Source organism: Lygodium microphyllum, chromosome 11 (genome assembly GCF_053477565.2).
Source record: "Lygodium microphyllum isolate KBCC chromosome 11, Lygodium_microphyllum_v1.1.10, whole genome shotgun sequence".
In the NCBI taxonomy this organism is placed as follows: Eukaryota; Viridiplantae; Streptophyta; class Polypodiopsida; order Schizaeales; family Lygodiaceae; genus Lygodium; species Lygodium microphyllum.
This window is the reverse complement of record NC_141145.1, coordinates 141,635,991-141,708,079: the sequence shown is the minus strand read 5'-3', so window position 1 is coordinate 141,708,079 and position 72,089 is coordinate 141,635,991. Positions and strand designations below refer to the sequence as shown.

Genomic DNA, 72,089 nt, shown 5'->3' with positions numbered 1-72,089 from the left:
AAGTATTTTCCAAGAATGTAACTTACACCATCACTCCCTCTCATCACCCTTGGGTAAGTTACTCATGAATATATGTGTGCATCACGTGGGTTCAAAATAAGGTATTTTTAAAATATCATTTTTATACATTTTTTACATACAGAAGGATGTAATATAAAGGGGTTATTTACAAATTGAATAGAAAAGGGTTATGTTTTATTCATGAAAAATTCACAAAATAAGGATATTTATAAATAGGCATTGAACGCACATGATGTAGAGGATATAGATATATAGTAACTTCCCCGAGTCATCATCGGTTCTACTACACCACCTTATTGTCCTTTCCCTACTTCCCAACCACCACCATTATCTCTACCATCCTGACCTCCTCACTACTATCCTTCCTATTATACTATCACCTGCATTGCACTCTCCCTTCCACAATCCCCATATTCCCCTTTTGTCATGCCCTCCCCCCATCAATCACTTCTCACTCTCTTAGTCACCCTTGTATAACCATTGGTTTCTCGCTTTTCTTATCTCTCCCTCATTGTTCCCAACCACCCATCCAATGTCACCATTGCCACCATCAATAAGAGAAGAATTATCAATAACAAGGAGAAGGAAAAATGAGAGTAGCAACCATCCGAAGAGGAGGTGGATGAGCAATCATCCCAACATAACAATCGACAATCACATCATGCTTCAATATCACAAGGTAGGAAAATTGAATTTTAGGCAAAGTTTTTACAATCATTGAGAGGGGAATTATGTTTTAAAGAAAGAGCTTTCTAGCTCTAACTCCTCTCATTCCCATCATGTATGCTATTGAGGGAAGGACGGGGAGTTAATGAGGGGAAGGTTATCCATGAATACATCTAGTTGTTTGACATATTAATTGCATGGAATACTTGTTGAATTAAATAGCATCATTAATTCACACCATGTACTATTCACCATCAATAATTGACCATTGTGCACTATGCATTCATCTCACACCATATGCACTCGCCCTCACGGGGGATTCACTAGTAGTAATAAGTAGATGTCACATGCGTGCAAGAAATATATGAAAATATCCCTTATCTACCCCCTATTTATGGGACCCTACCTTATAAATTGTACATTCCTTCCCTTAAATAACCCCCCTCCCTTACACTCATGTGTTACCATAGGTGAACCCTAGTGGACCCCCCGGGCTCACCCTACACCCAATGCACTTGCACTTTTAAATCGCCATTGCACCCCTTAGTGCAGTCAAACAATGCACATCCTTGTGGACTAATTCCTACCCTAGCATAATGTGCACTGAACCTAGTGCACAAATACCTATCTTCAATGCACATCATTGTGTTTTGGCCTCACTTTAAGCCACACACTTTGCATTCTACTTGCATCTAACTCAGCACACAAAAACATCTCATCCACCATTGGGCACTACACCACAATATTCATCACTATGCATTGATGTACTACCACTAGTGTGTGCACCACCTTTGCACGCGCGCGCGCACACACACACACACACACACACACGCACACCATGGAATCTTAGTGCACACACACCAATATACCCCTATGTGCGCTATTGTACATTCACGCATAGCCTTGTATACATATCCTTCTTCCTAGCTACACATTTCCCTCACTTTAAGTTTAGGCTCACCTACTGCACAACATCTAGTCTAGTGCATGTGTCCATTAGTGCACTCATTGTGTATCGCGCTTAGTGCATGCCTCAGTTACTGTAATATTTCCATGCAATAAAAGTTAGTTAGTTAGTTCGAAAGTTAGTTAGTCAATTAATAAGTTAGTAAAATTACTAACTAAAGACTAACAAAGGTAAAAATTGACTAACGTTAATAGCTAATGATTTTTATTTAATGAAAAATATATTTTTTTAAAAATCAAGAGTTATAAATTTGATATTTTTCTCAGATTGACAAGGACCATAGCCACCCTTCACGGAAGTTACAACGTGAATGAGAGTTATGAGCCATATTAATCATTAATATTAATATGTATAAAATGGATGGTCCAAAGATATTAGATTTTTGGGCAAAAAACTAGTATATATTTTAGATATTATCCTAAAAAGGTAGAACTAGATGTCATTTAAAAGAAAAGTTGATGCTTTAGTTAGTTTTGGAGATTTTATAAAAAGAAAAAAAGATAAAGAGAGTGATTGGCGAAATTCGTGTGCGCCACAATCGCAGTCTATAGACAGCACTTCAAACAGGGAGAGAAAGAAGGAGTGATCTGAAAGCTTTCCAATGAAGTGTCTTGAGGTTTTAACCACCCCCTTTTGGAGCCAATGGAACCATCAGATTTGTGAGTTAAGCATCAGATCACAGAGTTTTCCAAGAGTTCCTCCACCAAGAACTCTTGTTCTCAGCCTTATACCCTCTTCTCTAATTCATTATAAATATGAGGCATGGGGAGGCACAAGGGAGCATAAGGAGACATTGAGAGGCTGCGAGAGAGAGGTAAAGAGAAGGATACCCCTCCAAGAGAGAGAGAGAGAGAGAGAGAGAGAGAGAGAGAGAGAGAGAGAGAGAGAGAGAGAGAGAGAGAGAGAGAGAGAGAGAGAGAGAGAGAATAGCTATCCCAAGAGGGTGCAAGGGAGAGAGTTAGTTCAATTTCCTCTATCTCGATCCTCGACTTAGTCATCTTCTCCTACACTCTCCCATCTCGAATCTATTCCACCTTCTTAATCTCTCGAGTCTACTTGCGGACGATGGCCTCCAAGTGAAGAATGTCGTGTGCGGATGGCAATCCTATAACTAGCAACAAAGCTCCGGGCGAAGGCATCAATGTCAATCAAATTGTGATACCGGTCGTAAGTAATGTATTTCCAAATTGATAGATACTTGTTTTGATTCTCACATGAGATACATTAGGCTTCATACTATGATGGACGAGAATAGGTCATGAAAAGGGATAGGCCTCTTCTCACATATTTAAAAGATAGAGTTTGCAAAGTGCATGTATAAAGGGAAGTTAATTTGCACTTAGTTGCATATGGTTTATTTGTTGATAGAGAAATCGATCAAGGGTTATGAATAGCATAATCGTAGAAAGAATAACATTAGGAATTGTGCATACAAGTATTAAGTAAATTTTGCATTAAATCTCTCTTTGATCCCAAGGGGGAGAGCGAATATGCGATGGAATTATTATCACATCTATTCTTATAATCAAAGGCTTGTGTTGATGGCAAATGTATGGCAAGGGTCTCTAATGACAATTTGCCATGGGAATGAGAGACGTTGAGCAGTGCGTCCCTCTGGTTTTCCATTCTCTTTGAACCAAGTGCGGCATGGGTTTGCTTCGAATTGGGTATCTTTGCGTAAAGTGGGATGTCTAAAACCTGACGCCAAAATGCTGTTAGGAGACTTTGGCCCTAGGAACCCAGATTTCAGGTCGATCCTAGTGGGTTTGGCCGTGAACGTTCTATTGCAAGGCGGACTGGGGAAACCCTAGGCAACAAATTCTAGAACATCCCTTGGGAGTGCCAAGTGGCGATGCTTAGATTTATTTCTCAATGGACTACTAAAATGTGCTTGGACAGCCGATAGGCGGGCACGTTACATTTGGTACCAGAGCAAAACTTCATGATGATGCGTGATTGATTAATATTTGGTTCATAGACTATCCTAAATAGAAATAAACTGAGTAGTATGGCTTGATTGTCAAGCACCCTCTGCACCCACGAATGCTGACATGCAAGATGAGAAATTCCTTCTGAAGTAAATTAAAGCACCTGAGTTTGATGGAGAAGGGTTAGACATTGTAGCAAAGGCAGAGACATGGATTGAGTCGATGGATGACTATTTCTCTGTGTCAGGAACTGCCTCCATGAATCAAGCAATGATAGACAAACTTAAGCTAGTTGGCCAAGCTTGGTTATGGTGGAAGAAATGGTGCAAAGATCAAGGTATGTCTAAAGCCGCTGTCACTTGGGCTCAACTGAAAGATGCTATATGTGGACGATATCTTTCGCCAACCTAGCAGACTTTAAAGATGAATGAATTCTTTAAGTCAAGCAGCTGGAATTAACCCTGGAAGCTTACTACTCAAAAATTGTAACCCTACTCAAATATGCGCCACCTATGGATATTGCACAGCAAGTATCCAAGTTTTGCCATGGCCTAAATACTCCTTTGAACCACTGTCTTGAAGCAATGCGTCCAATGGACTTGCAAGATGCATTACTCCAAGCGAATCCAATCATCCAAGAACTTAAATTAGGAAATTGTAGCAAAGATGACTCCCAAGATTAGGGTAAGAGATGCCATACATGCGGAAAGATAGGGCACATTCGTAGAAGATGTCCCTACTGTCAATGCTTCCATTGCAATGAGCTAGGACACATCCAAGTAGATTTCCCTGACCTAAGTCCAAAATACATTGAGCCTCCAAGAAAACAAAGCTACATAGGTGCAGTCTATGGATATATAGAGGAATCAGATGAAGACAAAGACCTAGAACCTACAATACCTCTTCAGGATGATTAGAAATCCTAGAAATTTTGTTGACATAAAATATAACTTGTATTGGAATAAACATTACTCTTGTAACTATAGTTAACCTGAGTAACATGGGTTGCATCTATTTTGAGCCTAGAACTTGTAAATGATTAGAGATACTATGGCAAGAAATGACAGCTATAACTTGCAATGAATTATTCTTAAGTCATTCCTTCTCAACTAATATAGATTGGGTCTTACCATAATGTCGAAGCTTGGAATTATTCTATCTAGGAACATAGTTTCCAAGATAAAGGACCACTTCAATCTGCTAAAAGGATCCTATGACAATTTGGTCTAAAAAAGAGACTCCTTCCAAGGATAACCAAGAACCTTGTGACCGCAAGTGATGAGCTCCGCGTTGTTTCTATTACAGGGAGTTAGGTCATTTCAAAAGGCAATGTCCAAAGCACCCTAAACATCGATGCTTCGAGTGCCACAATGTTGGACATAACTACGTCAATTGTCCCAACAGAACTCAAAGAGAACTTAAGCTTACAAGAAATGAAGTTGTACAAGCTCTAGTGATCCAGAATATACCATGTGCTTAGAAAAAACCTAGAAGATATCCATGAGATGTAACTACAATAAATTTTCTCTTGTAATCAAGACTCTGATATATCAAATACAATATGTTGTTTCAAAAGACCGCATGCTTGTGAGTGATCAGAGTAGCACAGCGAAAGCATGGTGGGCCCATAACCCACATGTTCCAAAATGATACCCCTGGTTTTGCTTGAGATAAGGACATCTCGATTTCTCTAAGGGGAGGAGGATGTAATATTTCCACGTAATAAAAGTTATTTGGTTAGTTCGAAAGTTAGTTAGTCAGTTAAAAAGTTAGTAAGATTACTAACTAAAGACTAACTAAGGTAAAAACTAACTAACGTTAATAGCTAATGATTTTTATTTAATAAATAATATATTTAAAAAATTGAGGGTTGTAAATTTGATATTTTTCTCAGATTGACAAGGACCATAGCCACCCTTCACGGAAGTTACAATGTGAATGAGAGTTATGAGCCATATTAACCATTAATATTAATGTGTATAAAATAGATGGTCCAAAGATATTAGATTTTTGGGCAAAAAACTAGTATATATTTTAGATATTATCCTAAAAAGATAGAACTAGATGTCATTTAAAAGAAAAGTTGATGTTTTAGTTAGTTTTGGAGATTTTATAAAAAGAAAAAAAGATAAAGAGAGTGATTGGCGAAATTGTGCGTGCACGATTGCAGTCTGTAGGCAATAGACAACACTTCGAACAAGAAGAGAAAGAAGGAGTGATCTGAAAGCTTTCCAATGAAGTGTCTTGAGGTTTTACCCCCCTTTGGGAGCCAACGGAACCATCAGATTTATGAGTTAAGCATCAGATCACATAGTTTTCCAAGAGTCCCTCCACCAAGAACTCTTGTTCTCAGCCTTATCCCCTCTTTTCTAATTCATTATAAATATGAGGCATGGGGAGGCACAAGGGACATCAAGAGGCTGCGAGAGAGAGGTAGGGAGAAGGATATCCCTAAGAGAGAGAGAGAGAGAGAGAGGGAATAGCTACCCCAAGAGGGTGCAAGGGAGAGAGTTAGCTCAATTCCCTCTATCTTGATCCTCGACTTAGCCATATTCTCCTACACTCTCCCATCTCAAATCTATTTTGCCTTCTTAATCTCTTGAGTCTACTTGTGGACGATGGCCTCCAAGCAAAGAATGTCATGTGTGGATGGCAATCCTACAACCAACAACGAAGCTCCGGGTGAAGGCATCACTGTCAATCAAATTGCAATATTGATACTAAGTAATGTATTTCCAAATTAATAGATGCTTGTTTTGATTCTCGCATGAGATACATTAGGCTTCATACTATGATGGATGAGAATAGGTCATGGGAAGGGATAGGCCTCTTTTCATATATTTGAAAGATGGAGTTTGCAAAGTGCATGTATCAAGGGAAGCTAATTTGCACTTAGTTGCGTATGGTTTATTCGTTGATAAAGCAATCGGTCAGGGGTTATGAATAGCATAATCGTAAAAAGAATAACCTTAGGAATTGTGCATACAAGTATTAAGTAAATTTTGCATAGAATCTCTCTTTGATCCCAAGGGGGAGAGCGAATATGTGATGGAATTATTATTGCGTCTATTCTTGTATTGTTTGGGAAAAATACAATGAGTTTTGCTAGTTGATTGAAGAACACCCTAAATGTTTTTCTTTCAATCAACTGATTGTTGCATTGTAATTTGGATAAATATTCCAAGACTTGTGTTGATGGCAAATGCATGGCAAGGGTCTGTAATGACAAGTTGCCATGGGAATAAAGGAAAGTTTTTCTAGAAGCTGATATTAGGGCTGATTGCATTGATTATACTTGATTCTTAATTGGATTAATCAAGGAAGGATATTTTGCACGGGTGGGTCATCTCCAAGATCGCACCGTAGATTACCCCGAGAGGTCACTGCTCAATTCACGGGCCGAAGGTTGAGTGGTGAAAAGGCCAACCACGGAAGTTGTGTCTCACTCCTAGGTCGCTTCTTGGGGTCAGTGGAGCTCTAAACACCCCTTGCTTAGACTGGAATGGAATTCTAGATTGCTATAAGCCCAACGTTTGGAGGTGTTGGAAGATCCTATTCTAGATAAAGGATGGAAATTTTTGGTGCCATGTGATTTGGACCAGGTACTTCTGTTGGACAGAAAGGATACATAATTTTCATGTATGGGCATGAGACAAAGGTTAACTTGAAGATAAGTTAAGGAACGTGTTTGTCAAAAGGACTGCTTGTTTTGTTTTCGTGTCTATGTTATAAATTATGCGAATAAACCTTGTTCCCTAAAAGGCTTAATTAATGAAGCTAATTTTAAATGTCGCAGATAAATGTGGTAGAAACTAATTAGAAAACTAAAGCTATCAAAGGAAGCAGGTGGACAGAATCCGCAACGGGTCCATCCTATGATAGGATGGTCCCAGAGAATTGGGAGGCTTCTCACAATGACTTATCACTATTCAACTTTAAGTATTGTTAATTTAGAACTGATTCATGATGTTTTAGGGGACCGAAATGGGACTTTGCCCTACGGGCAGAGAGGTTGAGTGGCGCATCCCTCTCATTTCACATTCTCTTTGAACCAAGTGTGGCATGGGCCTGCTTTGGATTGGGTATCTCTGCGTAAAGTAGGATGTCCAAAACCCAACGCTAGAATGTTGTTAGGAGACCTTGGCCCTAGGAACCCAGATTTCAGGTTGATCCTAGGGGTTCGATTGTGAACATTCCATTGCGAGGCGGACTCGGGAAACCCTAGGCGACAAACCCTGGAACATTCCTTGGGAGTGCTGGGCGGTGACACTTAGATTCGTTTCTCGATGGACCGCTAAAACGTGCTTGGATAATCGATAGGTGGGTATGCTACATACACACTCATTTGCATACACACCATGTATACATACATGAGTACATCTACATGACTGGACCTAGACCATATGCAACCTTGTCCACATAAGCTTTTGCACAACACCTTGCATACCATATTTATGCATCATTTCACCTATACATTGGTATCCTTAGCCACTTATGCACAAGAAACCCTACATCCCATCTCACATAGTTGCTAACACTTAGACCTTCATGCACATACCCTTGTTAGAGAGTTTTACATGGTGATATTGACATGAATGTGCCTTATACACAAGGGAAGATATATCTCAGTACTGCATTCTCATAATAAAATATCAAGATTCCATGAGGTACACCTCACCTAATGCATACATGCACACATGTATCCTAGTGCACATATATACTAAAATGACCTCCACCCCATCTCCATTCATGTAGCTCACAGTCTAGCATGCACAAGCCTTACACATTATTGTGCACACTTGATACTAGTGTACCTCTGTTGTCGTAGTGTTACATGTCCACACATGGAAAAACTATAGAATCTCTATAGGATTTACAGGAAGCAGAATTAGTTTACTAGAATAGTTTGAAATATCTAGTATCATGTTTAGATGACTTAATTCCCACTTTAGATGGATTCAAATATATACTGCGACTTATTTTGAAGGAGGGAATAAATCATTCAAGACAAAAGATTGAGAAAAATAGTGTGATTTATGAATATCGATATTTTTGTCTATTTTTTATGGATTTTTGCAATTCTGCCCACGTTGGCTTATCAATCAAATGTGTTCCAATCGTTTTGACCATCTGGATATCTATATTCGGAGTTCATATGATGAAGTTATCATCCAAACAAGTTGCAGACAAACACAAAGCAAAAAAAAAACAAAAATAGAGAAAAGCAATTTTTAAAAAACATAAGCTTTAAAGCTAAGTGCCTTAAGCTTTTATGAGTGAAAGGGAATGGAGAAAAACTATAAAAGGGAGGACAAGGAGAGAAGGAGGGCCATCATCAAATCAAGAGAGAGAGGCTAGATGTTAAGCTTGAATCCCTCGCCTTCTTCGAGGACTGTCATCGAATTTCAGAGAGAAAGCTTGAGGTCAAGCTTGAGCCCCTTGCCTACATCAAAGTTTCCATCATCGTGAGTTGTTATGAAGCTTGGTGCTCCTTGTCTACATCAAAGTTTCCATCATCACGAGTTGTTATGAAGCTTGGTGCTCCTTGCCTTCCTTGATTCCTTGAGGTTAAGCTTGAGCCCCTTGCCTACATCAAAGTTTCCATCATCGCGAGTTGTTATGAAGCTTGGTGCTCCTTGTCTTCCTTGATTCCACATTATTCTCTTCTTTCTCAAATTGATTTTGATCGTATCCGAAAAGTCTTTTGAATATGTTTCTTACCTATATCTTAATTCAAGAATTTGTTTTCCTCATTCGACTTTTGGATTATAGGTTTTGGATGAGCTCTTTTATGAAGATGTTTTGGGTTGTAGGTAGTTAGAGCTAAGGCTTTAATCTCTTGAGTAGAAGAAGTGGAAAGAGTATCCCTTGTAGCTTGTTCTTGCTTGATTCTATTGATGAGAGGCTCAAGCTTCAGTTTATTAGTGGAGGTTTGAGTAGTGATAAAGGATCTCTAGGATAGAGGCAAAGAGGAGAGAACAAATAGAGCTTGTAGTTCTTCAGAGATGACCAATCCAGATATTATGGTTTCGTCTAGCAAGGACTGCCACTGCTTTAAAAACTTAGTGGTAGATTGATCTTCATGCATAGTGGTAGTGGTTAACTTTCTCAACATTGTCATTTGATATACAATATTTGTGTGTTCATAGGTATTGTTGAAGAAATCCCAAATACCTTTTGCAGTAGGCATTGTTCTTATTAGTTACACATGTTGGTCTCCATAATGGATAAGAACCACCGTCCTTGCCAATAAATCTCTTTGCATCCAATCTTCCTTGTCTTCTCCTTCTTGCTCAAGGCATTCTTCCTTGCCATTGATGATGTTCTAGAGGTTAGCTTGGGGATAGGTATAGTTCCATCCTTAGCTTCCAAACTTGATAGTTCCTGCCATTCAATTTGTCGATATTGATGTGGGGTTGTAAGAGGTAATGGTATTGACAAGAGTTATTAGAGTAATGAGAGTAAAAGGAGATAAGTAATTTGTGATTTTGGAGATAGCATAAGCTAGAGAACTAGAACCTAGGGCTTTGATACCATGTGGTGAAAAGCATAGGTTAGAGAATAAGTAGATTAGAACACACTATGTACAATGTATGAGAGAGAGAGAGAGATATATATATATATATATATATATATATAGAAAGTATGGAAAGTAGAGTGAACTGTAGTAATTGATTTCATTGCTTGCAATTGTATATACACGTCATATATTAAATGACGTAGGTGAGCTCCTATTCTAAATATTTGGGATATTTACAATGAGGATCACTATTATAGGATCCTTTTGTCCATATGTTGCATATCCCTATTTCTAAATATCTAATTTAGAATTTATTCTAATAATGAGAGTTGAAAATAGTCATACATCCATAATTTTATTAAAATGTATTGTGAAAAAATGAGATAGAATAAAAAATGGCTTACTTTTAATGGTATGGAATCAATAGAAGCTCCATAGTTTCAAAATCAATTGGATTGAGTCAATGCCCAAGTCCACCTACATTAAGCTCATTTTTCCTTATGGCATGGGCAATTGAGGGATTAAACACTTTAATTTTTGTTGTATCTATGAAGAAAACTTATGTATAATGTACCTAAAAAAGAAATAAAATAGTGAGTATATAAATAAAAAATCAATATCCTAAAAATTAGATTATTAAGGAAAAAAGTTTGACTATGTTATAGCTTCACCCAGTAAGAAGAATAGAATCATTTATTTCTCTAATTCTTTTATCCTTAAGGATTTGAACATACTTTGAGTAAATAACAACAATATCCTTTCTATTATTTATATCACTAGGTAGAAAGTAATGCACATGGAGGTTATGTGGATTAACACTTCAAAGTAGGTCAAGGAGCTTAGTTTCTAATGACCCAAACTACTTTTCTTCTTCTTCTTTTTCTTTCTTTTCATTGTGCTCCCTCCAGTTCTTTGCTTGTTCTTTTGTTGCCTTTACCTCATTTTAAAAATGTTTAGTATCTTTTTCATGTATGATTTCTTCAATTGTAGAGCCTTCCTTTGCCTTTTTCTTCCTATATGGTGGCACATTCAAATATTATATGTTTTTTCGTCTGTAAGAGGGAATGGCTCAAGAACCTTTGAAAATCTATATCCTAGCCTTTTGAGGAAGATCGTATCTTGTCCACAAGAGTCAATCTAAGTAGCATAAATGGAAGCATCTTGACAAAACAAATCAATCAAAAAGTTAATTATAGCTCCTTGGATGCACTCAATAATGTTTTTCTCTTTAAAACACCTCTCTTTGAAAATTGATCATTATTTAGTGATAAGGTTTTCAACTTGAGAGGTACGTCATCACATGTTGCTATATACTTTTATATGGATTTCTATGGATATCCATAGTTTTTCTCCACAAACATAGCCTTTTTAGGTGATCAAAACTTAATTTTTATGCCAAACTTTCAATAGTAGGCAATCATTATGAATTTTGGGGCTAAAAAATGATTCTACTTTTTGCCTCATTTGTTTGGGGATCCATATTTTTAGCTTGAAAAGTAAATACTACCTAAAAGAAAGTCACTAAAGTCAAGTGTTATTCTTCTCCATCCAAAACTATTGAGATAATGCTTGTCACATATCTCCTTACAAAGTATCTAAAAGAAGAGATTTGGAATTGTATTGCTACGGGCCTTCATTACCTTTCAAATCTCTCTTGAGCATCTCACACCTTGTGGAAATTTTATCTTTCTTTTACTTTGCTTAATATTTTTAACTTGTTTTATAACATACTTAATGTTTTGAGGCAATTATCTAGGGTTGAACTTATGTTTCATTAGAGTTTCCTTTGTCCTTGCCATGCTAATGGTAATATTCAACTCTACAATCATTAAATTTTTCATTTATAAATCTCAACCAAGGGGGAAAAAAACCCTCCAAAGCAACTACAATTAATAATCTTAAGTTTTCTTCGTGTTGTCTTATGAAACATGAAAACATGAAATTAGGATACACATAAAAAGAAAATATTACATTTCGTAAGATAATAAAGAGATTAAATATTCAAATGTAAAAACCAATTCAATAATTTGATGCAATCATATGAATACGACATGTGCAGGAAGGAATGTTGACAATAAGCTACTCTCGCATTTCATAAGATAAATGACTTTGAGGAAGACAATTCACATAGTAAGACAGTTAGAAACACAAGTCAAGCACCCATGCGATTATTCTTCTTATGAAACATAAGTTATATAGCTTGAAATGTTGATAGAAGGATAAATTCACATTTCATAAGGTAGAGAGTTTTCCTAGGAGAAAATGCTCATGATCAAACATTAAGAGGACATGGAACTTTGTAGAACTGCTTAGAGTTTGAAAAGTATGACAAATAAATAATCCTTGGTAGAAAATATGTCATTTAGCAAATTTTGAGGATGGGGCTTAGCAATATACCTTTCTTTTATTGATAGCTAAGTTATTGGATGCATCCATGTTCTTGCATTCTTTCATTTTCTACACAGGGTGACACATCACTATTAATATCGTGTAAAAATAAAAATGTTTTAAATCTCTCACATCATTTGATCATGACATGTGAAATTCATGAGAATCATTTCTTTACCTCTTCGCGTACAAGCCATGTTTACTATCAATCACTGTAGATCCAAGACCTTTATTTCTTTCACCCTCTAGCTTACTGCAAAACATTCTTCTTGTTACTACAGTGATGAACAAGGTTTACATGCTTTCACATAATGAGTTTTCTGCATAAGCAAGCATACCATCTCGGTGCTCTCTAATACACATGTTAATTGGATGCGATGCCTTGTCCTTGGTTATTCCCTCACCACTTTCCATCGTCACTATTACATGTCTCTCTATAGTGGTGTGTAAGGTAAGCCTCTTGAACGCAAGATTAGGAAGAACTTGCTCTATCCTTCTATCCATACCAACAACATGGACCTCCTTCATGGTGCCTTCCACTACAAATCAAGTCCAGTGGAAACATGTCTAGGGATGGAACAATACAGATCCTTTAGAATAATATAGATGAATATGTAATAAATGGTAAACTTGCAACTTCTAGTTGTCTTACCTATGTTAGTGGTTATGATTCATGTTCAGATAAATATTTTCACTACATGAATACAAGAGATGTCTAGGCTATAGTATTTTAAAACATCAAATCTTTCAGGTGTGGAGAAACCAAGTTAATTGGTGATGAGGACTAATCTCCACTTGTCCTTTCTTCGATGATACTAAGTGTGCACTTGCTCTTCTATTTTCTTTTTTCAACAACCACACTACTAGTATCAGTTTCCTATAAACTGATCATAGTCTCTTTATTAGGAGACATCAAAGTGCAATATACTCCTAAGAATGTAACTCATTTTACTTACATGGCTCCTTTAGAACATTGTGTCTCTTGCGTTTATTTTTTCCTTGAGTATTTTTGGTATAGGAGTATTTACCTTCTGGGTAGTTGAGGAAGATAGGGCATCTCTGATATACATCCTTATCCCACTCTTGCTCTTTCTAGTAGTCCTCATACATGCACTAATCATCTTGTAGGTCTACCCAGTCCTTGCATTCACCCAATTGATAGAGTTTGTATAGCCCCTCTCTCCATCTGCATGTACATGAACATGACAAGCAAAGTCACCATTACATTTTTGGAATGGATTGGAAAGATAGTATCTCAAACATGCTATAAGAGAAGGATATTGTGAACTACCTATACAAAAGCCTCCATCTACCAAGTTTGATGACTTATGTGACTCTATATCTTCATTTGGCTTGAAATCATGGAAGATGGTGCGAAACATTTTCACTCTATGTTTTATCTTTATCTCTCACATGTATTGGAAGAATAAATCATGTTCCACTTGAATGTTGTAACAGTCCTCCCAAATCAAGATTAGTCTCCTTCTCCCATATTGCAACATGATCCAAAAGGTCTCTTGTCTCACCCAGCTTTGAAAAAATGCATTTCCATCTGCTCAAAGAAAAGTTAAATCATTGAATACTAGTTTGTTAGACTTATGATGTAGATAATATAGATGAATGAGAATAGCTTACATTTAGGCATGCCCATCAATATTCAAATTTTTCTGTCAAAAATCTCCATGGCCTTCGATATCCTTACACAATCTGCCTCATTTAGCTTTGAGGATACCAATGTGTATACTCTCTCATTGCTCGACACACCTTGGGTCTTAAAGCCCCACTCCAAGCATGAGACAGTTCTGCATTGACAAAAACATTGTTACTTTGGACCAATGTAGTTTGAGTACATATCAATGACAAGTGCAAAGTGGTAGCAACTTATTGATACCACTTCTCTCCAAGGCCAAGGTCTGCAACTCTTAGCAAATGTCAAGTTTTCTTGATGAGCTTTTGATTAACACTATAGTATGCCTCGCCCCACTTGGTTATAAACTCATAGTCTGAGAGTTGTGTCTATTTCTATTCAATTGGTCACACTGCCATGCCATACTTATCATGTACTTGGTAATTAAGGACAACATTAATGTATTGAGAAAAAATGCATCAAGGTGAAATGAATAGTTAAATTAGCTTGAAGAACTACCTACTTTCCACATGACATGGGCATGTTAAATCAATGGTGCCTTGTACCATGCGGGAATGGGTACTTGCTTTCTATGTGCTTGCACCCATGCCTTTGCATCGTCAATTAACTTGTCAAAAATAATGGTGTGGTCAGCCCACCTTAGCATCCTTGCTTTGCAAACAAGGTCTAGATACAAGATATGAACCCCCTTTTGTGCCATTTTGTATACCTTCTGCATTGTGGTCTCATGTGTATTTATTCATCCACATGACATTTAGTGCACAAAGGCATTCCAAGCATATGAGAAAATGGTCCACTACATACTTGTTTATACAAGATATAACTAATTAAATCTCCCTCTCTACCAGGCTTGTCACTTTCACAAGGTGACAATCGACACACACATGTTGCCTCACATTATCTAGAAAGATTATTCAAAACAATCAAATATGTTAACAATGATGTAGGCAACAAACACATTGGAAAATATTAAGGTCCTAAGGTTTAATGCCACTCACATGTGTGTATCTTATTCATCTATGCCGTGAGCCAATGGTTAGCATCCCAAACATCAAACATGCAGTTTGACAAAAAGGCCCAATTAATGTCACTGCTTTTTGCCTCTCAAACTCCTTGTGTTTCTTTAGCCAAATGGAGTCACACTCATTTCTAATTGTATCATTAGCCTCCTTGCACTAGTGCCTTGGAGTCTCCAATGATACTATGAATATACTCATCCCTCTAAGGTACTTGTTGTTAAAAAAGGTCTCTCAAAGTTGCTTGTACCTTGATGTAACTTGTATTATCGTAGGCATGGAAACCAAATGACACAATGGGATGGGTGGCAAATGGGTGGATGTCTGCATATGTATGAAATGATGAAGTAATATCCACATCAATGTAAATAAATAAAAACCATAATCAATATTATGTCACCATCTCTTATAAGGACTCACTGCCAATGTTTCTAACTAGTCTTTGATACAAGCTTGTACAATACATTTATCTCAAGTAACTTTGAAAGAAGTCTTGCTAGTCATATCCGCAATGCTTATCATGCACACCTTTTTTGTTCTTTGTATTCGTTTTTTTTTTTTTTTTTTGTGCATCCATGCCCTTGTTATGCACTAAAGGACTCGATAATTTTATGATTGTCACTCTCCTCATCCATGTCACTCTTTGATACTACAAGCTTTCTCATGACCTTCCTTGTTTGCATCGTCGAAGCATGTCCACATTCTTTTGGCGTCACTCGTTCTCCACGTGCAACTATAATGGTTGCTTGCAACATGTCAATGATCGTATTTGTGTTACTCTCCCTCTCACTCTTGGAGGGAAACTCTCCCCTCGCGATTGCATGTTGCTGGTGACAACAACCTATCCCACTCTAGCTCAGGGAGGCAAGTCAAAGTCCTCAAGAGACTCATTCGATCATCACTCTCTTTTTTGCAAACACAGATCCAAAATAAGGGGGAGATAAAGCAACCATAACAATAATCAAGAGGGGGGCTACTTACCATCAATTCTGTTGGCCATTGCACAATTGTCTTTTTCTCAAAGTCAATCTTAGTATTACATATGCCATGGGCCTTCACACTACAATAAATGACAGTGACAAGAACTTCCACTCATCTAGAGAGAAAGCTTGTGGTGGCAAGGGGCAGATTAAACATTTTCCTATGCTTTTATTACCCTCGAAAAGGTTGATGTGATCTTTGAAATCTGATTTGCCTATGATGGAGGGTTTTATATTTACCTCTTGCAAATATATTACTTCCTTGATTTCCTACCATCAAATATCAACTGTGATATATGTAAACATAGTAGATGAGTAGGAACAAATCCAAGGGGAAAGCCTAGGATAGAGAGAGAGAGAGAGAGAGAGAGAGAGAGAGAGAGAGAGAGAGAGAGAGAGAGAGAGAGAGAGAGAGAGAGAATCATACAAAGGGTCGGGGATGGAAATCACAAACTTGAATTGTAAGAGGGGCTTCTTTTATAGACAAAGGAGAGAGAAAAGGGAGAGAGTGAGGAAGAAATAGAGAGAGAGCCACAAATCGAGAGTCCTAGAAACGATTTGCAATGTGGATAGGGGGATGGATTTTTTTTGTAGGCAAAGGAGAGAGAAAATGAGGGGGAGAGAGAGAAAGAGTGATGAGAGAGATGGGGAAAATAGAGAGAGTGAACATGCGATATGTGCAATTTTTCCTCACCAAGAAGGGGTCATCGAGGGAGAAAATTAAAGTCACAAGTCCCAAGTCTAATAAGGGGCTCTTCGCGACCCATTCTTAGCAAGAGTAAATTGCATATATTGCATGCTCTCTCTCTCTCTCTCTCTCTCTCTCTCTCATCATTGACAGTGACCCCTTCTTGGAGAGAAAGAGAGATAGAGAGAGCATGTGATATATGTACTATTTTTTATCAACAAGAAGGGGTCATCGGAACCCCTTTATAGGTGAAAAATAAAGCCACTTGTGGCAATATTTTTATCCTAAGAAGAGTCTCCGGCAGTCCTTTCTCGGGCAGAGAAAAAAGTCACAAGTCCAATTGTGGCTTTATTTTTCGTTTGAAAAGGGTCATCGACAACCCTGTTTGGGCTAATAATAAAACCACAAGTCCAAGAATAGAGAAAATGGGAGGGAGAGAAAGTAAAAGAGTGATGAGAGAGAGAGAACATGCAATATAATCCATTTTTTCTCACCAAGAAGGGGTCATTGCGGATAGCCCCTTCTCGAGTAGAAAATAAAGCCACAAGTTCACTTTTATTTTTTGCCCAAGAAGTCAACTCCTTCTCGGATGGAAAAAAAAATCATAAGTGGACTTGTAGCTTTATTTTTTGCCTAAGAAGGGGCTACCGATGGCCCCTTCTCAATGGGAAAAAAATCCACCAAGCTATTCCTTCATCTCTTAGAGGAGAAAGAGGTAGAAAGTGAAACCTAGGCAGGGGTTACCATCAACCCCCTTTTGAGCAAAGAGAAATTCCACAAGTCTCATGCTTCTACTCTCAAAAAAACCGTTGAATTTTTTTCTATTGAGAAGGGGCTATTGGTAGCTCCATGTTCGGTGAAAAATAATTCTATGTAACCTCCTTTGTCTAGGAGAGGGGACTTGTGGAATCATTCTTTGTTGAAAAAGGGGCTGCAGAAAGGACAATCCCTTCTTGGCAAGAAAAAATACACATATCTCTTTCTCTCTATGCCTCTCTCTACCTTTCTCTCTCTCTCTCTCCCTCTCCCACTATATAGATATATATATGTTATTAATTAGTTAGTTAATATATACACAATAGTATATTTATTAGTATTGATTATTGGTATTCATTAGTATTAATTAATTAAATTAGTAAGTTAGTCACAATTATATTTAAAATTAATTATTATTAATATAAATAAAAATATTAGAATTAATAAATTATTTAATATTATTTATAGGTATTAATTAATAAAATTAGTTAATTAATCTTAATTATAATAATATTAACTAGATTATTATATTATATTATATTTATTTATTAGTAAATAATATTTCTAATTAGATATAATTGTTTACATTTATATTGATTATATCACATTAGTATTATTTATTAGTATTAATTATAAGTAATTTTTATTATAAATTAATTATTTATTTTTAATCATTAATATTATTTATTTTATTATTATTACTTGTTGATAATTATTATTTAATTTTAATTTTAAATAATTATTAATTCATTATATTATTAATTATTAATACTATTTAATTACTAATTAATTAATAATTACTAATCTAATTATTAACCAACTAATTGTTAGTAATTGTAAATTATCAGTTATTAGGGGGAATTTCAAACTATTTTTCCCCCAAAAGGGGCGTTGACGTTCTCTTATGGAGGAAAAATGTTTTGATTCTTCCACACACACACACACACACACACACACACACCTTCTCTCTCTCTCTCTCTCTCTCTCTCTCTCTCTCTCTCTCCATTTTCATAGAATGTTTGCTTTCTGCTTTTTAGTTAATTAATTAATTAGTAATTAGTTAATCAAATAATAAGTTAAGCCTTTAATTATATCAATTAGTATTTAAATTATTTTTTGAGCATCGCTTACTTTATATTAACTAGTATAAATTATCAAGGATATTAGAAATCATTAATAATAATTAGTATATACTAATACTAGTATGAATTAATTCATAATTATTTAATTAAAATTAATTATTTTATCTATTTGATCATATCAGTTAGATTATTATTATTTAGTTAGTTTATATTAACTAGCTTGATCATTACTTAATGCATATCAACTAGTTAATTAATTAATTAATTAATTAATTAATATATATCAATATTAATAGTTTATGAATATCAATTAGTATATTTGATTAACTAATCTATTTATACCACTTACTTAATATTGATAATATTTCTTTAGTTAAATAATTAATTATATTAATTAGTATTTCAATTAGTGTACTAATAGTGCTTATTTTATAGTAATTATTATTAATTATTGAGAATATTCTTAATAATTAATATACATTAATAATAGTATAAAATAATTAATATTAATCATTTATTTAATGAATCTAATATTATCTATCAATATGAATAGTTCATGAATATCAATTAGTTTATTATAATTAATTAGTTTTTAATATCACTTATTTATATTAATTAATTTTAATTAATATATTTATAGTCATAATCAGTATATATTAATATATTAATGAATTAGTATATTAATGAACATGTTAGTATAATAATTAATATGATAGTATATTAACATGTTAGTTATATGAGATTTTTTTTAGAGGAGATAAAGAGAGAGTGTGAGTGTGTATGAGTTAGATCTTTTTGCTACCCGTGAGCGATAAAGGGGTTGCCATTGCCCTCATTTATGCTAGTTATTTCGGCTTAGGGTCTAGGGAACGTGAAAGAGTGCGTGTGGCCAAGGATGGTTCAAGAGAGAGAGTGCATGCGGTTTGGGATCATTCTCTCGTTGCCAATGCCCCTATATTTGGTGAAACAATATATATCAAACATCCCTCCCCCCTCACGGCTCTCTCTTCATATGGCACATGTCTCTCAATCTCCCTTTCTCCATATATATATATATATATATATATATGACATGCACTTAATGCTCCACTATCTCAAAGTGGTTATACAATGTCACTCACCCCCTATGACATAGCGCTTCCCTCCCCAAGTTGTGGAATATTTACTTAATTCCACAAATATGTACACCTTTTTCCCTTTCTCGCTCTCTCTTGGCCTCTCTCTCTCTCTCTCTCTCTCTCTCTCTCTCATATTTGGCACCCACATCCAATCACATACATACACACACACACACACTCTCTATCTCCCTCTTTTGTTCTCTCCCTTCCACACAAATCTATATATATTATCTCTCTCTCTCTCTCTCTCTCTCTCTCTCTCACACACACACACACACACACACACACACACACACACACACACACACACACACACATATATGACATACACCCCCACATTAAGTCTTGCAATGTCACCCATATTTGGCATGCATATCCATACATGTATAGATAGCTTTGGAAGTAGACCCATCATCAAGCGCTATGCCAAATACCGAGGTCCACATTTATGTATCCTCCCTCTTTGTCAAACCTATTATGCACTCCACAAGCAATCGATTCTTGATGTTGAAGAAGAAAGACATTTGCAGTGGCAATGGCTACCATGTTCTTGCTACCATCCATGTGAATGGCCGAATACAAAGCACATCAATCCATTACAACAATGACCATGAGGGTAGCCATGTATATGTTCTAGACACCTTGGTCTCACAATACTATCTTAAATAAGGAAATGGGCCTACATTGTAGCCTTCCCCCACTGTAGACCTCACCCAAAGCCCTTGCAGCATTGAGAAAACAATAATCATGATGGAAGCTCACCACCCCATTGGACATTGCAAAAAACAAAACCATCCCAATCATGCTTGATGTGGAAGAAGAGGGGATATGACCATCCTCTTATGTTGCAAGTGTGGTTGAGTACATAATGTATTCGGGGAGTTTTATGATGGCAATGTGGCATACGAGCTTCCATTGATAGGCAAACAATATACATCCAATGGAGGGTATGGAGCAAAAGTACAATGGTCAATGCTAGACAATGCCCATGTCAACATCGATGACATTTCCTCGTACTATTCACAGAAGGAAATATGTTAGAGAACTAGTGTATCCAAATACAAATTGTGCTAGCCAATCAATTTCTAGCTCACCAAACCAGGTAGCAGGGACAACTATAAGACTCTTCATTTGCAAAGTTATTAAAATAATTGCAGGATAGCATGACTTGGTTCTAGTACCCTATTATGAGTAAATCATACTAATTAAGTCCCATTACATCCCATGTAGGAAAACTTAATACCAACATACTGGCTATCGGAATGGCAGCAGAAGCTGATGGTCTCAGAAGACTTGGATACTTCTATTGTAAGCATCCCCCCATCCTCCTCTCCAAGCGCAAGTATGAAGTATATTATGTGATATCAACAACAAGCACAATGTCAAGACTATTCATCCATTAAGGCACACATAACCATGAGGTGAAAAGAGGCATGTGTAGAGCTAATGTCAAAGAGATGCAAAAGACCGTAGAGAAAATGGTAAGAGAATTTAGTGCAGCTAGACCTCAACACTTGCAAATGATTGTGGCTAGAAGACTAGTGTGACGAGTACCCCATAATTTGCAAGGAGACTATATAGGATAATTGTCAAAGCAAATGGTCTGTGAAATTGGGCTCAATGCTTGAGCAAGGTGTTCCCATGTCTAACACTGAACTCACAACAATGCTCGAGAAACTCCAACCACTCATTCAAAGAAATAGGTAACATATTATTCCATTCACTGATACAATGCACCCAAAAAATATCATAAAAAAGCCATGCATATAGAGTTCAATATTCAATGTATGTAGGTTCAAACACATGGTCAGTGTAGGATGCACTAGAGCGATCAAGGGATATAATATCATCTTCTAAAGTTAAAGAATTATTTTGCATACAGATTTTTCCATGATAGCCTATTTCCTAGGCAAGCCATCAACAATGATAGTAGGTGCTTCATATTCAAAATATCAACTATTGGGCCAACCTCAAGGGTTGAATTAGTGAATTATATGTGAAGGAATGACACTAGGGGCCTCCGCAATAGTTGGATATGCTTCGACCATGTGCATCGCATTAATGATTGGACCACCATGGCCACACATGTCTATGACCCAAGATAGTTTCTCTTATACGATTCTACCATCACAATACTTAACAAGCATGGTTCTCCTTAAACTCAATTCCTGTCGTGTTTTTGTAGTGTACAAGAGTTGATGACTCTGGCAATATGTGAGATGAAGGAAGAGGATACGGATGCATAGGTACTTTTTTGGATAAAGATGAATGAAGTGATGGAGAAGTGTAGCCACCCAAGTATTGATTTTTGGGAATTCATGGCAAGTGAGACAGCCCCCACCTAGGCGGCCATCTGCACAATGTTCAATGGTGGTTTGGACAACATAATGCAAGGAAGGGAGAGATCTTGCTTATGTCATTGGGAAAAAATTCTCCAAATACACAAATCACAATATATACACAGAGTTTCCAAGACAAGCATAAGCATTTGTGTTGCATGTGGAGGTGTTCAATCATGGAAAATGATGCAATAGAAGATGATGCAATAGTGCAATACCGATTCATTCGAGTTTGGTGGGCCTCATGGAAAGTCACTACAAGGATTTGAGCTAGTAGCGATGCCGATTAGCGATGGCGGGTAGTGGCGTCGCTATTTGTGTCACGATTTGCGTCCCAATAGCGACGCTCCACAGGGAAAAAAAGCGGGCCGAAACCGAGCGCGGTTTCATTTTGCGTTTGCACATTGTGTGTTTTGAGAGTGAGAGCGAGGGAGAGGGTGACCGTCGTGAGAGAAGGAGAGGAAGAAGACTTGCCGCCACCACCGCCACCGCCGTTGTTCGCGAAGGAGAGGAGGAGCCTTCATCACAAAGAGGAGCCGCCCCACACTCGCCATATCTCATCGGTGAGTCTCCCTCTCTCTTTCTTTTGCTTGTTTAAGGTTTAAATCACTTTCTCTTTTGCTTGTTTAGGAGAGGAAATGAGAGAGAAAGAAAGGGAGAAGGAGAGAGAGGGAGAGAAAGAGAAAGAGAGGGAGAGGGAGGGAGAGTGCATTCTCTCTCTCCCTCTCCCTTTTGCTTGTTTAAGGTTTAAATCACTTTCTTTTTTGCTTGTTTAGAAGAGGAAATGTGAGAGAAAGAGAGGGAGAGGGAGAGGGAGGGGGAGAAAATGAGAGAGAGAGAGAAAGAGAAAGAGAGGGAGAGGGAGAGGGAGAGGGAGAGGGAGAGGGAGAGGGAGGGAGAGTGCATTCTCTCTCTCCCTCTCCCTTTTGCTTATTAATGGTTTAAATCACTTTCTTTTTTGCTTTTTTAGGAGAGGAAATGAGAGAGAATGAGAGAAAGAGAGGGTGAGGGAGAGAGAGAGAGAGGGAGAGAGAGAGAAAGAGAGGGAGAGGGAGAGGGAGAGAAAGAGAAAGAGGGGGAGAGGAAGAGGGAGAGGGAGGGAGAGTGCATTCTCTCTCTCCCTCTCTCTTTTTCTTTTGGAGAGTGTTAAGATATATTGTGAGAGGGAGAGGAAATGCGAGAGAAAGAGAAAGAGAGGGAGGGAGAGGGAGAGAGAGGGAGAGAAAGAGAAAGATAACATATATTGGAATGATAGCATATCCATGATTATGGTAATGGTATCCACTTTGCTTTTTTTATGGGTGCCATTATATCGACTCCTTAAGAGGGCTAAAAATTAGTCATACACTTTATAAAGTCTAATTAGGAGATTTAAGATGCACGATAATAGACTTATCAATAATGGTATGCAATATGCTTTGCCATGGACCACGTACATTGGTGACTCTTTAAGATGGCTTAAAATTGGTCATGTCCTTCATAATGTCCAAGTAGGGGATCTAATTGTGATATGCATAATTCATTGTTTTTGTATTAACTTTATAGGCATAACAAATTAGAAATCATGCTAACTAGTCAACGGAAGGACTAAAAGAAAATCATACCCTAGCTAATGGTCATTACGGTACTTTATCAAAATGAACCCAAAAGTATTGTTATAGAAGAAGAATCCCTTAAATTGAGCATAGGATATTTTCTCTCAGGTCCTATGACTATGAGTAGAATTGATTGAAACAAATTTTATTACTATAGTTGATAAATTTCATAGATGGCATTAATTTTAATACTCGATCCTAGAACAAAAAAACCACATTTCTAAGATGCTTTTTGTTGAGACTGATTTATTATTAGACTAAGAGATCCTCAATTATGCTCATAAATGGATTACTTATACTCAAAGCCCTCTAGTGCAGTTGTATAAGTAATCCTAGTAGAGCCCCTCTAAGATACTCAAAGTACATAACCTAGAGACCGTAGCTACGTATATAAGGTATAATGGTTGTACAAGAAGACACCTCAATAATTGACTTATTACCATTAAATCCCAAAGAAGAATCGTGTTCCATCCCTTTCAACTCTATATTCACCTTGTGAAGAACTTCATTAATCATAGCATCCTTGTCACCAATCTTTTTGTTGCAATTATGAAGTAACATATTCATCACTTTTCCTTTTAGCATCTAAGCCATTATCCAATCTTTTAGTCAAGTCCAAACATTTAGTCTTCGACTCATGAACCTTACGAACCAATGCTTTTTTTTTTCAATAATGAATAATTATCTACAAACAAATCCTTGAGCATGATATAGGGCCGAGATATAACATCAATAAATCTCTCAACTACTATGTACAATGCAAGAGCTTATGGTCAACTTGCAACTTGACATACATCTCCATAAAGCTATCCATTTGAGCCTCGTTTGCTGTAATGTAGATAAGATGGAAAACAAAGAAGGTCTTATTGTTCAAGATTGCGAGACGTATCTTAATCAGCGTGTCCCATGTCCTTGCTCTCAATGCAAGTTGGCAATTAGACGAAAACGTCGATTGTCTATAGAACACGTACGACGATTTGGCGAGTTTCAATCTGAGATCATTGATCAAGTGATTGTGGATTTTCAACAAATGGTAATTTGAAGTTAATATTAATCATGCATTGTACTCGCAAGCTAATTGAAAACCATACATAATAAGATTGGGTCTTATTGGCAAATTTTCTATCCAGGGGGGTGATGTCTCGACCCAAGGGGGAGTGCACCCTTTGTGGCCAATTAGAAGAGTTCGTGGACGTGCGATGGATGGATTGCACGAGCCAATCCACCACTCGCAAGGCCCATCTATACCGTCAATGCCAGACGAGACAGACAACCTTCCCGACCCACCTACAATCTTGGAGCCTAAGATGGAGGCAATGATCGATGCATTGATTCCCATGGATGTCGAGACATCTGATCCGCTTAGAGAGGAAGCATCCATACCATTATATGATGGGTGCCGAGTATCTCGATTGAAGACATTACTTGCACTCTTAAGTGTGCAAGCAAAATACGTGTGGAGTGATACGAGTATGACCGAGTTATTCATGTACCTTGCACATAGGCTTCATTGATTTTTTTTTTGACACTATTATTACAAACATTTGTGCTTTTTCAAGGTGTTTTATGATTTTTTTCAGGTTATTGAAATATCATATATTACCACCTATAAATACCATGCCTGAGTCTCGTGATGATTCACAACATGTTTTACGAAAGCTTGGCATAGACTACAATAACATCCATGCATGTATCAACGACTGCATACTGTTTCGAGATGAATACGAGACTATGGAGACATGTCCAAAGTGTGGTGCTCACAGGTATCAACAGGACTTGCAAGGGCAAACCATCCCTCAAAAAGTTCTCAGACACTTTTCACTCATCCCCCGCATAAACCACATGTTTCGCACGTCCGACATGGCAAGCTTGACAACGTGGCATGTGCAGAATAGGTCCACGGATGGAGTTCAATCAATATCAGCGGATTCGCGCACATGGAGCCACATTGACTCTACCTTCCCAGGCTTTGCGCGAGAGCCAAGGAATCTTCGGCTCGGTCTCGCAATGGATGGTGTGAACCCATTCGGTCTACGCTCAACTTCTTACAGTGTGTGGCCTATAGTGCTTGTCAACTACAACATCCCTCCATGGGTTTCTACGAAGAAAGGACATCTCATCCTTAGCTTGCTTATCCCAGGCCGCTACAAAGTAAAAAATATGGACATGTATCTTCGTCCATTAGTCGATGAGCTTAAGATTTTGTGGGAGGAGGGGGTCAATGTGCAAGATATGAGCAGGTGTGATGGTCGGCGGTCAGCCAACATTCGAGCCATTCTCATGTGGACGATGCATGACTTTCCGGGATTGGGAGAGTGCTTAGGTGAGCAGACCTCCGTTCTCGCTGGTAATATCAATATTTTATCTCATTCAATCAAGTATTCACTAGGTCGTGGCTCACCTTATAGGTCTGGTTACCTCAAGTTATCATGCATGTCCATTGTGTGGGCCATAGTTAGACTCCCGAAGGTCACGAACCATGAAGAAGATGGTATATCAAGGACATGTCGCTTTCTTGCCAGAGGATCATGAACTCAGGGAAGGTTTCCTTAGACGACCTCCAACACGTATGAATGCCGCAAGCTGGTACGAGCTGAAAATGGTAAACCCGAAATCACATCCAAATGGAATGCGACGGTTCTCAGTTTTCTACGAGTTGCCATATTGGACCCACTTACAGGTCAACCACTTGTTGGATCCCATGCATATTTTCAAGAATGTGGGCAACTTGCTATGGGACCACATCACAGGAAAGAGAGACACTATAGGGGCACGAATGGATTTGAAGGAGGTAGGTAAGATGGAGGCACTTTGACCGCAGTTGAGTATTGATGGTGGAGTGCAGCTTCCGTGCGCTCTTAGGTTTTGTCCACTAAAGAAGAGCGCATTGTGAAGCAAGTAATCAAGTCTATCCGCACTCTGACGGGTATGATGCGTTCTCTCAGGTCCGCATTTTCTAAAGATGACCAATTGTCGGGGCTAAAATCCCATGATTGGCATAAGATATGACAGGTTTGTGAACAGAATGGATTGTAATTAGCGTGGGCATTTTGCAATTTGAAAAGTTGCCATTATTCATAATGCTTTTTCATTTGTGGCAGTTTGTCCTACCGATCACGATCGCAGGATGCCTTACTCCAGAAATTCGCGGGGCCATTTACAAGTTGTCGACTTTGGTGCAATGGATCTCACAGAAAGAGATTAAGACGTCCTCTATTGAATCCGCGAGATGGGGAGCAGTGGAGACGGTCTGTCTCTTTGAGAAATACCTGCCCACTAGCATACTCACGATACAAGTCCACCTTCTTGTGCATCTTGTGGACGAAGTGGGGATTGCTGGACATGTCCATACGTGATGGATGTTCTTCCTAGAGCACTTCATGAAAACCCTGAAAAGCTTTGTGCGACAACGAGCTCGGCCAGAAGGTAGCATGGCCGAAGGTTGGTTGGTGTCAAAGGCATTAGTGCATATCTCACAATGGCTACCAACAGTGGAACCAGACAATGAAATGCTATGGACGCTGAAGGATGATGATAGACTGACTGGAGATGTGGTGGTTGGAAATGGGGTAGAAAAAAGAATGGATGACTCAATGGAAGAGAAGGTGAATCGCTTTTGTATGTTGCACCATGCCTCCATGGAGACGTGGCTCGCCAAGTACCAGATTGCAAGGCAAGATCGAGAGGAATCGCGAGCTGAATTCTGACGTAGTATGCGTCATTGACCGATTTGATATCCCGAAGGCATGGAGGAGATGCCGCGGTTTATGTCAACACGATGGTTGCATGGAGCCTTGACCGTAGCATCCAACGAAGGGACAAAGGTCTCAATGGAGGAGTGGGAATTCTCGAGGGGATGTAGTCCAAAGGTGATGAGGGGTTTAGAATATGTCGTATCTAAATTTTATATGCGACATCTAATTTGAGTGTTTCAATGTACATTACAAATTATATAGTGCAGCGTGGTCGCACGGACGGCATTTTCGCTTGGAGCGTATTGACAAAATGCGCTCCACAATGGACTGTGGTGTCATGGCAAGGTTTGAGCAAGAGAGTCGGTGACAAGCAATGGATCCGAACACGGTTGTGGATGAGATGGAGTATTTTGGGAACTTGCAAAGTATTATTACGGTGGATTACCATAGCTTCTCCATGATACTATTCGATGTGCAGTGGTTCAAAGTGGTACTTGGAGGAGCTGGAGCAACAATTCGACGAGGTCCATCTGGATTTCTTGAAATATATTGCGAAAAAAAATGGACGGATTTGTGCGACACCTTTGTGTTGCCGGCCCATTGTGAACAGGTGCATAGAGTCATTTGCTTGGTAATTGTAATACGACATGGTTTATGTCACAATGGTTTGAACTCGCTTTGTACGTGTTTATGAACAGGTAATCTTCTATCCAAACCCCCGACAACCTCGATGGTGGTATGTTATACCTTCAACTCCCCGAAGTGTGAGAGTATATGATCAAAGTGATGTTTCGAGTATAGATGAAGATAATATGCAAATAGAGGGGTCGATATTACAAGGGGTGGAGGCCGCCGCAAGCTTGGAGCCCGCATTGGCTAACAATGATGGAAATACAGGAGTCCAAGAATTTTTTGAGAACGAGGCAGACTCATTCTTTTGTGGTGACATGTCTATCGACCTTCCATTGTATGCAGAGTTGTGTCAGGAGATTAATATGGGACCATAGGATACTTTAAACTTGGAGCACCCACATACCCAATTCGTTGTTTAGATCTCTTATAAAGGTACATAAGATATGCATTTTAAGAGGGATTTTTTAAAAATGATTTATATTACTGTGTTTTGTATAATTTAAATTGATTATTCTAACACCATTTTTTATTTATGCAGGTGACATTTTCAGGATGAGTCGAGGGATGAGCGATGAGGAGTTTCAAGACATCTTCGCACGCATGTCTCCAGACCAGCTCGCGAGATTCAGAGAGATGGAAGACTAGGAGCTATCTCGTTCTTTGTCAGGGCGCTCTGCTACATTTGCTTCAGTGCGATCAGATGCTTCAGCTTCGAGCAGACGATCTCGACGCTTATGACTTGGGCCAGAGGGTGGGACTGCATCGGGATCAGGGGGATGCTGCTATGGAGACACAGATGTGGTGTCTCCGTCTTGTCGTTCAGCTGGAGCTGCGTCATCTCCAGGATTTGTCACACCTGTGGCGACGTCTACTCCAGTTACTCCGGCTTTTGCGTAGCCGTCAACAGGCACTCCTTTTGGTGGCACTCCGAGAGAGGTTACCCCCGTCGGTACACCGGATGTAGAGGGGTCTCCTGGATATGCCTAGGAGCGTGGACGGAGATGGGAGAGGATTCATCTTAGGCAAACTCCTAGGGGTTATGGATATCTAGTTTATAGTAGGTCAGGAGCCATCATCATGAATGATGAGGGGATGAAGGTGATGGCTCGCATGAGAGAGTTATGCCAACAAGTTTTTCGGCACAACGTCCTAGATCATTGGAAGAACATACCGAAGGGGAGCAAGGACTACATAGTAGCATCCTTGCACGAGGAGTTTCCGGTGCCAGTCGTAGTAGATAGATTCTCTACGGGCTGGATGATGGATTGCACGCATGCATATATGTCACATAGACGAGGATCCAACGCACGCAAGGCAATCAAGAGTGGGGCTACAAAGCCCGAGTAGTTAGATACAAACGACTGGTGCCGATTGAGGGAGAAGGCTACACATTCGCCATGACATTTGAGTCAGTAGCGTGAGGCGGCGAGGGCACGACTCGAGGCCGGAGTGGTCCATCATCTTGGAAGTGGCGGCCACAGAACATATTTGGAGGACTTTGTAAGTTTCTCTTTTGTTTTACTTGTTTGTTTTTTTGAAATATTCTTTGTACTGGCAATCATGTTTTTAACAGTTAGCATTTTGTTTTCTTTGCAGCACTCCATTACAAATCGTGATCCGCAAGGCCTTGAGACTCGATATGCAGAGAGGCACAGTCTTAATGCATTGATCGATCGATTGTATAGATGTGGCGGCCCTGTAAGTCACTCATCTTTCTTGTCCGTAGTTACCATGAGATATTTGAATGCATTATTGTATGGTGGATTGATGTGTTGTTTCTTTTTCTGCAGAATCCATTCGATGCTCCTTTGTGGTGGGACGAGCTTTCGGGGGACGAGGATTTGTAGCTCGCCCTTGGATCCTTGGAGCTCACACACCTTTATTTTTTAGTCGCCTGATCTATGTAGACATTTTCTATGTATTAGTGATATCCTGTCATGATTGTACCAATCGCTTTTTATGCAATCATGTATTTATTTCATGTATCAATTTTATGATTTCAGTATACATTCTTTTTGTTTGCAAGCGCTTTGTATACAGTAGTGCAGAAACTATTTTGTATGGCTCTCATATAGCACACATTGCTATATGTGGCAGGGCTGCCCTGCCACAAAAAAAAAATCCCTGTTACCGTCGCTATTTGCGTCGCAAATTTACTGCTCGTGTCAATATTGGCGTCGCTATGTGCATCGCAAATTTACTGGTTGCGTCGCTATTGGCGTCGCTATATGCGTTAGCGTTAGCAACGCATATAGCGACGCCAATAGTGATGAGCGACGCATATAGCAACGCCAATAGCGATGCCAATAGCGACGCCAATAGCGACATTTCTATGGCCTCATCAATAATGACGCTTTTTGCGACGATGGGGGCAAATTTTGTTGTTTGTATTTTCGTCGCTTTAAACGTCGATATAAGGTTTATATCTTGTAGTGAGTTATAGATTGCAATATTACAATAATGGATTGTTGGCTTACTTGGTGAAATATCAGATATCCACATTGGAGACAACACTTTGTTGGGGTAAGACTAATCCATAATAGTAGGATGTAATATGTGGTGTAATTACTTTCTCACACTCCATATCCTCTTGTGTTGGTATTTTTCTAGATGGTGGAGAACATTGCTTATATGCCAACCAAATGCGATGCATATAGCAATGCCAATAGCGATGCCAATAGCGACGCCAATAGCGACATTTCTATGGCGTCGTCAATAACGACACTTTTTGCGATGACGTGGGAAAATTTTATTGTTTGTATTTTCGTCGCTTTAAACGTCGGTATAAGGTCTATATCTTGTAGTGAGTTACAAATTGCAATATTACAATAATGGATTGTTGGCTTACTTAGTGAAATATTAGATATCCACATTGGAGGCAACACTTTGTTGGGGTAAGACTAATCCATAATAGTAGGATGTAATATGTGGTGTAATTACTTTCTCACACTCCATATCCTCTTGTGTTAGTATTTTTCTAGATGGTGGAGAACATTGCTTATATGCCAACCACGAACCTAGCAAAGCCAATGTATGCAAGTTGGTTGGCAAGGGAGGGATTTAAAGGAACTATCATCATGCATGTGCCAATGATTTGATCAATGCTCTACTATAGAGCATAAAATGGCATGCATTCATTGGTAGAAATTTCTATAGTATAGGACCTAGCGCAAAGAAGCTTTTGAGTCGACTACAATAAGGAATTAGCGCCACACCTTTAGCAGTAGGCAAGGATGGTTAAGGAGGTGGCAATAAGTTCTGAATTGCATTAACATCCTGATTTTTTAGGGGACAATGTGACTATAGTAAGGAATTAGTCCCACACCTTTAGCAGTAGGCAAGGATGGTTAAGGAGGTGGCAAGAAGTTTTGAATTGCATCAACATCCTAATTTTTTAAGGGACAATGTGACTGTAGTAAGGAAATATAAGGTTGATGGAAATGTGGGGTCAGAGGAAGCAAGCATCTCTCACAGGCGTGAGTATGTGGCTGAAAACATTCTTAGAAGAAAGGACACAAGAAAACTAAACTTTGAGGACCCTTTGCCTTTCAACCAATTAACGGAAGTGTTACCAAATTATTCAGAGGAAATGGTGGTGGAGATAGTCCTTCTCAATATTGTTTGGGCTCTAAGAAGAATTCTAGCTCATAAACATGTGCAACGTCAAGGATGGTTGGGAGCTAGATATTGAAAATGCAAAAACCAAAAAAAACATAACGCATGGGATGCCTACACCTTCATTTTGGGGCATCATGAAGTGGTTCAACTCAAGAGGGCAAACTAGTAATCAACATGGAATGCGGTGCCAGTTCATGACACGGTTGTGTGCACCATAGATGAACATTTGTTCTTCCATTCATCATGCACTGTCCAAAGTTTCATAATTATGGCCAATGGCACGAGGTACAAATTTGACATCAAAAGAAATCCACGTATTGGAGTGTGGGTTTTTTTTTTACAAAAGGTAGCACAAGAAGTGGATGCTAACGAGGGCTCATGTAGATATCGAAGAGGTGTTTCATAGGCTATAGGGAAAAGGATAGACTTGGAATGTGGCTCTAGATGCAACTGTGAAGGGCCACACAATGGTGAAGCCCTTGAAGCATGAGCTTTTCAAACTATAGACATCTAACTCAAGTGTCTTGTAGGAGTGTTATGATGTGCACATTGCAAAGAACCTAACTTGTAATTGCAAGGATTTCATAGAACGTGTCACAGTAGGAAAAGCATATTTGGCATGCAAGTACCTGTACTTCGTATACCTCTGAGTGTTTGAAATGGATGCAAATGTAAACATGTTTATACACCAACCAATATTTACACTGAAGAAAACTTGCACCTTGTATCTCGAAGCAAAATAATTTTTCTAGAACTACCTATATTGTGACCAACAATGCCATACCAACACTACCTCTCTTAGCACAATTGCATTTTATTTTGTCGAGAAAATATTGTCATACAATTCACTTCGTTAGCTTACGTAAAAATTTTGACAAGCTTTTGGTAACCTTCTCTCTCTTAGTTTGTCAAGCAATAGCACTAGTGCCAGAAGTTAACACAATATAAATGCACATTTGGATTGCTTGTATGAATTGCATTATATCAAATTCATTGGGGGAGGGGGGAGGGAAAGGGAGGGAGCTATCAATCCATTGCAATTAAATTTTTAATAATACAGAGTGGCCACACAAGCGTTCACATTGTGTGTGTGTGTGTGTGTGTGTGTGTGTGTGTGTGTGTGTGTGTGTGTGTGTGTGTGTGTGTGTGTGTGCGTGCGTGCATACGTGCATGTGTGCGTGTGCGTGTGCATGTGCGTGTGTGCGTGCACGTGCGTGTGCATGTGCATGTGCATGTGCGCGCGCGCGCGTGTGTGTGAATCCAAGATGGAGAGGGAGACATATTTATGATTTAAGAGAAGTATTTGTTACAACACATATCGTAATTTGTTGTGAGGCATTATAATAGAATGTGGACTGATCGTATGCATGAGAGAGAGAGAGAGAGAGAGAGAGAGAGAGAGAGAGAGAGAGAGAGAGAGAGAGAGAGAGAGAGAGAGAATGAGACAAATATAGAGAGTGAATGAGTGATGTATGTATGTATGTATGTATGTATATATAGGTGTTTTACACAACACAAAGAGAGAGAATGTAGAGAGAGAGGGAGAAATTGCATGTACAGAGAGAAACTAAGCAATTTGAAAGAGAGAGAGAGAGAGAGGTGGGCCATGATATACTGTTCTGCAATGATCGCATGAATGTATCCACATTGAGTGTCATAGAGAGAGAATCATTTGCATGGCATAGAGTGCCATTTGAGCAAGTGTTGTAGAACAAGAAACAGAGATTAATATATATGTTGAGAGAGGGAGAGAGTGCATGTGATGGTAGCCATGGTGGTGGCGGCGAGGGGTATAGAGAGAGAGAAAGAGAGAAAGACAAAGTGAAGGTAGTGGTGGTGGTGGAGATGGAAATATCTAGGGGTAGAATAAGTGGACTATGTGGAACAAGAAATGGAGGTTGCCAAGAAAAGCTTGCTCAAATGCTCACTCAAAAATCTCGCTCCTTGCCCTCCCCCGAAAGAACTATGAGTCCAATATATGGCGTGTAAGAACTTGAAGAGAAGTTTAAAGAGCTAGAACAAAATATGCATTTTGGAAATGCATCTAAAATTGATTCAAAAGGTTCAGCACAATCCTAAATCAAAAGATGTTAAGGAAAGTGATGATATGAAGCCTAAACCTAAATGTATAAATCCTAAGCCATCTACGACTGGAGAGCAACCAACAAAGAAAGATAGAGATCCTAAGGTGCATGATCCTCCTAACCGAGTAGGATAGAATGCCTTTTCATATGAACTATTACTTAGGCCTCTAAAAGTGTCGTTGCTATCAATCCTTTAGGCTACAAACGTAGTACATGTTGCCATTCAACTCCCAAATCAAAGAGCCTCCACCAACATGTTGCAATTGACTTTATATTTAGGACGAAACAAGACAATTATGCCAAATAGTAAGGAATTATAAGTTTTCTACACTAAAAAAAGCTAACAAAATGACTAAAAGACTAGGGATAAACAAAAAGTTCAACACTAAAACAAAATATGGAATTGAATCAAAAGCAGTTTCCAATCTCTGCCTAGTACAAAACCTAAACTATTTGAGACTAGAGAGCTATCAACAGATAAAGAAGAATATCCTAACGCTAAAAACACCATATTGGGGAATATGGAAATTTCCCATAAGTTTGAGACACGTGGTCAAATATGTGGATTTGTCATAACTTGAACATTGTAACTCCAAACGCACTAATATTGTGTTTAAATCTAAATAAAAGTGGAGATAAGAGGTGAGAGGCAGGGATAAAGTGCCATTGCTATAGCTCGTATAAACTTTAATAGTAATCAAGTTAATTAATAAATCAAGAAATTAACTAAAATAAGTAATTATTGAATATCTATTTACTAATTATTAAAGTGAATAATTAACTAAACAAAGTAATTATTGGACATAAACTTAATGATGAAGTAACCTAATTTAAATAACATAAGTCATCTAATCTAATTTAATGATGAAGTAACCTAATTTAAATAACATAAGTCATCTAATCTAACCTCATCAAAGTACATTCAATTATACTAATGTATAAGTAAATCAATTAAGTATTCTAACTAATTATTTAATCATTATGAATTTAATCAAACTTGATGCTTACATAATCTAATTTAATTTGATCAAAATAGCCCAAGTAATCAAATCCAACCCAAGTGAAATACATTGAATTATACTAATTGATTTATCATTAACTAATTTTATACTTAATAATCTAACTATAGATACATTAATTAATACTATACTCAATTATTGAACTAATACATACTAATAATCAAAATAATACATACGCTAATAAATATTGTACTATAATCGAATATAGGCATTCAAATGTTAAACTTATACGTACGTTAATTGAATGCAATGAACTTGAACGAACATGTGCAATCAAATCCAATTGAACTTGAATGAACAAGAGCTAATGTAAACAAATGCAATCGAATAGCAAAATGGACTCAACTCAACGGACTAAATGGATTCAATGAAACCAAACATCAACTCAAACGGCTTGAATGGCTAAATTGATGTGTTGGATTGGGGAACCTCTAATGAGAGCTCCACTAACAATTCCACAAGGAAAGATGATCCAATAACAGCTCCACGACGAAATGACGATGAATTCACTCAAAACAATCGACTCACACTCGGAACACTCTGAAATGATAGCTCTAGCTTTGCACAACGAACAATAACATATAAACTTTTTTAAAAGGGAAAGCTTAAAACGATGACGTACAAACTATTTTAAAGAGAAAGCCTAGAAAAGTTAAACAAGCGCAAACTAATGTAGTAATGCATGCTAGGAAAGAAAGCTAAATGAAAGAGACTGTGCTAGAGAAGCTAAACAAAAGAGACGAATTATTATTATTATATTTAATTTCAAAATACAAATAATTTTTAAAAAGTTGAAAAATGAGAAAACAGATAAATCTGAAGTAGGGCAAGGCAGAAAGTGCGAAGAGATGGAAGGCAAAATCTTCGGGGTTGGCACTAGGAATTCGAACGGCAGGGGCAAATGCAGAAGGTAGCGTTGTAGTGGGTGACGACGTGGTTGGTGGTGTCGGACGTGACGGTGAAGGAGACAGAAGTGCCGACGTTGTAGCCGCGGGCGAACAGGAAGGAGCCGGTGCCGCCCACGATGGCGAATTCCCACGACGGGTTGGTGAAGATGGCCTCGCCCTGCTGGTAGAGGCTGCCGGACACGCCTCCGTAGTCGTAGTGGACGACGTTGCTCACGAAGAAGGTGGTGTTGTTGACGGCGATGGCCGTTCCGCGGACGTACCCCATGACGGGGGAGTCGGCGGCCGCCGTCGTCGTCATCACGAACTCGTACGCCACTTCCTGCCCGAACCCCGTCGTCGTGCCCGGGGCTGCCTGCCGCGCCGCGGACACCATCAGGAACTCGTTCACCCCGAACCCCTAGCCTGCTGCAGGCAATACTCCAGGTTCACTGGCGTGTTGCAGCCCCCATCATTCGACGGTGCCAGCCCGTTCAAGATCCCGGAGACGACGGTCAGCTGCGCCGCGATACGTGACCCCGCAGAAAGGAAAGACAGTAGGCTCATGCAGATGAGAATTGGCACGTGCCTTGTTCCACTGCAGCTCATCGCCATTACTGCCGATCCGTTTTAGTTCACTGTTGTTATAGGATGATCACGTTCCTCTTCAGCAGATCGTGAGCTAGTAACATATTTATAAACGCATTGCTTCGACTAGATCGACTCAATCTCATGCTCGAGAACCGAAATCAAATAAACATACGGATTTTCCTCGCAATCGTGCGTGCTGTAAAACTCAACTAGTTCCTTCAGCAACTTACTACCCTTCACTTTCAGGATGAAGCAGCCTTTTTCTAAGTTGGCAAAGGTCCCTGGTCATCCATACTTTACGGCATCATTGCGGCTCTTTTATCTTTACCGCCTTTTTCGTCCTTAAAACAAAATTCATGGTTCCTTTACTGATTAATGATTGGGGCTGTTATATATCTGCACATGGATGCGACAACTCTAGAACAAATAACCTAGCCGTTTAGTACCTTTCTCGAGCGGTGGACCATGGAAATTGGAATTCTACCTCACTTGAATTTCTTAGAGGCCCATCTCAAGTAAGCTATGTCTAAGAGCAACTTCTCGCGGGGAGTTTGAGAATGCCCCTTCAAACTTCCCCCAGAAAATTTGGGGTCCATGTGTGAGAGATTGTTTCTGTTTTAGCATTTTTGTGTAGGTTTAGAGCAAAATCATCAGTTGGGCAACAATTTTCTCAAACACACTTGTTTCAAGTAAATGATGTCTAAGAGCAACTTCTCACGCGGAGTTTGAGAATGCCCCTTCAAACTTCCCCTAGAAAATTTGGGGTCCATGTGTGAGAGATTGTTTCTGTTTTAGCGTTTTTGCGTAGATTTAGAGAAAAATTATCAGTTGGGCAACAGTTTCCTCAAACACACTTATTTCTAGAAGTGGAAATTTTCCGTGAGAAAGATCAAAATAATAGTTTTGTCATTGCAAAACTCCTAGTATGAAAAGGCCCCAAGGAGATGCATGTTATTTCCTCCATCATCTTGAGCTGGAAGGGCATGGTTAGAGGAACTTGTCCAAATTTAGCACAGTTTGTAATTATGTAAAGCTTAATTCTTAAAATGCACATAAACAAAAGACTATGGCCACCTTCAAAGCCCTTGGTGGCAAGCAAGCAAATAGTTCAAAATGGGTTGATTTGTCACAATTGTGAAACTACCTAAGTAATTAAGGGCAACTTTGATAACTTAACAACAATCTTATTAGGAAGTCAAAAGAAAAAAGGTCAAAAGCCACAAAAGTGGCTAAAACATAATTTGATAATAGCTTCCACATGTATTATCTAAAAAGTTATGCAATTGATTATTTTAGCTACACAACTATGATAAAAGAATGGGTCGCATATTTTTATACCTTTGGTTGAAGTAAAACAATTGCATCATAAAGAAAGACATAAAATTGATACTATTTTATCGTTGCACACCTATCTTCAAGTACTTCAAAAAGTTGATTCTTTTCCTTCAATACATATAACACCCAAATGGATATGTATAATGAATATTACAATACTTTTATGCATTTGACATTTTATTAGAAAAGTTATATACAAAAATGTCAAATTGAACTAACTTTTCTCAAAACATGCACAGTAATGGCCCTCAAGAAATATAGTTTCTAGAATCCAAAAGCATCATAATAAGATTTTAACTACAATCTTGTGTTGCATATAGTCCTTGAAAGCATACTTGTTGATATGATATATTCAACGAGAAATGAATATATTTGAAATTATACAAAGAGCCACAATCATGGGTTTGTATTACAATTAGTATCAACATGTTGCACACTTATGATCTATGTGATTTCCACAAGATTGTATTGACATATTATGGGCTTTTATTACAAAAAGCCACAATTATGGGTTCTTATTGCAATTAGTGTTAGCAAGTTGCACACTTATGATCCATGAAATTTCCATAAGATTGTAATTATATATTTGAATATTTAAAGTCACAATACTTTAGAATCAAGAAAATTTTATTGCACAACTCTTGTACCAATTTAGAGGTGGATAAATTTTGCCAAATGGTACAAGTATGGATTGTGAATAGTTCTTATTGTGACATTGGCACTACAACAAATGAAGGTTATCCCAATGCTAGATTTTGACAGTTTTGGCAAAAAACATTTGTCATTGCTGTAAGCATCAATATAACCGTCAATGTGTATTGATGTAGTTTCATCGATATATATTGACACAAACTTAAAGAACTTATTGATGGATGTGTCGATGTTGTTACAAGTAATCATACCAACACTCATAAAAAGTATCAAAACCCAAAAGTTTCCTCGCTTTGCTCATTCTTCAATGCCATTCTTCAAGGAAAGTCCACAAACTTTTCGCTTCTTTTGGTTCAAATTTGTATTTACTTGCTTTGTTCTTACTAGTTTCTTGGTTGCATTTGAATTGTTATGCACGACTTTTTATGTAAGGAGAGGACATGGAGAGGATAGAGAAAATAGATTTAGGAGAGAGAAAGAGGAGGGAGAAGAATAGAAAAAGAGAGAGAAGAGAGAAAGAGGAGTGAGAAATGATAGAAAGCCATACAAGGTGCAAGAGAACTCGGGGAAGATAAAGAGACTTATATTATTATTGAATGACAATCTAAAAATAATCTCTTTTACATCTTATGTACATGTATAAGTGTGACCCCATGTATATTTATCAAACTTATCAATATTCATCACAATCCATCCCCATTTAGATTATTTTTTTAAAAAACAAAATAAGAGAACTAATTACAAGATTTTTAGGAAGAATGAGCTTATAAATATGAGAGAGTGCTCAAGAGGAAGAAGAAGGAACCTTCACTTGTGCAATCCCTCACTATTCTCTCTCTCTCTCTCTCTCTCTCTCTCTCTCTCTCTCTCTCTCTCTCTCTCTCTCTCTCTCTCTCTCTCTCTCTCTCTCTCTCTCTCTCTCTCTCTCTCAACTTTCTTACTCTATCAAAACTGAAAAAAGTAAGAAGGAAAGAATTCAAATTTTGCACATACATGAATAGTTTTTTCTACTCTTTCTCACCCTTTAAATATGAGAAAATTAAGGTTAGAGTTTTCTCATCCCCCTCGGGCACCCTACCCCTTCTGTGGCCCTTTCAGCATCATAGCTTTATTTACATGCAATTAAACTCTACGCTTGATGGAAAAATAAACTAGACATAGGATTGTAACTATTAAGTACAATTTGCAATAGAGGAAGGCCTGCTCTCATAAAAATAATGGCACCAAGTGTTATAAAAATTAATTCTTTTTCAAAAGTTATGGGGCATTTTTCTATCCCCCCTCCGAGATGAGTTCCAATCCCATGGCACTTTTACCAAATAGATAGTGTTATCGCTAAAAAGCTCTAAGATGTCTAATGAGGAAAATTGCAAGGGTGGATGGTATGGTGTGGCAAAAAAGATATGGGCGGTGAGGTAAAAAAAACTAAGAAACTTGGAGTTATCTTGAAGAGTGAGGAAGAGGCAATAGCTAATGCTGAAGGGGTTATGATAGGTGCAAGTCACTGATATTATTGAGACTTGAAGAGCTCTATTGTACCCATTTCTCACTTGTGCTTTTCCTAAGGGGCATGGCTATCTATTCATGCAATGATTGTGTGGTCATGCATGTGCAACTAGGAGCTCTATCGAATTCTAAGTAATCTTAGAATGTTGTCCCACACTCGAGGACCTAGTTGAACAAATGTGGTGTGGTGCTATCCTCAAGGTGATAGGTCTTTGAGTAAGCCCAAGATGTCCTACCCTTGATATGCTTTGGGATTGTGATATGGGGGGGAGGGGGAGAGGGTAGAGTGTTTCCCTAGATGTAATAAATGTGAACATGCTTCTCTCTTTTTTTTCCATTTTTCTTATTTTTTAAATAAACTCTTCTCTCTCTACCCAATAAGGCATGGCCAAGTGTACTAGGAAAAGGAGCATGGTAGGTGTAATTTTCCAAATACCCCTAATATTGGAGTGACCCAAGCTCACAAAATCTACTCATTCTAGCTTATTGGCATGGTCACTTCCTTTGCATATTTTGCAAAGAGAATTCACTAATTGCACATACCCCTTCATTGATCACCACCTACAACTATCTTTGCCTCTCAATCAAGCTTCTCCAACAAACCAATAACCTTTTATGAATATGGGGTACCCCCACTTATTTTTTATGTCAATTCTAGAATTGATCGGGTGGCAATGGTTCATCTTCACCTCTACACCATGGTGTAGATGGCTCATTCACCATGTGTAAGTACCATTTTTAATAAGAGACATCACTATAACTACTTGAGTATATTAAGGAGTATCTTCTCAGTAAGAGTTGTCTCCAACACATGCTTAGGGTACTTCATGAGTGATTTATTTCTCTCTTGTACCTTTTTGTTTGTTATTTGATCTTCATTTCAGTAAGAGTTGTCTCCAATGCATGCTTATGGTACTTCATGAGTGATTTATTTCTCTCTTGTCCCTTTTTGTTTGTTATTTGATCTTCATTTCAGTAAGAGTTGTCTCCAACGCATGCTTAGGGTACTTCATGAGTGATTTCTCTCTTGTACCTTTTTGTTTGTTATCTTATCTTCCTTTCAGAGTAAAGAAGACTTCCCATGCCATCTTGTTGCCTTCTAGCATGGGGTAATGCCATTTTGGTAGTCCTAACTATACTTTCCTAAGCTTTAGTTTTAAGTATATCTCCTTACTTCTTTTAGCTTTGCATGACTTTTGATAAGCTTCCACATTTGAAGGGTCAAATCAATTTGCATCAATATTTTTAGCTATTTTGTATGAGCAACTATAAAGTGCACAATGGAAGTGGCTTTGTACATACATTCTCCACATTTACTTTGAAATTAACCTTTACAATAAGGCTAGTCTCCTAGTATTTTTGCATTATCTCCTATGGATCTTCTTCCTCTTTCTATGTTAGAACTACATATTCAAAAATTTAGAAATTTTATAAAGGTTGAAAATTCCTTATGTGATTAATATTTGGACACTGCCAAATCTTATTCCCTTAGTTGAAGGTGAAATTTTTCCCAGATATTATATAAGCAATCCCCCCAAGTCCCATTCTCAAATATGGGGTTAAGATTTAGTCACTTAGTCAAATCTTTACTCCTTATTTGAAAGTGAAACTTGGGAGATTCCCAAATTCTCTAATATAGTATTTTAGGAGCACAAGGAGAATGGGATGCTCTATTACTCATTATGGATTAGGTCATAATAGATCATGGCCGTTGTTGGAGGAGTTTTAGTCGAAAGTTCATATCCATTGAGGATCAAAGAGAAAAGGAAGTAAAGAATAGGATATAGAAGAGAAGAAAAAGAATAGGCAAGGGATTCAAATAAGCCAAAGCCTTTACACAATATAAAGACAAAGCTCAATGATTCAAAGCACTATGTATTGATAGAACTTGAGAAAATAAACAAAATCCTTGTCTAGGACTACTTGGAAGCAATCTCCAATAATTAGATCTCCTAGAGCTCCTTGGTAGACCAAAAATGTGCACCAAACACTAGCTTCTTCTTTGGTCCTCATACGGAAAATTTGATGGTTTTGTTAGCTCCAAAAGAAGGATAAAACTTTAGGATACCTAGTCGGAATTCTCCTAGATTGCTCCTTCTTCCTCCTTCTAGTTGGGAGTGCTATTTGTTGCTTGAAACCTATGATTGTGCACCCTGCACGAATTCGAAAGCCCCTCTTTTTGCATGGGATCTTCCAAATTGGCTAAAAAATAACTTGATTTTTTGTATGTCACCCTATTCTAGAAGTTTTGAATATCTTTTTAGGATATTTATAAGAAATAATATCCAAAATATCAAAATAAACTAAAATTATCTAAAAATCTCGTATTTTAAAACCATCCATACTATGGACACTAAACTAATGACTAATATGGCATTGACTCTCTAGATTAATAAGAAAGCCAAATGATGATGCACTCTAGGGTTTTTCACACTATGTCCATGTAAGCGACATAACATCCATCCCCTCTGAATCTGCAAATCCTTTAATATGTGCCAAATTCCTAGTTGTCACCAGATTCTCAGTCCTCCTCATCCTTTGCAACCATATCCTTTGCTTCTTCATCTTCCATATCTTTCTGGCTAGCCCTTGTATCATGGCCACTATTTTCATCTAGTTTTGGTAAAATAGTTTGATTCTTTTCCCTGCTACTAAAATTCTCATGGCTATCCCATCCAGCTCATTTAATGCATAAGTAGTATTATCAAACATATGTCTTACCACATAGAGTCTGAAGTATCATTTGGAGACTTTATGCATGGCACTATACTGGTTTTTCAAACTATTGTCATAAACTAGCACCCAATCCCCATCTTGTATGGTTCTTGGCCTCAATTTATATTTTTTAAAAAATCATTTCTTGTTCTGTATCGTTGCTACCTCTAACTTTGCAACTGCTACCTCTATTAGGCCTTTTGACTTCCTTTTCAATTATCTAATATGTTAGGCCAACAACTCCTCTTGATTTAGCTCCACTTCCCAAGGTAGCATACTCCATATGATTTTCATCTCTTCTATCAACATGATATGTTTTTTATTGTACATCAATCCAGCAAGCATATATCCTATAATAGCACTTTAAGTTATTCTATTAGCCCACAAAGCATAAGGGAGAAATCATGGGCACTCTTTTACCTTCTCTCCATATGCTTTTGCTAATGCCTTTACAATAGGTGAGTGAACTCTTTCACTTTTGACATTTTCTTCAAGGTTATAAATTGAAGTTAAATCCCCAACCATGTAAAGAAATCATGGGCTTCATCTACATCCAGTTCACCTCTATCTGTTGCAATTTTTCCAACACAGCCATACCGACAAAAGATCTCTTCTAAGAGAAAAGTACGCATTGCATTTGTTGTCTTGGTACATAGATCTCTTCCTTCCACTTGATTAGTAAAGTCTTCATGGGCAAGTATAAGATATCTCATTTGCCAAAGACCTATAGGCATCGTGACTAAATCCACCACCCACTTAAAATAAAGAGACAAGGGATATGCGGGTTGCAATCCATCCTGATGTCTAACATATGAATACATTTGACATGATCTTTAGAAGAGTACCCCAAACACCTCTATGGCTAGCCTATAAGCTTTCATGAAACTCCTATATAATGTTTACTTATGAAGCTTTGTCACCCAGAACTCGCAATGGCATACAATGTTTCTTCTTAGCGTGTTTCCATAAGTACCCATCTTTCAAGAAAAACCCATAGGCTTTCCTCTTAATCTTCTTAAACTCCTCATTTGACCACTTATCTTTCTTTGTTGATGTACTGAGATATTGAACAATTCTCAATCACTCTTCTGTATATTTGTCTTTCAGAAACACTTCTACAAAATATGCATAGCATCTAAAGTGCTTTCTCTTTGCTGAAAGTTGTTTGTTAGTGTTGTAGCAACTCCTTGCATTGCTAAATCCACTCTTATAGCACATGTGCTTGATAAAATCGAGTAAGTTACTCATGAATATATGTGTGTATCACGTGGGTTCAAAATAAGGTATTTTTAAAATACCATTTTTATACATTTTTTACATACATAAGGGTGTAAAAAAAGGGGTTATTTACATATTGAATAGAAAAGGATTATATTTTATTCACGAAAATTTCATAGATAAGGATATTTATAAATAGGCCTTGAAAGCACCTGATGTAGATGATATGCATATAGTAACTTCCCTGAGTTGATAAACTAGCTGTTATATTTACTACATTTAATGTTGTCCTTGCATTCATGATAGTTGTACTTGTAGTTACAATGACTGCCAATACAATTTCACCAATCAAAACATCATTTTCAATGCAAGAAAGTCATCTTCTTTCTTCTCATCCATCATCCATCTTCATTCTCATAGCATGCCCGAGATAATATATCTGCAAAATTGGATTATCTCTTCCTGCAATATATTGAAATTCAAGGTTCAAAGATTTGATGTATGTAATCCACTAGAGCATAGCAATGTCTGAGGTAGCAAAACTAGTAATCATACCCAATATCGGTAAATAATCTGTCTTAATGACTACACAAGCACCCATACAATACTCCTTATCACATATAAGGGTTGTCACAATTTCCCATAATTCTCACTTTACATGTGGATACCTTCTCTACCGTTCAATCAATACTTTAGCACCAAACTGAATTGCATATCGTTGCCCTTCCTCATCATCTTACCCAATTTCCCATCCAATCTCGATTGGGCTCTTATCAATAGTAATAATGATAGGCTTCCCATGTGAATAATCAGTCTTTCTCAATGTAAAAGTAGATTTCAAAAGCCGCTTCAATTTCTTCATTGCTTTCTAATGCTTCATTTCACAATGAAACCTTTGATCTTTCCTCAAGAGATGATATAGAGCATTAGTTACATGTGTAAAGTGAGGGATCCATATCAAATAGAACACACATGCACCTAAGAATCTACGCGCCTTAGATATATTTGTGTATACATCTTGCATTCTATCAATCCCATCTATTTTCACTAGTGATGGTCTTTTGTCCAAAAAGAGTTAAATGCACCTCTTCTAGACGCATTAAAATTCTTTCACAAACAACAATATGATTTGCAACAAACTATTTGTACCCATGAGCATCTATCTCTTCATCCACTGCACACCCTTTGATTGGAACATCATCGAAGAATAGCATTGGCAATTGTGGTATACAATCCATGTATACCCTATTTGTCACTTTTGTCACTAAATTGATTGCTTATTACGCATTCTCTATTTAATAAATTTTATGTCAATAAATTAGTGACTCACTTTTCTTTAAGTGTTGATGATGATCTAGCATGGCTATAAGACAATTTAGAGACCAGTATTTCTAGTGCATAACTTAATGGGGTGATCAGAGCACTGTGACGGGGATATCTAGCACAAGCAGTACAAGTTATGAAGGGGGAAAGAAGTGACTGCCAAGTGTAAGAGTGTACACAAGAACCAACGAGTTATACATAAATGAAGATGGATTGAGTTCTAAGAAGAGGAAGTGCATGAGCATTGTGTATATGTATTTATGTGTGCATCTAGGGACGCCTGGGAATGTTTTACTTGTGTGTAATGAGCATTACATTCATTTGGGATAACTAACACCATATTGGGGAATATGAAAATTTTCCATAAGTTTGGGACACATGGTCAAATCTTTCGATTTGTCATAACTTGAACACTATAACTCCAAATTGAGCGCTCTATAGCTCAATAGATTGTATTTTTCAAGCGCTTTCCAATGATAGGTTACATCATATGGTTTTGAGAAACTTATGGGTATGTTATCTGGGTGCCACCTTTTTAGTATTCAAAAAATGAGAATTGGGAGATTCCCAAACTCACTAATTTTGTGTTCGTTATCCTCTCCCCTACAAGTCAAGGTTTAAGGTCTTTTCTTTCATTAAGAAAGATAAGAGAGGAAATTCTCTCACTAAGAAAGGCGAGAGACGTGATCCTCTAGAGGTGAGGAGAGAAGTGATTTTCTATTTCTAAGGTCTAAAATTACACAAGCTTTTGTGTGGAATTCCATCTTAAGGTTGAGGCCCAAGGCAATCTAATGAACTCTCCTTATCTATGACTCAAGGAGGTTGCATGAACCACAAGTTAAGAGTACAATTTAAAAATCTTTTATTTTTTAAATCAATTTTTAAAATATCTCACAATAGAAAAACAATCTCTAAAAACAAACCTCGTGGTTTATCGAAAACAATGAGATCTACAACTTTCATGTTGGACGTTTTTTCATCCAAACAACGCACAAAGAGATATCTCGAAATTAGTGCTGCAGAGTGGAACAACCACATCTTGCATGAAGATCAACTCAACTCTCTCTCCAAGAAGAGAAGCTCTTGAAAGCCTATAAAAGAGGAGGCTCTCCTTGGGTGTAAGGGAGGGGTGAAGAAAGCATCACTCTGCATGTATCCAAGAGGAGAAGAGAAGGTGCAAGTGCTGCGGAAGCTCTGCTGAAATCAAGTTCCAAGAGGAGGAGAGAAGGTGCAAGTGCTGTGGAAGCTCTGGTAAAATCAAGTGCCAAGAGGAGAGCCCTAAACATATTGTGTAGGAGAGAAGGAGACTCAAGAAGGATCAAAAGGTGCCAACTTCGAAGTTGTGTAAGTATTAGCCAGTTGTATACCGTGCAAGGAACCATGATCTTGTTTCCAAGATCTACAAGTAAGAACTGGCTTATGTGTAATGGAGGAGCTTGCTCCTTGTTAATAATATAACTCCACAAGGGGGGAGGGGGGGGATTGCCCCATCTTCCAGTCCCTAGTGTGTTGCCAATTTCTCTACCTCTCTCTCTACATCTTTCTTTTCTCTCATCTATTCTCCCTTTGTGTCAACATAATATTTTCCATATATATTTTTTAGATATATAAGAAAGTCGAGTATGTATGATCTCGGATTCTGTAATAGTGGTATCAGAGTAGGTCTCTTTGCTTATCTCAAAGTAAAGGCAATCCTTGCAAGAAGAAGGTAAATATGGCAACTGATGAAGCACCTACAAGTGAGAAATTATAGGCTCAATTAAGAGAGTATCGTAGCTTGTTGGATATTTGGTACACAGATCGAACGTCGTATGCGTGCGTAGTGAGTGTCAGAAGGTCCCTAAGAACAAAAGAACTCTACTTTTTGCACAAAAAACAATGAAGGAGCTTGCACAACATGAAACAAAAGACTAATTGGGTGTAATATCCCCCCATGCCTTGTGTGAGCGCTCCACAAAGCATATATTTTATATATTATTCATCTTCAAGCTCAAGAAATAGCCCAATTTACAATTAGCATGCTTTAGCTTTTGTGTTTGCTTTTGTGCCACTAAAGAATTAAAGTTATTGGGTGCCCAAGAAGTCAGGCGATACCCAAATACAATGTCCAATACAAATATTTAAATCGTGCACCCTGCACATTCAAAAATAATAAATAAATATCAAGCGCTTAAATAAATAAGCGCGTCAGAATATGGACGCTGTGCCTAAGATACGCGCCCATCAAAAATTGATGATAATTTGAATACACGCTATTCTCCAATGCTTCCCAATGCCACCGCTGCTTGCTCTACACATCAACTAAAGCATTCAAAATTGTTAGAAAAATAATACAATTAAACCGACAAAATTGAATGCCTAGTAGTCTTCAGGTACAAAAATAAATTGGTTAGAAATCAATCCTAACCTTAATTTATTACGAGTGCGCACTCTAAACTCGTAAACGTTTATTAATTTAAATATGTATTTTGCGGAATCACCCGCTATGGAATCACCCACTTACACATTAAATTAACAAAACACCCGAAAAGGATAGGCATCCCCATCGACTTTTCGCACAAAGAATCCACCTTATGTATGAGCCCCAGTAATAAAATTTTATGAAATCCATCGCAAAACCTCACAGAATCCACTATGGAATATGCCTCCTGGCATCATACCCTCAGGGTGGGATAGCAACTAGCGTGCATCCATTGGGCCTCTTCAACAGGATGATTTTTAAACTTGACCAAATATCTAGAATATCTACGGCCAGTTCTAGTGGTCATAAAATCAGTATCTATAATAGTTTCAGGCTCAAGGATTCCAATTTCATCATCTAGCAAAGGAGGGTTTTCATAGATAGTGTGTATAGGTAGTTGTCATCTAAAAGGTCGTAATAAACTGATATGTAACGTGTTGTGGATTTTCCAATGTTGTGGTAATTCTAGTTTAAATACATTGTCATTGATTTTGTGTATGATCTTGAATGGTCCATAAAATCTAGGTGCTAATTTGACAACATGATATTTATCTGCACTTTGTAATCTTCGTTTTTCAATTCGTAACCAAACATAATCATCAACTTTAAAATTCATAGCCTGTCTTTTCTTGTTTGCTTGTTTTGTGTATGATTGTTGGGCTTTGGCAATCATATCTTTAACTTCATAAAAAAAAGTAGCATGCATGTTAACAAAATCATAGGCAGTTTAAATTTTGTTTGATAATGATGTAACAGGTGTAGGCAATCCATATCCATAAATAATTTCAAATGGTGCTTTCTTTGTAGCTATATGTTGTGTGTTATTATATGCAAACTGAAGTAAATGTAGATATGTATCCCATGTATGTGGTTTTGAAATTGTGTAAGTACGCAAAAGATCTAAAATAGTAATGTTAGTAGCTTCTGTTTGACCATTTGTTTCAAGATGAAATATAGATGAAAAATCAATCTTTGTTCCTAAGTTAGCAAACAAAGTAATCCAAAAATTATTGCAGAATCTAGAATCATGATCAGAAATAATGACTTTGGTAAACCATGGTTAGTGAAAACAGTTTTCAAAAATAATTGGGCAGCTTGAGATGCAGTTAAAGTTTTCTTGCATGAAATAAAATATGCTTGTTTGCTAAACCTATCTATAACAATCCAAATCATATCATGATTAGCTTTAGTGTTAGGTAAACCAGTGATAAAATCCATTGAAATCTGTTCCCATGGTCGTGATCGAATGAATAATGGCATTAGTAAACCATAATGTTTACCATGGTGTCTTTTAACTCGTTGACAAATTAAGCATTCCGATACAAAGTTAGATACATCAGTGTCCATGTGTGGCCAATAAAAATCTTCAATCAATGTACGCAAAGTAGATATAATTCCTCTATGACCTTGATATGGGGGACAATGAATTTCATGCAAAACAAAAGATCAAAATGGAACAGTCACACATAATCTTTTTTTATAAAACATAAATCCATTAGTGTACAATGAATCAATAGGAATCCAATTATTTGCAACTAATTTATTCCAATTAGCTTGAAAAGTAGAATCTTGGTGATAAGTATATTTCATAGGAATAAGAGAATCAAATGATATCACAAAAATATTTTGAATTGTCGGTCTTCTACTCAAAGCATCAGCAACAACATTCTCTTTTTCAGGTTGATATTGTATAAGGGGTTGAAAACTTTGAATAAAAGCAGCCCATTTAATGTGTCGATCAGATATTTGTGGTTGACTAAGGAGATGTCTAATGTTTTGTTGGTCAGTTTTGATCATGAATTCAGATCCCATCAAATAATGTTTCCATTGACGTAAAGCTTGTACTACAGCTAGCAATTCCTTGTCATAGGTAGAATATTTAAGTTCAGATGGTTTGAGTTTGCAGCTAGAGTAAGCTATGGGATGAGAATCTTGCATAAGGACTGCTCCTATTCCAGATCCACTAGCATTAACTACTAAAAAGAATGGTCTATTGAAGTCAGGTAATTGTAATACAGGAGCATGAGTTAAAGCATATTTCAGCAAATCAAAGGATTTTTGTTGATTGTTAGACCAATTATACACAATACCCTTCTTTAAGAGTTTTCTCAAAGGTAATGCAAGTAATGAGAAATTTCTCACAACTTTTCTGTAAAAGCTAGCAAGACCTAGAAAAGAACGTAATTCATGCACATTTTTGGGTATCGGCCAATTTAAAATTGCTTCTATCTTTTTAGGGTCGACTTTAATACCTTCTGATGAAATAATATGTCCTAGATATTCAATTTCTGTTTGGAAGAATTCACTCTTTTCTGGATTAGCATATAATTGATTGTCTTTTAATAACTTAAAAACTAAAGACAAATGTTCATAATACTCATTCTCATTTTTACTGAAAAATAATATATCATCAAAGAAAACAATGACACAATGCTGATGTTTCAAAAATATGCAATTCATCATACGATTGAATGTGGCTGGTGCATTAGTTAAACCGAAAGGCATAACCAGAAATTCATAGTGTCCAAATTGTGTTCTAAATGCAGTTTTGAATATGTCAGACTTGTCCAATCTTACTTGATGATATCCAGATTTAATATCTATCTTACTGAATATGGCATATCCTTGTAGTTTATCCATAAGATCATCTACCCTAGGAATCGCGTATCTATTCTTAACAGTAATTTTATTTAGGGCACGATAATCAATACACATGCGATAAGTATTATTTTTCTTCTTCACTAATAAGACAGGTGCACCAAATGGAGAACTACTAGGTCTAATTAATCCTCTGTTAAGCAATTCTTCTATTTAGTTTTGAATTTCTTTCTGTTCAATTTGGTTATGTCTATATGGTGCTTTACATGGTAGTTGTGTTCCAGGAATTAAATCTATCTTATGATCTTCAGGACGTGAGGGTGGTAATCCAGGTGGTAAATCAGCAGCAAAACAATCTTGGAATTGGGAAAGCAATTGTGCATGCCTGGGATGCATCTGTTTTTCTTTAGCTTGAATTTCATTCACCCATATGAAATAGGATTTGCTACTTTTACGTAATGCACATTTAGCATGAGTATGAGTAAGCAATGGAAAATTGTTGGAAGAGAGCATACCATGTAGTGTGATTTGTTTTCCTTGAAAAAAGATTTTAATTGAATGCATAGAATAATCTATATCAGGATTGTATTGATGACACCAAGGCATTCCTAAGATAATGTCACTAGACTGCAAAGGTACAACTAAGAAATTTCTTTGTTCATTATAATCACCAATTTTAATGTCTAAATTATGCATCTCTTGTGTTCCATTATATCTCATACCTAAGAATGTAGCCTTAATGCGATAATTGTAGAAACAGTATGTAAATTCAATTCTTTGACTAATTTTGCAAAAATAAAGTCATGTGTACTCCCATCATCATGTAAAATAGTCTTTTCTTTACCATGCACAAAACATTTCGTTGTTAATAAGGAATGGGGAGTTGGCATACCTGGCAAAGTATCAGAAGTAGTACCAATGTCGTCATCTTCTTCCGTAAAGTCCAGCATCTCTTCATGTTCTTCATCTTCTATTGCTCCTAGATAATTGATATAAACATATGACTTTTTGGATTGACAATTGGCTGCTAAATGTCCAGGTTGATGACATTTGTAACGAACTATGGGTTTTTCTTTGGATACATTATTGGTAATGGCAATAAGTTTAGGAATGTTGGGATTTGACTGTAGGGATGGCTTAGGGTTCGGATATGTATTTGATAGCAAAGCAGGTGGTCGTGCCCAAGATTTACGGAATGAAGATGGAAGAAAACGACTTTGATTGAATCTTCAAAAATTTGAATTGAATTGTTTGAAACCAAAGTTACCATTAGTTGGGAATTGTTGTGGTCGCTTGTCTCGTCCACGAATTTTGTCTTCAGTGTCATGGGCCAAGGAAATTGCATCTTCAAGGGTTGTTGGCTTGAACATATTGACCTCCGCATAAAAATTGTCCAAGTAGGCCAGACATAAACTTGCGTTTATGAGTTGCTTCAGGTACATCTTCGAGCATTCGTAGTTGCAATAGAGTATTCCAAAAACATTCAGTATATTGGGAAATAGGTTCATGATCCCTTTGTTGTAGAAGATCCCATTGTTTGATTGATTTTTCGTGGAATTGGGGAGGAAGGAAATTCTGCAAAAATTTCTTTTGGAAAGTCTCGCAAGTAGTGGGGCAATCAACGCTTTTGTGGACCATAGTCTACCATAAGGATGCTCTGTCAACTAAATGGTTAGTGACACATTTAATTTTGTCTTTCTCAACATATGTTTCTTCATGGAAATAATCATCAAATTGATTGATAAAAGCAAGAACAGTCTTTCCATCTCATGATCCATTGAAAGTACGAAATTTGAAGTTTCTTTTACTTATCTTTGTTTCTTTCCAAATAGATTGGGCTTCAAGTGTTGCATCGATGGTACGTTGTATAAGATCTTCAGGTTGTGATCCATCTTGGTCAGTGGTAGATCATTGCATATTGGCCAATTGAGCTTGCAAAACTTGTCGTGCTCTTCGTTCCTCTTGCAACTACATCATAATCAAATCCAACTTTTGCTCCATTGTTGGTTCGGGTAGATCACCTTCAGTCTAAGATCATCCATGGTTTGATCAGTCATCCTGCAAAATTCCAAAAGACCTCACACACTCAAAACCTTGTTAGCGGGATGAGCGTAGTTCAAAGGTGGGTTTACAAGGCTTGTATTTTTTTTTTAAAGTTTGGCTTTTGTAGTATTTCTCATTTATGATTGCGAAATTCGATGTCACAATCATCTTCCAAGAAAGCAAAATACTAACTGGGCTCTCCACAAATCATGTATTTTATATATTATTCATCTTCAAGCTTAAGAAATAGCCCAATTTACAATTAGCACGCTTTAGCTTTTGTGTTTGCTTTTGTGTTACTAAAGAATTAAAGCTATTGGGCGCCCAACAAGTTAGGCGGTACCCAAATACAATGTCTAATACAAATATTTAAATCGTGCGCCCATGCGTGCATACAAAAATAATAAATAAATATCAAGTGCTTAAATAAATAAGCGTGTTAAAATATAGACGCCATGCCTAAGATACGTGCCCATAAAAAATTGATGATAATTTGAATACACGCTATCCTCCAATGCTTCCCAATGCCACCACTGCTTGTCTACACATCAACTGAAGCATTCACAATTGTTAGAAAAATAATACAATTCAACCGAAAAAAGTGAATACCTAGCAGTCTTCAACTACAAAAATAAATTGGTTAGAAATCAATCCTAACCTTAATTTATTACGAGTGTGCACTCTAAATTCATAAGTATTTATTAATTTAAATATGTATTTTGTGGAATCACCCACTATGGAATCACCCACTTACACATTAAATTAACAAAACGCCCAAAAAGGATAGGCGTCCCCATCGACTTTTTGCACAAAGAATCCACCTTGTGTATGAGCCCCGATAATAAAATTTTACGGAATCCACCGTAAAACCTCACAGAATCCACCATGGAATATGCCTCCTGGCATCAAGATTCTTGAAGTACGTCAATTGATTGACAGCTTAAGGGCAAGGGAAGAAGCTACTTGTGAAGGACCGAATTCTCAAAAATATGGTGATACTGGAGGAAACACCATTGCACCAATTGATGGTGAAGATGCAAAGCATCCAATTGTTGAGAAGCTTCCTAGAAGGAAGAAGGATTCTCGGGTCAAGAAGAGTAAAAAGACCTCACCTCAAGTGAGGCGGATAAAGAGGGAGTCATCTCCCTCAGCAACCAGCTACTCCCCTGATTAATCAAGTTCCTCCTCCTCCTCCTCCTCATCTTCTAATTTCTACCCTCTTGGTTCTAAGTCTCGTGCAATCCGCAAACGGACAAAGAGGGACCATAAGAGAAGCAAGCTTAAGAAGACTAAGACTTTCAAGTCTGGGGATAAGGACATAAATTTTGACTCTTACTCCAGTAAGAGAGATCCTGCTAAGGTGTTAGCCTTTGTCAGGAAATTTGAAGTTTCTTTTTCTGATGGTAATTTTTCAGAAAAGTCCAAGCTAAGGCATGTATGCATGCACTTGAAAGACACCGATAGCAATTGGTGGTTGACTCTTATTTTGGAGGGAAGGAAACCTACGACTTGGGAAAAGTTCAAGAAGAAGTTTTATGCTCAGTTCTTGCCTCTTGATTTTGAGAATGATGTCAAGAAGGAGTGGGATTGGCTAGGCCAGAAAGAGCATGAAAAGGTCAGTAGTTATGTGGACAAGTTTTTTTCTACTCTTCTCAAGGTTACTCCTTTCATGGAGATCAGTGCGATGAAGAGAAGAAAAGGAAGTTTGAAGTTGGCCTACTCCCTCATTTACACAAAACCATGAAGGTGTATCCATATGAAACCTTATCTCGCATGATGGAGTCTGCCATCATAGCTGAAAGTTTGCATACACCTGGTACATCTCGAAAGTTGAAGATGAGTTCTTATAGAGCTAGATAAGAGCAAGTTTATGATCAACCAAGAGACAGGACTAATCAAAGAAGATCTACCTTTACCCATGAACAATATTCAAAGCCAGAGGGTAACAAAAAGAAGTGCAAGTATCTCTCACCCTCTGAGATACAAAAGTACAAAGAGGAAGGAAGGTGCTTTCTTTGTGGTGAGTTAGGGCATATGAAGCCTGATTGTCCTCACAAAAGGAAGGAAGAAAATGTGGTTAAAGATCCTCCTCCACCATCCTCAAATTCAGTTCCGAATGTGTAAGCTAATACTCATTGAAATGAGAAGAAAAGACAACTCTTAAAGGGTTGGGGGACACTCAACAATCAACGAGTTTTGATACTCTTTGATCTAGGGTCCATAGATAATTTTGTGTCAGCAAATACTGTTGAAAGGCTACAAATTCCACCGGATTGATTGGGAACACCAATTGGATCAAGTTCGGCATTTGAAGGACTTACAACCAATTCTACTCCTATTCAAGGGAAGTTGAATCTTAGAATTGGGGATTACCGCGACCAAGAATCTTTTCTACTTGCACCCATAGGTAACTGTGATGTTATCTTAGGCATGCCTTGGCATTACAAGATTAGACATCTTCTCGATTTTATTAAGAAGACCCTTGCATTTCAATTCAAGGATCGGAACATAGTATGCATTGCTCATGCTGGAGATTGGCATGTGCCAATGGTTAGTCATGTTAGCATTTCTAAAGAAACGAAGAAAGCTATTTCTGCGTACATGATTTTTGTGAGAGAGTCAAAAGAAACTAATGATTCAAGGGCACTTGGTGCCTCTAATGAACACACAATACCAACTAATTCTTCCAAGTCTCAGACTTTAAAAGAACCCCTCTCTTTAATTGATCAAGCTAGACATGATTTTGTTAAACAATATGAAGATTGTTTTAGTGATTCACTCCTAGGAGAGTTGCCTCCTAAGTGCCCAAAAGATCACACAATTGATCTTATCCCAGGCAATTCACCACCTAACCAACCATCTTACCGAGTAAGTGCAAGTTAGCAAGAGGAGATCCTAACACAAGTAAACAAATTGTTGGAAAAAGAGTTAGTTCAACCTAGCTCTTCTCCATACTGCTCTCCAGTCTTACTTGCTCAAAAGAAAGTTGGTTCTTTATGTATGTGCATAGACTACAGATCTTTGAACAAGATCACAATCAATATTCATTTACCTATCCCAAGGATAGATGATATCTTGGATAAATTGCAAGGGGCTAGTATCTTTAGTCACATTGATCTCAAGAGTGGCTATCACCAGATACGAATAGCACTTGAAGATGTTCATAAGATAGCTTTTCATATGACATTTGGACTATACGAGTTCTTAGTCATGCCATTTGGTTTGACTAATGCACCCGCCACATTCAATCGAATGATGAAGAGAATTTTCAGACCTCACTCAAAGTTCACAGGTGTCTTCTTTGATGACATTCTAATATTTTCATAGTCTAAATAAGAGCATAGAAAACATATATCTATTATTTTTCAAGAGCTTCGCAAGCATAGACTACAGGTCAATGCTAAGAAGAGTGCATTTTGCCTTTCGAAAATTCATTACTTAGGCCATATTGTTTCTCACAATTTGGTAAGAATGGATCCTAAGAAGATTCGAGCCATTGTTGAATGGCCTACACTACTTCTGTACATGAAGTTAAAAGTTTCTTGGGCCTATGTTCATACTATAGGAGGTTCATACGAGGTTTTGTGTATGTTGCATCTCCTCTACATGACCTTACTAAGAAGCATTGCCTTTTTGCTGGAGATCAAGGCAACTACAAGCCTTTGAAAGAATTAAGTTTCTTATGACTCAAGAACCAGTTCTCATAGTTCCGGATCTTCAAAAACCTTTTGAAGTTCACCGCGATGCTTCTGGGGATTGCATTTGAGCTGTGCTTAACTAAGAGCATCATGCATCAGCATTTGAGAGTTGACACCTCAAGGACCATGAGCTATATGCTCCAGTATATGAGAAAGAGTTTATTGTGAGAAATGCGGGATCTAGAGCATGGCAAAGGCGGAAGCTATGGAGGATGGAAGATGAAGATACTACTCATGTTGACATTGACAAAGAAGACAACTGTTACACAAGTGAATTAGGTTTCAAGATTGAGACTTGAACTCATAAACACAATCTTGTGTAGGACTGACAATGACATAGAGACTTGACAGAAAGAGACAAGTACTATTGCATTATCATCATATGAAAGTGATAGTCAAGTACATCATTATATAGGAATGCTTGGTAGCACATTTCATCACTGTGCCTATGGGATTTGTCTCTCTTCCTAGAATGAACTGCATCTTCCTAGCCTAGTTGTTCCATACAAAGGGGCATACACAGGGTGTGATTGGCAGATTCTCAACACTTATGGCGATAGTACATACTCTTCAAGTATGGAAACACTATTTACTTGGTGCAGATTTTGTTATTAAAATAGATCACCAAAGTCTAAGATACTTCCTCACTTAGAAGAAGCTCTCAAAGAAACAGATTCGTTGGGAAAATTTATTATCTATGTTTCATTTTCAAATCCTTCACACATCTGGAACTAAGAATGTGGTAGCAGATGCTCTATCATGGCGACCTCGAGTGAATGCAATCACAACTGTTTACCGTAACGAGTTCATGGATTTACCCAAAATGTATGCAACTGATTCTGACTTCTCAACCATATGGGATCAACTTAACTCAGGTCAATCGATTACACCTTACTCGATTCAAGATGGTTATTTGTATCATCATCAAGCAATTTGTGCAGCATTACCATTGCCACACAAGGTAATGAATGAAGCACATGCATCTCCATATGCTAGACATAGGGGTATTCTACCTACTACTCAAGCATTGGAAAGATATTTCTTTAGGCCCACTCTTAGAGTTGACATTGAAAGATATGTCCGCAAGTTTAAGAAATGCCAAAAAGTAAAGTATGACAGGCATAAACGACCTGGTCTACTGAAGCCATTACCTATTCCCAATGAGCCTTGGGAAAGTATAGCCATGGACTTTATCATGGAGCTTCCTCGCACACAAGCAGGCAATGATGCAATTTGGACTATCATTGATAGATTTAGTAAGAAAGCTCACTTTATACATGTGCGAAAGACAATCAAAGCCGATCATATGTCTAAGGTATTCATTACTCATATTTTCAAGCATCATGGCATGCCTAAGTCCATTATAAGTGATCGAGATCCCCGCATGACCAACCTCTTTTGGCAAGCTCTCTTCAAGAACCTTGGGACAAAGTTAAAGTTTTCATCCTCTTATCATCCTCAAACGGATGGGTAGAGTGAAAGTGTTAATTTTACTGTTTTGGACCTTTTGAAATCCTATGTCTCTAATAATCAAAGAGAATGGGAAAAGCATTTGCCTTTAGTAGAGTTTGCATACAATAATATGGTGCACTCTAGTACTGGTAAGGCACCCTTTGAGATCATCTATGGTAAGCCTCATTTACCACCCATTCTTTTTACGAAGGATAAGATCTTCGCAGCAGATGAGTTTGTTAGAGATACTAATACAACTTTCACTCAAGTAAAAGCTGATATCCAAAGGACACAAGAGAAGCATAAACGCAAAGCAAATAAGCATCGTTGTAAGTTAGATCTCAAGTTGGGACAGTGTGTTCTTCTTAAGTTTGAGAAGGCTCACTTGAAGAAGCAGAAATGTCAAAAGGGTAAAGTGGTTAAGCTTTCTAATCGCTATTATGGCTCTTTCAAGATCACAAATAATATAAACAATGTGACTTTTTGTTTGGATCTACCAAGTCATTGGAACATTCATAATGCTTTCCATATAAGTTTACTACGTCCCTATATTAGAGAACCTCCAATGGAACCAATCAAGGAAGATTTACCTGACATAGAAGAAACAGAAGAGTTTCTTGTGCCTGAAAGAGTTCTTAATAGTGTGATTAGAGCACTGTGATGGGGATATCTGACATAGGCAGTACAAGTTATGAAGGGGGAAAGAAGTGTCTACCAAGTGTAAAAGTGTACACAAGAACCAAGGAGTTACACATAAATGAAGATGGATTGAGTTCTAAGAAGAGGAATTGCATTAGCATTGTGTATATGTATTTATGTGTGCATCCAGGGACTCCTAGGAATGTTTTACTTGTGTGTAATGAGCATTGCATTCATTTGGGGTCATCCTCTCCCCTACAAGTCAAGGTTTAAGGTATTTTCTTTCATTAAGAAAAATGAGAGAGGAAATTCTCTCACTAAGAAAGACGAGAGACGTGATCCTCTAGAAGTGAGGAGAGAAGTGATTTTCTCTTTCTAAAGTCTAAAATGACACAAGCGTTTGTGTGGAATTCAATCTTAAGGTTGAGGCCCAAGGCAATCTAATGAACTCTCTTTATCTATGACTCAAGGTGGTTGCATGAACCACAAGTTAAGAGTACAGTTTAAAAAGCTATTTTTTTGGAAAATCCATTTTTAAAATATCTCACAATAGAAAAACGATCTCTAAAAATGGGCCTCGTGGGTTATCAAAAATAGTGAGATCTACAACTTTTGTGCTGGATGTTTTTTCATCCAAACAACGCACAAAGAGATATCTCGAAATTAGTGCTATAGAGTGGAACAACCATATCTTGCACAAAGATCAATTCAACTCTCTCTCCAAGAAGAGAAGCTCCTGAAAGCCTATAAAAGAGGAGGCTCTCCTTGGGTGTAAGGGAGGGGTGAAGGAAGCATCACTCTGCATGTATCCAAGAGGAGAAGAGAAGGTGCAAGTGCTGTGGAAGCTCTACTGAAATCAAGTTCCAAGAGGAGAAGAGAAGGTGCAAGTGCTGTGGAAACTCTACCAAAATCAAGTTCCAAGAGGAGAAGAGAAGGTGCAAGTGCTGCGGAAGCTTTGTTGAAATCAAGTTCCAAGAGGAGAAGAGAAGGTGCAAGTGCTACGGAAGCTCTGCTAAAATCAAGTGCCAAGAAGAGAGCCCTACACATATTGTGTAAGAGAGAAGGAGACTCAAGAAGGATCAAAAGGTGCCAACTTCCAAGTTGTCCAAGTGTTAGCTAGTTGTATACCGTGCAAGGAACCGTGATCTTGTTTCTGAGATCTACAAGTAAGAACTGGCTTATATGTAACAGAGGAGCTTGCTCCTTGTCAATAATATAACTCCACAAGGGGGGGGGACTAGCCCATCTTCCAGTCCCTAGTATGTTGCCAATTTCTCTACCTCTCTCTCTACATCTTTCTTTTCTCTCATCTATTCTCCCTCTGTGCCAACATAATATTCGCCATATATATTTTTTAAGTATATAAGAGATTCAAGTGTGTATCTCAGATTCTATAACACTATTCATAGCATTTATCATATGTACCACCGAGTTTGTTGTACCCTATGGGAGAGTACACATCCATATTTAACCCCAAGGGTCTAGTTGAGATATTGGAAGAACGAAAATGCCAAATTTGGTTGCTCGGATGTGATTAATGAGAGAATATTGAATTCATTGAAGAGCTCGGCCATTAATTGTCCCTCGTCTTTAGTTTATGTTAGGATCACCTTTTTGGCCGTTTTTGTCTTGGAACTTGGGAGATTTTGTATTTTCAAAAAATGTCCACCTATATCGTGGTTTGTCTACTCCCACGTCTTCTTTTCACATGCTCTTTTTCCATTTTCTTTCGCCATTCTCTTCTTTGTGCTCACTTTTTTATCACTATGATCATTGATCTACTAAAATGTTTAGCAATACCTCTACAAGTAATACAGATGCAAACACATGCAAGTACAAACTTACCATCCAACTAGATCCAATTTATTCATCTTGGAGAAGTATACATCGTCGAGTAGTACTAACAGATGAGATAGAGGCCAACAGATTGCAAACTCAAGGAAAGAAACATATAAATTTGTGGGTGGATGGAAATATTTATCCCAAGGATCCTTCAACAAGTAAACCTCCTAAATTTTTTAATATTTATGACTATGTGAGATATATGGGGGAAGGTTATAATGGGATGCTTGGCTATTATAAAAGGTTACTCTACATCTTACACATACACGGATGTCAAGAAGTGGACTAGAGAGAGAGTAAGAGGAGAAAGAGAGAGTGCAGAAGAGAGAGAAAGACTACAGGAAGAGAGAAAGAGAGTGACGAGGAGAGAGAAATACTAAAATTGGAGAGAGAGAAAGACAAGAAAGAGAAAGAAGTCATAGAAGCTGTGAGCAAGATGGGACAGAAGGACAATAATGTATTAATGTGTCAAAAAGATGAGAAAATTTACATGTTCTCTCCTATTATGCCAATGTCAGTGTGACATGGCATAACGTCAATATTATTTGTACACTGAATCCTTATTCTTCCTAGCTTCTTACAATCCATCTCTAGGTTTTTTCCCTCAAAAATAAACTTAAAAGACTAGAAAAGGATGGATAGAACAGAGTACTACTCTGTTTTTACAACTTTACAAATGGAAAAATGAATAAAAAATGACTGACATATGGACTAAAATGAAAAAACAAGATAAGCCTCAACTATATACATGATCAGGAATGCTTCAAAAGTATATGGAGCCATAAAATCTTCAACTGATGAACTCAAAATGAAGTAGACAGCTTGCTATGTAAACAGACCCTACTAGACAAAACCTGCCATAACTTCTAGTAGAAGTGTCCAAATGATGCATACCACATGTCAAAACATACCTCTTGAAGAGTATTTTGACCTTATGTAGGTGGTTGAATTCTGAAAATTAGGCACAATAAAAACTATTCTAAAACAACATGATGTCCTAACCCTGTCTGCACCAAAACTAGCTCCATAGTCAATAGGCTTCAGCAACTAATGTATCCCTTAAGAAAGAAAACTCATCCAATATAGAATTAGGCCTCCAAGAAGCTTCCTCAGGTGGTAAACCTCTCCATTTGATCAAATATTCCATGATAGAATGAGATCAAAACTTCTTCTCATGTTGACCTATAACAGCCTCTAGAATGTACTGAATAAAACCTTCTTTATCAATAGGTGGCAGCCCATCAATTATATCAATTGGATCACCATAAAAAGACTTGATCTGACTAACATGAAAGACATTATGAATCTTTGTGGAAGAGGGTAGTTCCAATCTATATGCTAAATCTCCAATGCACTCTAAGATCCGATAGGGACCATAAAATCGGTAAGCAAGCTTGTTACTAGATCCATGTTTCAAAGTAGAGTACCTAGACTTGGGCATCTTCAATAAGACCAATTCCCCTTCTTGGAACTCTAAAGGCCGCCTCCTCTCACTAGCATACATCTTCATTTGGTCTTGAGCTTTCCTAAGATTCATATTACACCGTTGAAGAAGGGTTTGCATTCTTTCCAACTCTTCTTTCCCATGAGGATTGATTCTCTCATTAAAGATGACTGTGCATAAGGGCACCTTATAGCCATACATAGTCTCAAAGGGAGAAACTCCAATGCTAGCATGAGTAGAGCTGTTGTAGGCAAATTCAGCCAAGTGTAACCAAGAATCCCATGAATTTTGGACATCATAGCAGAAATGGCAAATATAAGTCTTTCCATTTATTTACCCTTTATGTCTGTCCATCACTTTGCGGATGATAGGCCATAGAAGGAGCCAATTTAGTGCCCATAGATGTGAATACCACTTGCCAAAAGTTACTCATGAACTTTGAATCTCTATCATGAACAATCACCTATAGTAATCCATGTAGTCTAAAAATATGCTCCATGAACTGACTGGCCACTTGAGCAGTAGTAAATTGGGTCTTAGTCGAAATGAAATGGGGTGCCTTGATGAGTCTATCCATCACCATATATATACTATCCTATCCCTTCTTGGTTGTAGGTAAGCCAATAATAAAATCCATGGTAATGTGTGTTCATTTTCCTGTAGGAATGGGTAAAGGCTGCAACAAACCACCTGGCTTATGGGTGTTGTCCTTATTCTGCTGACAAGGAATACACCTTATGACAAAATTCTTGACATCTTTCCACAGTCCTTTCCAATAGAAACTTTTGTTGATCCTATCATAGGTCTTGAAAACTCCAAGGTGTATAGCTAAAGGCGAAGAATGTAGTTTCTCCATAATTTTCTATGTAAAAGAAGAGGTAGAAGGAATGACAATCTTGCCATTTAACCAAATGAGGCCATTTTTAACCTAATAATGTGAGTTTTCTTCCATGAGACCTTGCTGTAAATTCTAAAAAATATGGTTGAGCTCTTCATCCAAAAGATAAGCCTCCTGTAGTTATTCAATCCAGTCACTATGCAACTCAGTCATCATTGCTGAAACTTTGCAAGCTCACATACGAGAAAGGGAATCAGCCACTATATTGTCTTTACCCCTTGTATGAGTGATGTCAAAATCATAATTCTGCAATGTAGCTACCCACATACGCTGCTTAGGAGTAAGATTGGACTGAGCAAGGAAATACTTAAGAAGCCTGTGATCACTCTGGACGCTAAATCGGCTATCATACAAGTAATGGTACCATTTCTTTATTGCATGCAAAATAGCCAACATCTCCTGGTCATAAACATTCATGGCCATTTCTTTATCTGTAAGCTTACGGCTCTCAAAGGCAATCACTCCATGCTCCTGTAACAAAACATCCCCAATGCCTCTGCCACTGGCATCACACTATATGGTAAATTCTTTCGAGAAATTTGGGCATACCAAAATAGGAGCAAAAGTAAGGAGTTGCTTTAATTGGTTGAACCTACTATTTGCAAGAGAATCCCAAAAGAAAGCTCCCTTCTTCAACATGTTAGTTAAAGGAGCTGCAATAGCCGCATAATGCTTGATGAATCGGTGGTAGAATGAAGATAGACCAAGTAATCCTCTAAGAGAAGTAGTAGTAGTAGGTGTTGGCCAATCTTTTATACATTGCACCTTCTTAGGGTCAGCCTGTATCCCTTTCTCACCGACAATATGTCCCAACTATTCCATTTCAGTCTGCATCCCTCTTGAGCTCATCAAGAAAATCATCAATCGTGGGTATCAGATACCTACTCTTCACTATGATCTTATTAAGATCTCTATAGTCAATGCACATTTTGAAAGATCCATCTTTCTTTTTTACTAACAAAACTGGAGATGCATAGGGTGAAAACCTTGGTTCAATAAATCCCATCTCAAGAAGCTCCTTGATTTGCTTAGCTACTTCATCTCGTTCACACTTAGAAAATATGTAAGGTGGCTTATTGATTGGTTTTGAGTTGGGCTCAAAATCAATAGGGTGATCTACTGCTCTCTTGGGAGGCAATGAAGTAGGCACCTCAAAAAAATCCCTATACTCCTCAAGAAGAGTTGTCAAGGCTGTATGACTTGCTGAATTATTGGGTTGATTTTCCATTTCTTTATTCAAATGCAAAACAAATATTTGTTAACGCCTCTTGTACTCCCTTTTGAGTTGTTGAATGGTGATAAGATGAAAATATGATCTACTAGGAATTCCCTGTAAATGGATAAGTTGTCCATTGAAGATAAACTCCATATACAGCTGTGAGAAATCCATAGTGATTTTTCCTAATTTCATCAACCAATCACAACGGAGTATAATGTCTATAGGCCCCATTTTCAAGGTAATCAGGTTTACTTTTGCTTCAACATTTTTAGCCAACTGTAAAGAAACCTATGGGCATATTTGTGTGCTGATTTCTTCTTCACCATCGGCCACTTGAACTCTAATGGGCTATTGTAAATCAGTGGGAATGCAATTCAGCTTGTCCATAATGGACTTATTCACAAAACTATGTGTACTGCCACTATCTATCAAAATGAACACTACCTTTCCATGAATGTTACCCTTCATACGAAGTGTATTAGGGCTCTTAAAACTTATCCAAGCATCCATGGAAATGGAACAACTAGTGGCAATAAGTGGCTCATGATAAGTCCCACCTAGATCAAAAGGAAAAGAGTCAGTTGGATCATAAAAATACTCTTGCCTAACTTCTTCCTCAAGATCATCATTTTTAGCATTAGGTTCAATTGCATTAGCTTCATCAATCTCATCTTCAAGATCCTCAAAGTCTAACATACTTTGAAGCTTGTGTTTGATATTTTTGTATACACATTTTGTGGCATGATCAGGTGTATAATTTTCCCCACACTTGAAACATAAGCATTTTTCCTTTCTTTCTTTGTAGATATCCATAGGGATAGACTTAGGATTCATGTTGGTTGAAATGGATTTAGGCTTGATGTCCCCTTGTTTGAAGTCAACTCTAGGACTACTTATTGTCCTGAAATTACCTTGAGGACTTGAAGCATGGAACGGTGGATAAGTTGGCACATGATTGCTGCCATAAATGTTACCAATTTGTCCCTGTTTTAAAACAGTCCTTGGTTGTCCAAAACCAGGCTGAAATGAAGATTATCTTTTATATTTCCTTCCATAGCACTCCGCAAGCTCAATAGCCTTAAAGAGAGAAGTAGGATTTTGTGCCATGACATTAGCTGATAAAGATGGCTCTAAGCCATACATATACTTATGGACCTTAGCCTCACTGATGCTCTCTACATACATGGTTAGATTGAGAAATTGGTTAGTGTACTCTCTTACACTTAGGCCTCTTTGCTCCTAACCATACCATCTCTGTGCCAGTTTCTATTTTTCAAGAGGAGAGACAAAGACTTCAGCCATAAGTGTCTTGAAAGCTTCCCAATTCTCTATAAGTATGTTCTCATTTTTAATATACCTCTACCAAGTATGCGCAAATCCCTCCAAGTGCAAGGAAGAAAAATGTGTCTTCATGTCATCAGTTCTAGAAAATATGTCAAAGTAAGATTCCATTTTGGAGATCCACTCCTCTAAATTAGATGGTAAAGATGATTGACCATTGAACTTGGCCAAAATGATCTTGTCTCTCAGTTCCCTTTCATGGAATGGTTACTGTCCCAAAATAGACTGATCATGAGTGCCAAGCATTGAACCCCCAAAATGAGATGGAAATCTCCCAATAGGTGGTTGAGAAACACTATGCAATCTTCCCGTTGGTAGAGGACTTCTAGGAAGTTGAGTATTCAGCCCAAAAGCTTGGGAGTTGGCTCCATTCAAACTGCCCAAATAGTCATCATGCCTTTGTGAAGTCTCACCTACTTCATATTGGCTATTTGAGATACCTCTTCGTCAAATAATTCCATGATCTTGACCACTTTGGTTAGGTGGCTAAAGTGGGACTGAAGGCTCATTGTTTGAATAAGCTTTCTTCTTTGCTTCTTTAGATCCCATTTGCATTTGCATCCATTGGGAGAATTGAGCCATTATTTGAGCATTGGATTCCACCAACTTCTCAATAGAATCCTTTGTTTGAGTCATTGAATCCACTAATTTCTCAATACAAGACTTTGTTTGATAAGTAGATAAAACCATTTGCTCCATTCTTGATAATAGGGCCTCATGACGTTCTCTATGTCTTCATTCATGTGCACACAAGGTATCATTAAGTGCACTGATTTTCCCTTGTTATTGAAGCTCTTAAAGGCTCTCTTGAGGTCCATTATCCAATATGGAATCTCTGATTTGCTGAGCATAATTGTCCTAGACCTTATTTTTACCCTTATGCCTTGCCATAATAGTGCAGTCCTACAGTACCCCCTATTAGAAAAATGGCAATAACTTGGGCTATAGAACTCCAATTACAAAAAAATTTAGTTCAAATCGAAGCCAAGAATGCCCTCTTCAAGATGAGCTATAGCATGCTATAACACGTTTAGGACAAAAAAAATCTACTACTCAATCTTTGAGTCTAAACTGTCCAGGCATGCACCCTGTTTTAACGAGTGAATGCCCTATTTCCACCCTATAAGGTAAAATAATAACCCCAAATAGCTACCAAACCCTATAGAAGGCTGGGTAGGACTTGTGGATACCTTGTAGTACATGCACCTATACTTCAGTAATGAAGGTTGTACCTGTAAGAACCTGTAAATGCCCTATAGTGTCTTGTAAAATCCCTGTTTTACCCTGTTTTGCTCCTGAAGATACTTGAGCCTTTAAAAACTCTTGAATCTTCAACTCTCCACTCATTGTACCTATGTGAGGGATAAAATGACATGGCAGGCTCCCTACACGGGCTTTGAATCATTGGAAGGTGAGCCAAGTTCCCCCCGAGTCAGTTGGTTGCACTCCTTCGGGATCTTCAATAGTGAGAAAATGTCACATCTCTTTTGTCCCACTATCTTCGCCAGCATCCACCTTTTTCCTCGGTGGGTATATCAACATGGTAGTAGCATTCTATGCTAATCAATCAGCATGAAATGCATTTTTGAAATATTCATTCAATCCCTTTCATGAAATGAAATTGGATGGAATCTAAAAATTTGGATAGGAAAAGGATCTTACCAATGCAATTGAGTGACTCACTGATTGCTAGTACTTACCCTTTTACAATATTTCAGCTTGGGTAAAAGAATTCAGCCAATCAATGGATTAGAGTGAGTAAACTCACCAATCAATAGATTTAATCAATTGGATTCAAATGTTATGCTCGAAATTTTAGACTGAAACCTCTAATTCACTGATTAGAACTAATATGCATAGAGCAAACATTGCATTACATGAATGGATTGATTCAAGCAAGGGTTGACTGAAGTTTGATGGAGATCATTCAAATCTTTAATCTCTCAATCAAGTGAATTAAGCTCAGCAAATGGATTAATGAGAGAGATTAAGAATTGAAGAAGAGTATCTTTGACATGGTTGATAATGACTTGATCAATCCTCATATGCTTGATAAAGCCTCCAATGGTCCAATGTTGCCAAAATAATCTTCAAGACTTGTGTATTTAATGCTTGAGAGAAATCTTGAAGCTTCAGATGCTTGAGATTGAAGCATTAAACCCGTTTCTCCCAAATTTTGGCTCCATGGAAGCTCTTGAGCTTCAATCTTTGACCAATTGTGCTTAGTCCTTGCAATTTGTTAAAGAATCCTTATTGAAATGATGCCACGGGCTGAAAAGAGGAAGAATCTTCAAGAAATTATTGAGAAATTAAAGCTTGGGCTAAAGCTTTCATGGCTGCCATGGCTAGGGTTTTTCAGAAATGGGAGAATAGGAGAATGCCACTTTTGCCATGAATTTGTGGGAGCTTCAGCATGCAAAAGATCAATGACAAGGCCACAAACTTCAATATGATCACCAGGAAGAGAATCAAAGCCTGGAATTAGCCCAAAATTTACGACACAATTTTGGGGGTGTTCTCTGTAGTCCACAACTCAATGCAAGCACAAATTGGTAGTCCACTTGTTGAGGATGAAGATTAGAGAAAGATTCCAGCATGAAATGCCTATGAAACCTCATGGGCTGAAGGCTAGGAGAATATCTCTACTGCAAACTCCATGAAAGCTTGACCAAAGCTTGAAGAAAGAGAAAAGGAAGACCTCTTTTGAAAAGTAACCACAGTTTAACCCCCGATTAACTCACATTTAGCCTTGTTACCTCCAGATTGCATGAAATTTTGATGATGGCCTACTACTTTAGCCATCCTCTGCCATATCTAACCTTGAAGATATCTAGATGTAGTCTCTTGCTAATTGTAGGTGGTTTGCAACTCTCCACAAGTCATTGTCTTTGTTAAGTACTTGTCTGAAATTGATTTTTGATGGAGAAAATAGGACTGAAATAGAAGGAAAATGGATCAAAAACCAATGCTCTGATACCACTTATCAAGAAGTGGATTGGAGAGAGAGAAAGAGGAGAAAGAGAGAGTGCAAAAGAGAGAGAAAAATTGTAGGAAGAGAGAGAAAGAGAGTGACGAGGAGAGAGAAAGACTAGAATTGCAAAGAGAAAGATAAGAAAGAGAAAGAAGCCATAGAAGCTATGAGCAAGATGGGAGAGAAGGACAATAATGTATTAATGTGTCAAAAAGATGAGAAAAATTACATGTCCTCTCTTGTCATACCAATGGCAGTATGACATGGCATAACATCAATATTATTTGCACACTAAATCCTTATTCTTCCCAAGTTCTTACAATGGCTCAAATGAGTGAAATGAGAAAAGCATTACTTATTGCATAAACAAGCATTTCTGAGCTTACAAATAAGATTGACATTCTAGAAAATGCTAATAAGTCATTACAAGACAAGCTAGCACACTTAAAGAGAACTCCAATAGGATTCAAAGAGAGAAAGAGGCCATTAAAAAATATAACTAGCTTTGTGAGAGAGTAAAGAAAATAAGATTGAATCTTGCAAGGAAATATGTCTCTAACATGTCAGGTATTAATATTCGAGAGAGTGAGGAGAGAATCAGTCTTTTAAAAGAGACCATGAATAAGAATGATATTTTGAGGATTCTTAGGTCACCTCAGAATATGGATTTGAGAGGCCCAACTCTCAAATAATTAGTCAAGGACTTAAAGGACACGGTAAAACCAAACGAAATTGTAGAGACATGTGATGCTATGGGGATTAATTGAAAATATTATCGAGCTATCTCAAGATTATGGTTAAAAAATATAAACTGTAATAGAATAACTGCATTTGGATAACCTCAAGCCCTTAGAGTATCAATTGCAAGGAATGCCATGAATCATAAGATTCCACAAGTTTTTGGGAAATACATTCATATTGAAGCATCTATGCCATATGAAAAGACAAAAAGAAAATCTAGTTTTGAATACAATGCATTTAACAATATGTGGGTTGATCTAAGAAGAATGCAGATTGCAATGGTTCACGTGTATAGACTCCCATTAAGGAATGTCATAGTGTTTTGAAGTTTTCCTTGAAGTTAGATGAAGTACACATTAAAAAGGAAAAAAGATGAAAAGAGTCAACATTTGCATCATGAACACGGTATTGGAATACAACAATGGTGGGGGGTCAAGCACTAGTGCATAAGTTCCAGTCTAAGATGAAGATTTGGTGGGTTGGTGTAGCTCAAGTACCAATTGATAATCATCAAACACAAAAATGGTTGTTTACTCATATAGGTATTCCAAACATTATTAAGTCTCAAAGTGAAGGAGAAAAGTTGGTTGTTGATGGGGTTGGTAATTTTAATATGGAATGGCACATGAGCGCTGACTTGAAAACTATCAAATGCATGCTTGGAATATGTAATGGGGCAAATACAAAATATTCTTGTATTTATTGCATGGAAAGTGTTGGGTCTAAAGATTGGAGCAACTTGCACCCTACAAGAAGAGCCCCAACTAGAGACTTTATAAATCTAAGTAAAAATAAAAACAAGGAAGATATATGGGATCTAATTCTTTCAATTCCTCTTACAAATGTTCATATATGTACTTTGCATGCAGAGATTAGAATTATTGATAAACTTCTCAAGTTGTGTCTCGACTATGCATACTCAATCAAGCCTTTGTCTTTATCGGATAAGTGTATTAACAAATGCAAGGCATTACTCTCCAAAATGGATTTTCATGGATGCAAGTTCACTTAAGAAAAGATCCAATACTTTCAAGGAAAACAAGAGATGTCTTGACTGATGTCTTAATGGGAGGCTCAAAAGCTAGACGTTTTTTAGGAAACCATATAGGAAAATAGGGGAGCATTACTTGGGAGCATTGGAGAGAGCTGTGTGGGATAACGACAAATGTTGCAAGCACACCACGACTTGCATTTCTAAGGATGGAGGATTTGAGACACCTTTATGTCTTCCTAAAGCTCGTCAAGCAACAAACGAAAACCTACACATATCCAGAAGAGTTCAAATGTTCAATTACAAATCTTGTTCAAGCAATAAAGGAGACATGGGGAGAAAATGATATCACATTTTATTTGGTAAGAGAGAATATTTAATCCAAGCTTTCTTTGATAAAATTTCCAATGGCATAAAATGATCGTTACTCTTATGAATTTGCAGCATATCCTTCATATCCATGGGCCTTACTTTGTGGAGGAGCAAGGCCCCCTAGCAACTTATAGCGGCCAAGGCATGGAAAAATCTCACTATCAAGCACATACAAGTTTTTTCCAAAGCATAAGACATGGTAGAGGAGTTACAAAAAGCAATGCTCTTAAGGAGCTATTCAATTGGTTTTTTCGACGATAGCTTCAAAGAATGAATACTTTAACTTGAGAATTCATAGTATTTTTCAAGAAATAAAAGTACAAAGCTAGCTCTCAAGAGCCTTTACATCATCCTCCCCCTCTGAGACATTTCCTCTATAATGCATAAATTTTCTTCTCTTGTAACCAACTATTGATTTTATATCAGTTCGGTTTGTTGCCAAAGCATAAGATGAGAGGGCCAAAAAGTATTCTACTCTAGAAGTAGAGAAACCATGACCATAACCAAAAATCCTAATTGCTGTAATCTTCTCCAAAAACACCACATTGTGTGTGCATTGTACTGTAACCTAGAGAAACCAAGTAGCCTTGTAATTGCCTTGATACATAGTATATGCCATGTTGCTTCCTCTAAGAAGATGTTATGAAATACCAAGAAAACATGCCGATCAATCCTTGCTAAGTAATGGCTAAGTGCAACATCTTTCAGTGAACTAATACCAACTCTTATCCCTTTACCCCGTCCTAAGAAGTTATCAAAATCTTCAAACTCCAACTATAAAAAAATATAAATGTCAAATGAATGTTGAAATCAAACATATTAATGTATATCTTACAGAATTCGAGATTATAGTACCAATTGATTTTCATCATTCTCTAGCATATGTTAATTAACGATTGTGCCTCATGGTATCTTCCAGTTCTTTAACATATTGTGACAAAATTGGGAATTCCAAGTCAGTCTTAAAGGCCATGGAACTCCTCTTTAATAATCCCATACTCTTTCTCAACATTCTTTGCCTTATGAAAACAAAGAGAAAGGGCATCCCCTGCTTCAATAAACTTGTCATCCGTAATTTCAGTGTCAAGTTTAAGTAACTCTTCTTTCGATTCATTTTTTACATCAACAACGCCATTTGCAACATTAGAAGCCTATGCAATGATCACTAAACAATAATCCTCCCTAAGATTGAAGAGCCTTTGGATGTCTGCTACCAGTATGTGTTCATTTTCCTTGAAAGGGAAAGTTGGAAGCAATAGTATAAAAAGAAGAGTCACATACAAGATCTGCATTAGCATGGTTTTATTCAATAATGGTCTCAGCTTTGAATTGGGCAACATCTAGTTTGCCAGCAATATATGCTTCTTACTTAGGGTCTAAACATTCCTCTGCATCCGTGTCATTTGGTACCTCATCCAAAAGGCAGAAGCTGGAACATTTTGGACCCTCTAATTGTTGTTCATCAAATTTTATAGGATATTTAACAAGGGTATATGCAATGAATGCATTGGGTTTTGACATTAGCCTGCATCTCCTAGAATGAGCAAAACAAAACAAATTTAAGGTACAAAACCTATCAAGAGAATGAGATGTACACTTTCTTGAAAACAAAGCCTTCTCTGAAGGTGAACTCCCAATAGGTATGTGAACATATTCCTTTGCATTTTTTCAACTATCGAAAATGCAAGACTTTCAAACTCAACAAACTCCTCCAATAAAAACTTCTTACATGAGTTCAATACATGGTCAATATCCCAGTCAGGGTTGAAAATATCTTTTGCAGTTCCGTAGTAAGATAACTTCATGCCATTCTAAAGAAGAAAGTTTGGGAGCCTTTCTAATGGAGGAACCTCTGTGATCTAAGACAATCCACGAAGCCTCAATGGTGACTTACCTTTGACTGGAGACTTCCTAGGCGTTCCCACACTTATTGCTGAACAAGAAAAGGAAGCTCGTGTGCATGAGTGAAAGCATGATACGACGCGAAAGTGTGCACCCGACCTCATGAACAATGCATCCTCACTTCGTATTTGGGGATCCACAATACGACACAAAACTGTGCACCTGACCTCACAAAAAAAGCCTCCTTACTTCGTATTTTGGGATCCACGATATGGAGGAAAGTGCACAAGTGACCTCACGAACAATGCATCCTCACTTCGTATCAAGGGGTGCATGTAATGGCACAAATTGACATATGAAAAAGTGCAAGAGGAGCTCAAATCTAGCTAGGCTTGGATAATTTACCAAAAAAATCATAAATGTCTAATTACGTGTATATATAGACAAGGACAATGTGCCAAGTGGATGGCCCTCGAAAACCCTAGCTAATAAAACAGTGCCACTCATCTACCCCACATGTATAAAAGACCGACGACTGCTTACATGGCTCACT

At 37.6% G+C, this 72,089-nt stretch overlaps 1 protein-coding gene across 1 annotated transcript; it reads right to left on the bottom strand.

The window, feature by feature from the left end:
- Positions 1 to 35,637: 35,637 nt before the first annotated feature.
- On the bottom strand, positions 35,638 to 36,259 carry LOC148029453 (uncharacterized). Its single transcript, XM_087688565.1, has one exon. The coding sequence runs from the start codon at positions 36,040 to 36,042 to the stop codon at positions 35,638 to 35,640; it is 405 nt and encodes a 134-aa protein (XP_087544691.1). The 5' UTR covers positions 36,043 to 36,259.
- Between the last annotated feature and the right edge of the window lie 35,830 nt (positions 36,260 to 72,089).

What these genes read in the sequence shown, in the direction of transcription:
- LOC148029453 (XM_087688565.1), bottom strand. Translation starts at nt 36,042, where the DNA reads ATGGTGTCCGCGGCGCGGCAGGCAGCCCCGGGCACGACGACGGGGTTC.